General features: G+C 41.1%; 3 protein-coding genes and 1 long non-coding RNA gene across 4 annotated transcripts; 1 reads left to right on the forward strand and 3 right to left on the reverse strand.

Annotated features, from left to right (window-relative positions):
* Nucleotides 1-11,517: 11,517 nt before the first annotated feature.
* Nucleotides 11,518-22,378, reverse strand: LOC139341679 (high-affinity choline transporter 1-like). Its single transcript, XM_070978307.1, has 8 exons — nucleotides 22,140-22,378; nucleotides 15,657-15,773; nucleotides 14,293-14,448; nucleotides 14,015-14,163; nucleotides 13,739-13,882; nucleotides 12,868-13,021; nucleotides 12,218-12,435; nucleotides 11,518-12,078 (listed from the first exon to the last, which is right to left on the reverse strand). The coding sequence occupies exons 1-8, from the start codon at nucleotides 22,321-22,323 to the stop codon at nucleotides 11,518-11,520; spliced, it is 1,683 nt and encodes a 560-aa protein (XP_070834408.1). The 5' UTR covers nucleotides 22,324-22,378.
* A 7,514-nt stretch (nucleotides 22,379-29,892) lies between these two features.
* Nucleotides 29,893-38,291, reverse strand: LOC139341389 (high-affinity choline transporter 1-like). Its single transcript, XM_070977901.1, has 8 exons — nucleotides 38,091-38,291; nucleotides 34,082-34,198; nucleotides 32,583-32,738; nucleotides 32,161-32,309; nucleotides 31,877-32,020; nucleotides 31,382-31,535; nucleotides 30,744-30,961; nucleotides 29,893-30,526 (listed from the first exon to the last, which is right to left on the reverse strand). The coding sequence occupies exons 1-8, from the start codon at nucleotides 38,272-38,274 to the stop codon at nucleotides 29,966-29,968; spliced, it is 1,683 nt and encodes a 560-aa protein (XP_070834002.1). The 5' UTR covers nucleotides 38,275-38,291; the 3' UTR covers nucleotides 29,893-29,965.
* Nucleotides 38,292-41,675: 3,384 nt separating this feature from the next.
* Nucleotides 41,676-53,445, reverse strand: LOC139341164 (high-affinity choline transporter 1-like). The gene is made up of 8 exons (XM_070977535.1): nucleotides 53,262-53,445; nucleotides 49,784-49,900; nucleotides 47,970-48,125; nucleotides 47,618-47,766; nucleotides 47,353-47,496; nucleotides 46,964-47,117; nucleotides 42,461-42,678; nucleotides 41,676-42,236 (listed from the first exon to the last, which is right to left on the reverse strand). Exons 1-8 carry the CDS (start codon nucleotides 53,443-53,445, stop codon nucleotides 41,676-41,678), a joined length of 1,683 nt encoding a protein of 560 aa, XP_070833636.1.
* Nucleotides 53,446-60,695: 7,250 nt separating this feature from the next.
* LOC139341668 (uncharacterized) lies at nucleotides 60,696-70,537 on the forward strand. Its single transcript, XR_011603011.1, has 4 exons — nucleotides 60,696-60,885; nucleotides 69,706-69,895; nucleotides 70,269-70,385; nucleotides 70,470-70,537. It is a non-coding gene; the product is annotated as an uncharacterized lncRNA (long non-coding RNA).
* The last annotated feature ends 1,552 nt before the right edge of the window (nucleotides 70,538-72,089 follow it).

A 72,089-nucleotide genomic window follows, 5' to 3' on the forward strand; every position in this document is an offset into this window, starting at 1 on the left:
GTTGTCAAACGACCACGCCTTGGTTTAATACAGCGTTTGGAGCGAGAGCAAGTCTGAAAGTGGGAGCAATATTAAACGAATGCAGCAAGAATATTAATGGAGAAACAGCAGAATTGAAAAAACACTGACAGGGAACATTTGACTGCACAGTATATTTCATCTCTCACTTATGACGCTGAAATATGTTTACTGAAATATAGTTTTGCATGCAGGACTTTTACTTGTAGTGGAGTATTTCCACAGTGTGGTATAAGTAGCCGCACTTTCACTTTGTTTACCAAATGTGCAAAGGAGGTCAGGATGTTTGTCAGGCACTCACACTTTAATTACAGTTGGAAGGAACATACTAACGAGCAAGCCCTCTTTTACAAGTGTGTTGCGTTGCAAGTAGGCACACGGGTATACTCATTTTGGAAAAACGATGTATCGTGGTCATGTGAGGTTGTGTTTTTTTTAGGATTATGAGTTGACTTTTTTACATCAGGGTTACGAGTGGGAGCTCTTGTTCAGTCTTCACCCTAAAAGTTAACGATTTATGTTGCAGGGACTTGTGTTTTGTCCTCATACGGAAGCTCTCCGAATTAGGTTCATGTCCCCAGAACACACACACACACACACACACACACACACACACACACACACACACACACACACACACACACACACACACACACACACACACACGCACGCACACACACACACACACACACACACGAAATACTCCAGTGACTAGAGCAGGCAGAATAAACTCCCTCGTCTAACCTGCTTTTCATTGCATATCACCACAACACTGTCGCCACCTCTGAAGTTGTGCATTTATCTCTCTTGGTCCTCAGATGGCTGCAGTGATTCGATGGTCTGAACAAGAAGCTTTTCATACAATATTATGTAACTGTGGACAACAGATTCACCCATATTCATTGTAGACCAGTACAGACTGATTTACTGACCATCCTGTTTTAGCCACATTAAACCTTTTAATGCAGATTTAAACACATGTACTGACTGGAGAGTGTATAATTAAAATAGTTTAACATTTTTAGCATTATTCCCAGTTTTAGTCTATTTTCGCTGAGCATTTGTTGGCAGAGTAACCAAATTACTGACATTATGCCTCGTTTGAACTCCAACCTTGGCGCCCAGTGTGCTGCCTGGGCAAAGAATTACCTGACTGACGGTCAAATACCAAACTGTTGAAGTGCTTCACGGTGGTCGTATCACTGCCACAACAACAGAGCTCATTGGCTTGTTCGAGGAATAGTACTCACCATATTAGAGGTTTAGTCAGTCACTGCCCTGAAAACTCCACAGAAACAGAAGACATGATGCAGACATCACAGGCTGAGTTGTGCTATTCACTGACTGAGGAGTTTCCCTTCAGCACGTTATTTAAACTAAATGACCCATCATAAACACTTCTGCTTATTTGTGTCTACATGCACATGATAGCAGTAAAGCCACAGTGTATTCAGCAGATTTAACGTTTTTTTGATTTAGTGTTGAGTTTCCGTTGCACAATCCTGAGCTACGCTGGACAATTCTGCAATGCATTTGCATTCATGTCAAGGTATCTTTGACAAATGACTGATTGCCTCAGAGTGGTATGAATATAAACTAATACAGGGAAGTGCAAATGCATGAAAAGTTCAGATCCAAGGGGTGTGGTGAGAAGATGTTGCACAACCTTGCTTAGATTTTTCCACTCTCTCTTGGTCCTCAGTACTTTTCCATTGTATAGTGACTGACTGCATGATCCTTTTTGTAGCCAGAAAAACACAATTAGCTTGACTTTTTATCTGTTCATAACATATTGTGTAGTAATTCAGAATATCTGATTATCTGGTTATTGCAGCTTGTCTTTTTATACTTCTGATACTACTGCTGCTGCCTGCAACAGCCAAATTTCCCTATGGGGATTGATAAAGTGTTCGGGCTCAAAGAGGAAAGAGAGACATCAACCAAAAAGGCTGCCAGTTACTTTAACATTGAATTTGCTGTGAAGTTGAGCAGAAAACCACATATAGCCGCCAGCTGCCACTCTGTGGCATATAGTCCATTAAGGGCATGGGGGCACCGCCCCTCCTGCAATTCTAATCGTGCAATACATATTTTAGGAAAATTATTATTATTATTTTATTACATTTTCACAGAAACATTTGATGACTAATTCTTTGTCTTTATGCCAGAGGGCGTACTTCTCTCTGTCTCAAGGCGGTAAGTGTAAAATATGTAATATCTGTGTGCCACTGATTCACTGTAAATTGTAATAAGTTCACTTTACTTAAAAAAAGTCAGGAAACTGATTGCCTCAAAAAGTCGATAATTCATTTTAAGTTTTTAATGCTGAAAAAAAAACGTGTAACTTTAGACAACTCAGATAATGGCACTAAACTTGAGTAAAACTCAAAATCATTAGTTAGGTTGACTATGAAATGTCAATTTTGACTACTTAAACTTGTGAGTAATGTTAATTAAGCAGTACTTGTAAAAATAAGTTATCCTTACATTCACATACTGGCAAAATATCAGGAAACCGATTGCCTTGATATGTTCAAGTAAGCTCAACTTAAAGTGATAAGCTATTGAAACAAAGAGAGACAACTGCTCAGGGCTTTCTGATTTAAATTCTTAGTGGATGAGTTTAGACCTGCACTAGAGACTGACTTTCAACAGATATTAAGTGAGAGATAACTGGCTAAAGAACCTGATGCTGGTAATCAATATCACCACAATCATGTCAGCATCAACACAAAAGGAAAAACAAAAGCTAAAAGGGAAGTAGGCGTTCATGTTTCTCCTCATGAACATAAAACCATTCAGTAGTCTGAAAGGGCGATGAGCCTCCCTCCCACAAAAGAGGATCAAACAAGAAAAAAATATCACTTTTCCAATAAGGGTAAAGGTATCAATACATTTACTCATTGCATCAGAAGATTTTTGAGTGATTGTATTTTTGGTTTTAGGGATTTATGTCCAAGTGAGAGAAGCACCCTTTGAATGAAGTCAAAGGTGTACTTCAGTTGTTGAGGGTACTCCAAATTCAGGGCATAAGTAAGTCCAAAGAGCAAGCACATGGCATGTAGAAGATTTTCAAGGTCATCCATCGCAATTCTTCCTTCCAAAATGATTGCGGTAGCTGAAGACTGAAGGTGCAGTGAGTCAAGAGAGAGGAATGATGGTCAGGATTCCAGTGGGGATGTGAGACACGCCTGGGTCATCGCAGTCCTAACAAGAGCAGCAATACAGCCACAATTACATATCAGATGTCACCTTGAATTTCTATGGCAGAAAACACAGCCACTAAAAGTAAGCTATATTCTGATATTAGATATTCAAGTAAATACTGCACATGCATAAATAATTAACAGATTGTTTAATTAATTCATGAGGATTGGTCATCAGTGCATCAAGTTGGAAGTAGAGTAGCACTGATTCAGGCTGAGTGGAGGAAAAGTAACTTAAACGAAAGCTATCAAAGTAACATAAGGAGCAGAATTGAATAAGAGTGGACATCCTGTGCTGTGAAATAAAAACTCAGTAATATAGACGACTTACAAAGCATGTCTTGAAGAAGTCTGTGCTGTCATCTCCAAGGATGACAGGAAGGCCACGGAGGACTGCTGTTTGCTTCGCAGTAACATCTGTACTCTGAAAAATCACACCAAACACACATCACTCCTGTGGTAAAGGTCAATCAATTAATAGCTCTGCGTACACAATGGGGTTGCATTTTTTGTTCCCCACATGATAAAAAATTAATTACTTTGTATCTGAGAAACTTACCTCTGGTGTGACTTGTTGCAGATACTTCTGAAGTTTCTGGCCAACACTTCCCCCCTTGGTCCTGAAAATCTCAAAGAAGCGAGGAGTGTATTTGTCATTTTCTTTGAAGAATTCTGTATTCAAGTTTTTCTTTCTTGACAAGCGACAGAACACTGCCAGAATCTAAAGGAAAAGTATGACAAGTTATTATTCAAGATGTAGTCATATTGGACCTACATTAAAGAATAACAAAAAACTAGGAATCTGTATCTAATCTTTGGAGGCCAGTGCAAAACCGCTTCTGCCCATATGATTAATTCAATTCAATTTTATTTGTATAGCGCCAAATCACAACAGAAGTTGTCTCAGGACACTTTCCATATAGAGCTGGTACAGACCAAGCTCTTTTATCTACAAAGAAACCAACAATTCCCCCATGAGCAAGCACTTGGCGACAGTGGCGAGGAAAAACTTCCTTTTAACAGGCAGAAACCTCGAGCAGAACCAGACTCTGGGTGGGCGGCCATCTGCCTCGACCGGTTGGGTGAGAGAGGAAGAGCAAGAGAGAGAGAGTGAGACAGACAGACAGACAGACAGACAGACAGACAGAAAGAAAAGCAGTCAGAGAGAGAGAGAGAGACAGAGACAGAGAGACAGACATGCAGTCACAGTAACAGTGACAGTGGATGTAATAACAGCAGTAGCAGTTGCAGTGGATGTCAGGCAGGGCCAAGGCAGGAGACGCAGCTGAAATCCACAATCCAGATTCAGCCACTGTCCATGGGAACCTGCAAGACGACAAAGCACAGAGACTCCGGGGAAGGAGCTAAGTTAGTAAGACGCCGTGGTAGGACATGAGAGCGTGCAGATGGAGAGGGACAGAAGGACAGAGGAGCTCGGTGTATCTTTGGATGTCCCCCAACAGTCTAATCCTATAGCAGCATAACTAGGGGCTGGTCCAGGACCAGCCTGAGCCAGCCCTAACTATAAGCTTTATCAAAAAGGAAAGTTTTAAGCCTACTCTTAAATGTAGAGACAGTGTCTGCCTCCCGGACAAAGACTGGAAGATGGTTCCACAGGAGAGGAGCTTGATAGCTAAATCCTCTGACTCCTGTTCTGCTTTTTGAGACTTTAGGAACCATAAGTAGACCTGCATTCTGGGAACGCAGTGTTCGAGTAGGGCAATAAGGTACTATGAGCTCTTTAAGATAAGAAGGTGCCTGGCCACTTATGGCTTTGTAAGTAAGGAGGAGAATTTTAAACTCTATTCTAAACTTTACAGGGAGCCAGTGCAAAGTGGCGAGTATTGGAGAAATATGATCTCGCTTCCTGGTTTTTGTCAGAACACGTGCTGCAGCGTTCTGGAGCAACTGGAGAATATTCAGCAGCGAATTTGGGCAGCCTGATAGTAAAGAATTGCAATAATCCAGCCTGGAAGTTACGAATGCATGGACTAGTTTTTCTGCATCATTTTGAGACAAAATATGCCTGATTTTTGCGATATTACGTAGGTGAAAAAAGGCAGTCCTTGAAATTTGTTTTACATGGGAGTGAAAGGACATGTCTTGGTCAAAGATAACTCCCAGATTCTTTACAGTGGTGCTGGAGGCCAGCGCAATGCCATCCATAACTGCTATGTCATCAGAAAGTGACCTTCTAAGATGTTTAGGGCCTACTACTATAACTTCAGTTTTGTCCGAGTTTAGCATCAGAAAATTGCAGGTCATCCAGGTCTTTATGTCATGAAGACATGCTTGTAGTCTAGTTAACTGACTGGTTTCTTCCGGTTTCATTGATAAATATAGCTGGGTATCATCTGCATAGCAATGAAAATTTATTGAGTGCTTCCTGATAATCTTACCTAAAGGAAGCATATATAAGGTGAATAGAATTGGTCCAAGCACAGAACCCTGCGGAACTCCATAGCTGACTTTAGTGAGCACAGAGGAGTCGTCATTAACGTGTACAAACTGAGAGCGATCTGACAAGAAGGATTTAAACCAGCTTAGCGCAGTTCCCTTAATGCCAATGAAATGTTCCAGTGTCTGCAATAGGATGCCATGGTCAATGGTGTCAAATGCAGCACTAAGATCCAGTAAGACTAGTACAGAGACAAATCCTTTATCAGATGCAATTAGAAGGTCATTTGTAACTTTAACCAGTGCTGTCTCTGTGCTATGATGCACTCTAAATCCTGACTGGAAATCCTCGAATAAACTATTATTGTTTAGAAAGTCGCACAGCTGATTGGCAACTGCTTTCTCAAGAGTTTTTGAGAGAAAGGGAAGGTTGGATATCGGTCTATAGTTGGCTAAAACCCCTGGATCAAGAGTAGGCTTTTTCAGTAGCGGTTTTATCACAGCTACTTTAAGTGTGAGTGTAAGTGTCATTAAGTGTTTTATTATTTGATGAGACACTTCGTAACTCAGATTTGCAATGATCCAGTTCAAAAATAATGAAGTCACCCTCCATTCAAAAATGTTTTTCTTGTTCCTGTTGAAGTTGAATGTTTGGGCTTCACTGTGCAGAGCTTGACGATGAAAGGTGGTTTTCACATTCATCTGCAGAAAATATTGGGATTTCAATGAGGTGTAGATATAATTGTAAGGATTTTATCAAGATAATTGTCTATTTTTTGTGTGGTGGAAAAAACAGACAAATTATTATTCAAAGTAGAGATTTTATATACATCTTCAGATCAGCAGAATGGCTTTTTCAACCGTTTACTGAAACTCCAGTTATCTCTAAATGTACACTTTTGTAGGGTTCTCTAAAAATGAGTAAAAACATTCATTTTCTATTTTTACTGTGTTTCTGTAATCTGAGTAATGGTAAAAATATGCAGATTCTGCCTTTATATTGCTTCTAAAACACAGCAATGTAGGACTTCATTTCCCAGAATCCTCTGGTTTTTCAGGTTTCCGATAGTCCTGTTAAAATAAATATTGTTCATATATTAACTCTGTAATTCATATTTTATAATGTTTAAAAATATTCTATGGTGGGTAAAAATTATAAAGGTTAAGTTTTGTTTGTTTTAAATAAAAAGACTAGAGTTTTCCCCGGGAGGAAGTATCCCAGACTCCACCGGGACAGTGAAGGAGCTGGCGGCATTTTCTTCTCCGCAGCGGAGCCAGCGCTAAGTCATTGTTTGGAGACTCGAACTAAAAGTTGGCCCAGATATTGCACTGCCCAGAGAGACTTCAACCGGCCACAGTGCTCTTTTCACGTATGTCAGTCGAGTGTGAGTAGTTTACACGACGGTGAAGTTTTTACGAGCTGCGCTAGCATGGACTCCGCTACTAGCTCGGACTGTGAGTTGGCTCAGTGGCAGAGGACTAGCCTGCTTCACAGAACGGACGCGAGGAAGTCGACACAGACATTCGTGCGCGCGTGAGGACGGAGCGGATGAGGTGACGGCAGAGAACGAGGACGTGTCGCTGGTAGCTGGAGCTGTAGGACTCGGCGGGAGCTGTCTGGACATCGCTCTACGGCCTGGCTGGCTGCATCGCCATGTTGCTTCTACCATGCGAGGTCGCGTGAGTACTTGACATTGGAACAGAACCAACCGAGTGAAGGATACAGACACCGGACTGTGTTAAAGCAGACTGTGTGAACTGTCCCGGGTTTCAAAAGGTTAAGTTCTTTCACTGGACAAACTTCATGTGCACCAACTCTTCAAACGGGCCCCAACGGTTAGGAAGATTAATCAAGCGTTTGGGTTAGACTTTTACTGGTACCATTATCATTATGTGAACTGTGAAAAATACTTTTGGGTATAGGTGTGAGTACTGGTTACTGTGTTTGAATACACAAAAGCACTGTTTTGATATTTCTATGCATTTGGGTCTTGAGTGGGCACTCCATAGGTGAAAACAGTTAAAAGATTTAAAACACACCTAGATAAATTTCATAAGTGATTGGTTTATTAAACATACAACTATAATTTGATTTGGTTTATAAATAAGCTAAAAAGAAACTAATTTCATAAGGGTTGCTTTTCATTAAAAAGAGCTGAGATTGAGCTCAAATTAAAAACTTTCATTTCATTGTTTGGTTGAAGTAAACTAAAAACTGTTTTATTGAACTGAAAGGGTAAAAAGAGTTTAAAATACAGAAAGTGTTTTGTTTATTTTTTTTAAATTTGTTCATTTCATTCCTGAAGCATTCATTCATTTAAAGGTACAAATCCAAAGAACTAAAGAGAAGGTGTAATAAATAAATGTTTGTGTTTTACCTTTATTTATGGTTGTTTAACATTCTTTTGGAGTAAACTGTATTTTTGAGGGTTTACGTATTTTGCTAGTGCTCAAGTAGCATAGTAAGTTTTCAGTGGAGGCACCGCGCTAAATATTTTCCTTTTCTCATCCCATTGATAGAGTCCTTTTTATTTAAAGCAGTAGAGAAAAACCCCAGCGAATTCATCAATTTTAGCTGAGAACCTAGGACCTGTTTAATCTGTTTGAGTGTGACCTCAGTGTAAACTATAGACACTAAGGGAAAAAGGGGTTACACTTTCCTTACAGAGTTCTGCGTCGCGTAACGTTATGTGAAGGGCTGGTTAACTTTAGCTTTCACATGCTAACGTCAATCTTAATTACATTAACATTAGACTGGAGCAAAGGAGGAAAATCATTAATCTTTACATTAACGTTAGCTCACCTCTTCTAATCGGAGGGGTTTGATTTAAATGTGGCACTGTTGGTAGTCTGACTGCAAAGGACCGACTCAAAGGACCGAACAAAACGTCACTAAATCACATAATTCCACTAGAGAGTCCCAGACATGGCTAAATCAAAAACATAAAGTTCACCCACAAACTTGGACTAACGAATAAATTATATGACAAAAATACTGGCTATATGTTTACCATGTATAAAACCAGTTGAACTTACTGTGACACTATGCAGCAACCGTCTCTTATGTCTCTTCCCGCTTGTTGTTAGACGGTTGACCGCCTCATTCAAAGCATGTCGTCAGTGGGCAACTGCGCATGTGTACTCAACGAGAGATACCGAATGATACTGAAAGCTGCCGAGTTTCTCTGGGTTTTGCAGACACTTCTTGCTCACTCATACTTCAAAGTATAGGTAACTTGGAGCGGACAAGTTTATTTACTTGTCTCAGTAGACATTTGTCTTTATTAAGTTTAAGTGCAGAGACTCATTCGAGTAAGCTGAAATGAGTTAAGGTCACTTTTTATTTTAAGTAAGACATGCAATTACATTTTACAGTGCTGGCTGACATGGCATCAGAAAAAATAACCAGATATGCAGCAAAAAATATGCGCTCAAGAATTGTTGCCAGACTGGCCCCACTGTGCAGCTTTAGCATAGGTTATTTGTGGTCACGTGATGCTGATGACGCGTTAAATCCAGATGGAGGGTAAGAAGTAAAAACTGCCATGCTGAATGTTGACATTTACATCACGGTTGTTTGCTCATAACTGAAAGAACAAACAGGAATCACCAGACATGGTAAATGAAATTGGAAGCTCAGCATCTATATATGTGCACATTTAGTAGTGATGGCGAGATGAAGCTTCTTGAAGCCTTCCAGCCAAAAGGTTCATTTCTTGAGGCCTCATGTGCACACAAACCCCCCTACTGCTCAAAGACTGTTAAACAGCCACATATATTATAGGTAATTCTATCAATTTGTAATACACTCAAGGCTTTCCTGCAACAGTGCAGCCATGGGAATGACTGTCAAGTAAAAGAAATCAATTCATCTTAATAAATGCGTTTCATGTATCGTTCATGTATTCATTCATATAAATACATTTTAGATTTTTGTTTAGTGTATTATGGGTGTGTAACATGACAATACAATGGAATCTAATATTACTTGTCAAATGTTTATCAATAAATTATTTTGTTAATGTCAGAATAACTCAGGGGACAGGGGAACAATTACAATCACCACAACAACAAAGTAAGGTACAGTGGACGTGCCAGTGAACATGAAGAGGAGTGTGAATTTGATTGTGTAACTTAAGGACTTAAGGACCAGCCACATACCCCTCACTATTTTCATGCAAAGCACCAAAATGCCTCAGCATGGATGAGGTGTTGTTGTAGTACCCCAATTCTTCAGCACACAACAAACACTTCACCTTGGATTAAAAGAAAAGACAGTGAAAAATATTGCTGCTGTCCGATGAAAAACACGTATGTCCAAGTATTTTTTTCAGAACGAAAAACAGGGTTTCTCAGAAAGTAACTTAAAAAATATACATAAAACACTGTAAATACACACATTTAGTGCCATAAACGAAAAATCTGTCTTTACAGAGTCATCACTGATCCGTTTACTTCTTTAAATGTCAGGCCCTAGTCTGTGTTCTGTCTTGTCACTTCCTGTTTTATTTTGTAGGGTTTTTTCAGTTCCTGTTTTGTGTTTTCTTGTTAGGTATCTTGGCTCCCCATGTGTGTGATTGTTCATTGTCTTCACCTGTGTCTCATTGTGTCCGCCCCTCTTGTGGATATATTAGTGCTGTCAATTAGATCACGTTATTACGTTAGCAGTAAAAAAAACGCTAGCAGTAAAAAAGTAGGCTACCGGTTTGTGTGGATGACAAGCGTGGAACGCCGAAATGGATGTAAACAAGATTCTGAATGGAAAATTTAGTTTCAAGAAGTTGCCAGATGGGTCGACTGACAAGACCAAAGTTATCTGTGTGTATTGTCGGTGTGAACTGAGTTATCACAGTAGCACATCCAGTCTGAAAGACCACTTGATGGCCAAACACACGGTGAATGCAAATTCTCCGCTGCCTCCTTGTCAAAACCAGGCGACAATGGATGGCTTTCCACAGAGGCATTATAGTCTGACTGCTTGTAAGTTAAACCATGGATGAAACTTAAGAAAGTTTCATCCATGGTTTAACTGCACTATAGCCTGAGTCCTAGTTTACAGTGATGTGCACTTTGTAACTTTATCTTGTATCACCCTGTTTTGATCCCTTAGAAAGGGTTGTTGAAGGGGCTTTTTGCTGGTCCTTTGTCTTATGCTCAGCGAGAAGACATGTTTTTGCTTTACTCATCTGGCATTGATAGGAAACCAAGAGTTTGTTGACAATCCACCAATGGTAGTTAGAAACTGTGTCCATGGCAGGGGTTTCAAACAGGTGAGGCTCTCCCTTGTCCATACAACAAAAAAAACATGCAGTCCCAGCTGCCATTTTGGATGGACTGGGGCTCTACAATGACTTGGGATCACATTCTTGATAGTTAATAGTCATTACACCTCGCTGTGAATTTGTCCCAGTGGCCAATTGCAAAACTGAAAAAATAAAATAAAATAAAAAAAAGTAATAATAATAAATAAATAATAAAGAATAAGCAACTCTTTTTGGCAGTACCTCCAGACTCACATAGTTTTGGTTAAATTCTGACAGTTATAAAATAAGATTATGCTTTGCAAACTAAACCTCAGGGATGGCGTCCTGTTCATATGCTGCTCATTACGAGGTTTAGCCAAAGTTTCTGTTATGGTCATAATAGCTCAATGCAAACAAAAGTCATTTATTACGCGTTGTATTCTGATTTTCTTTATTAAAAAAAAATAATTCTAAACCTTGGTCAAAACCTAGAAAAGCAAGTGTATAATGAGGAACAATAAGCAGAAAAAAAACACAGAGAAACATGCTCCACTTTTCATAATACGATACAACAATTTGAATTTGAGCTATTCACTAGTATTTACTCGTCTATGTTATGCTCCAAGACCGATACTACTGTACACACAGGAATACTAACATTTTGTGCTCATCATTGGCTCTGATGCCTCGATCTCAGAGTCATTTCTGTTCAAGGTCTCATTCTCATTCTGTCCTGTGGCAGCATCTGTTGGTGTCAGTGGTTGTGGTGATTGGTGGGCTTTCACTTTGAACACATCCCACTTCTCAGGAAGCATGCCTTTGTTGAAGAGCACAGAAGCCAGGTAGGAGAACGACAAGATGGCAGCAATGGCAGACAGCATGGAGATGGTCCTAACTGGAGAGTACTGGACATAAACCCCGTCCTCAAGAGTGCATCCTGGGAAGTGTATGACTGGTGCTAACCCTAGAGATGGGTCTCCACTGAGCAGTCTTAACGCAACTCCCACCAGGCAGCCCAGAATAGCCCCGTAACCATTGGAGATGTTGAAGAAGAGGACACAGACCAGTTGAGGGAAGAGGATGATGTAGGCCATTTCAGCACCAAGGAACCAGAACAGTATGATGCTGTTTTTCATGCTGGTTAGTGATGTACCAACCAAGCCCGCGACCACCACAGAAGCACGGATCACCCACTGACTCTCTCTGTCTGATGCCTGAAGAAGAGATAAGAGAGGAAGAAGAAGAGGTTAACAGACTGAGACTATCCTTTCCTGCACTCCATTGCCTTTCTTTCAAAATAAACATCAACCTTCACAATAGCAAACAGTTTGACTAACAAGTACATTGTCTCACCTGAGGTCTCAGGATGCTCTTGTAGATGTTAGCAGTGAACACAGAAGCTCCAGCAAGCAAACAAGAGTCAGCTGATGACATCACGGCAGCGGCCACACATCCAATACCAATAATGGAGATGAAGGGTGGAGTGAGGTGCTGCAGGGCGATGGGCAGAACGAAAGCTGCTTCCCCACGTTCATATGGAGATGGAGAACCATAGGTAGTCTGGTTCCAGTCTGAGGCATGGACACAAAAGAAGGAAAGACTGAAAAATGCTCCTGTTATCTGTCTGACTGGTTTTAAGATGGGCTTACTTTAAGGTGTGAACTAAGCACTGTGATTGTGGGACATGTAAGATTTCCAATTGCACATCACATATAATGTCTTTGGTACAGCTGATCATGATGTACTTTTTAAGCCACACAACAGGAGTGGATCTGGGGATGGTCCTGTCAGTCCATCAGTCAGTCACTTACAGCATTATCAGCATTATGTCCTTATTATTTTTGGAGGGGATAATGGCTGTCATAAATGCTGAACACAGATTTTCTAGATGGACCATCTTCCTTGACTTTTAATGCAAATGTTAATTCATTCATGCGTTTATATGATCAAAATATCGACTTCAGGTTTCACAGTTTACCCCAGTATGTAGTTGTCATTAATACCTGTGGATGCAGATGCTGCCCCGAGCAGTATAAGAGGTATCCCAAAAACAAGGAAGATGAAAGCTGCAACAAAGCATGTGAGCTTGGCTGCTTTTGTGGAAGAAGCTGACAGGGTCCTCTGATGGAGACTCTGGTATCCCAGAGATCCCAGAGTCTGAAGCGCAAACAGACAGTTGATTAATCACGAATGTGGCGTCCACATCAAGTAAATGTGGTAAAATGTCTGCCTGCTATTATCACTGAAGTACTCATTCAAATGTAAGAAGAAGAGAAGAAGAGAAGAGACGTACTTTATTACATCACATCGCACACTACATGCTTCTTATGAAAGTATTTCTCTGCGTTTGACCCATCCTGGTAAGTCCTTTCTTCGTGGCAGACCAGGAGTGGTGGGCTGTGCCCAGGGACCCGGTTCTTTTTGTCATCATTTGTCAGGTGGTAATCTTCAAGCATGTTTTTAGCAGGTTTTTTGAATGGAGGATACCCCAGATGAACACGGGGAGAACAAGCAAACTGCACACAGAGAGGCCCCTTTCCTCGAGATGAGGGACAGCAGGCACTGAATGCATGGTGGGAATCGAACCTGGTACCGTCTAGCTGTGAGACGACAGTGTTGCCACTGTCCACCGTGCCACCGGGATAAGGGATTGTCTCTTAAACTTTACAGTGCAGTCATCTGATAGTTAACGTTGATATGTTAACAGACATGCTGTTTCAGATAATAGTCTTGTCTACAGCCACTCTCATTCTTTAGTTACAATGAAAAACAGTCCACTATTTAAATCTTTATGTTTTTTATCATCATTCTGAAGATATCCAACAAAACTAGACTGAACTGTGTTTGATGTAGGCTGTATTGTTGCTTCCTTACAAAGAATAAGAAGTTATCAATCATGATCCAGGTCTTTTTCAGCTCTGGTTGACCAATCCAGGGAGCGTATAAGGTGTTATTCATCAGTGTCTGGCTAATGTCCATGGTGGACGGACTCATCATAACAAAGGGAACACAGAGCCACTGCAGAGACAAAGAAAATGTAAATGATAAACACACACACACACACACACAACTTTGAAAAGCATCCTTTGGAGATTTTGGTGACTTGTTTGAGTTCCTTCAAACAAAAACAAAAAATGACAGCTAACTCACCAAGCCCATGAATATAAGGACAAGCTGTATAACATCTGTGTAGGCCACAGAGTAGAGGCCTCCCAGCAGCGTGTAGATAATGGCGACTGCAGCAGAGATCCAGATGCACACAGTGTTGGACAAATCCAGGACTGCACTCATGGTTCCTCCTGTCAAACACATTCGATCAGGGACATTTTATGACCATGTCTTTCTGTCAGAATTACTATTCCAGAGTAGAGGAGGTAGGGATTTACATCCATACATATGTATATGAAGTGCATTCATATGTACTGTACCTAAACCAACTAGTGTTGCGGGCACCCAGATCACATCAGTAATAACTGAAGCCAGGCTCAGTCCAGCCATTAGAACTTTTCCGTACTTGATATGGAAAGGGTCCATCATCGTCACATAGTTTCTTTCTCTCATTGGCTTGGCAAATACCAATCCAACTTGATTTAAAAAAAGGACAGATCACATAACAATTAAAATAAATAAATAAATAAATAAATAAATCAAGTGAAGGTGAAAGAACATCACATCTAGCAACAAGTTTAATTTTTCGATCCTTTCCTTTTTTGATGTCTACAAGCTTCAGTACATTAATTCGTCTTAAACAAGACTTGGAACATGATTGTGTTGAAACCTCATATTTGGCTGTTCCAGTAGAAAATGGATGAAAGAAAGGGCCTGGAGGGAGAGACGCCTGCATGGATGACACCCTAGTTCATGGAGAAACTGAGATCCATGATAGGTTTCTGGAGCAGGTACGAATCTGATCGAAGCAGCTGGCTTCAAACTGCAAGAGCTAAATGGTAAATTCAAACAGCTGCAGATTCACTTCAAAGGCCAGACCATTGATGAGAATGGTTTGAGACCTGACCCAGAGAAATAATAGGAGCTTAAGCGGTTGTTTGAAATGGTCAACTACATGGCCAAATTGATCTCAGAGCTCTGTACAGCAGGGCACCACTCTCTGAACTGCTGAAGGTGAAGGTGGAATGGCTGTGGGGACCTGCAGAGCAGACTGCCTTCCAGACACTGAAGTCTGCCTGAACATCTGCACGAGTGCTCTCCATCTGTGCTGCTACCAGGTTATGGGCTTGGAAGGGTCCTGCTGCAGTAGCATGGTACTAACTGGAAAACTGTGGCCTTCTGCTCCAGGAGACTCAGGACACAGAGACCAGGTGTGGTCAAACAGAGAAATATGAAATATGGTAATATATGAAATATGGTTTCAGAGTAGCTGTGTCTGCACCGGGAAATCCATGAGTGCAAAGTTTTGGGGATGAGATATCCAGTCACGATGTTTGTCCCTTTGAAAATGCAAAGTAGATTGTTGGTGGTTAAAATCTGGAACAAAGGTGTGAAGAATTATTTTCTTTTAAGTACAGTGGCCAAATTGGAGGTCTTCAGCATTTGGCTTATTGCATTCTGTAAATGTGTAGCTTGGTTGTCTAAACGGAGGTGAATACAGTTGACTCACGGCTGACACTGGCATAATTTTTTTTGTTATTAATGTCAGTGTGTGAGGCTGCCAAGGTCATCAGTAACCCTGTCTGATATACAATATTTCTTGCCTTTTGATATTGCTCAGCAATATTTGTTTAATGAAACATGAAGATATAGTACCCTGTCAGATGTAATTTGAAACTCTTACTGATAATAAAAGACGAGCTGTATGCCAACAACATCACGAGTGTCCAGGTTAGTCCGATGGAGGGCGTGTACACCATCTCAACTGTGCCAACAATGAAGGCTCCTCCAACCCACGTAGCTACAGGACAGATGAACACACAGCAAGTCATTTAGTGGACAGACAACAGATATTTGGAAGGAAGACCAAAGCTTGAGTGATCATTCATCATCATCAGTAAAATTTCAGTAAGCTCATTTCATGAGGTCATGAGCATACCGTAATATCGGTTTAGAAAATTCTAAGTAAAAGCAAACAGAATTGTTAATTACAGGTTTTGTTTCACACATCTAGATCTATATGATGTAACACTGGAAGAGTTCATTATATTAATTGAAATATTTTTTGTTTTGAATACAGCACTCAATAAATTTTGAGCACTCAATAAATTTCAGAATCAGAATCAGAAAAAGCTTTATTGCCAAGTACAATTTTACACATAAGAGGAACTTGCTTTGGTGAAGTTGGTGCATGACAAATCTATTAAAAAAAAGTAAAAATATAACAATATAAATATATGTGCACAAGTCTTTTTTTTTTTTTTTCTGGAAGCACAGCCTGTTTTTTCAGGAGTCCAGGCAGGGCGTTAATGTAACACATAGGGTTATGGCAATGTCAATGTGACAAGATGGGGCAGAGGTGGAGTGTGAAGAGTGTCGGTGGGGGTTCCGGGCCCTGTTAATAAGGCTGACAGCAGACGGGAAAAAACTGTTCTTGTGGGGTGAGGTTTTGGTCCTGATAGACCGCAGCCTCCTGCCAGAGGAGAGTGTCTCAAAGAGTTTATGTCTGGGGTGGGAGGGATCAGCCACAATCTTTCCTGCACGCCTCAGGGTCCTGGAGGTGTACAGGTCCTTAAGAGATGGGAGATTGCAGTCGATCACCTTCTCTGCAGACCGAATGACACGCTGCAGTCTGCCCTTGTCCCTGGCGGTGGCAGCAGTGTGTCAGATGGTGATCGAGGAGCTGAGGGTGGACTCAATGATGGCTGTGTATAAGTGCACCATCATTGTCTTTGGCAGAGTGAATTTCTTCAGCTGCTGTAGGAAGTACATCCTCTGCTGGGAGGATGATGGGGGCAGGTGAGGCTGAGTTCTTCCTGTAGTCCACAACCATCCCCCCCCCCCCCCCCCCCCCACACCAGGGGGTCCTTTAAGGTGGGCATTGGTGGAGGTGACTGGAGCTGGAGCTGTTCAGAGGTGTCGTGGGGGATGGCCAATGGTACAATGGTCTTAGAGAACTGCGAATATACTCATAGAATCTCGAGTTACATAACTATCCTTACCACATGTTGAAGGATCATTTGTGACCTAAAATAGACTTAATGGAAAAGAGGCTTGAAACATTAATTTCTTTGATATAGGGCAAAATAGCAAAGTTTCTACTTCAAACACTATCTGTATATGAGTTTCAGTGCAGTTTTTCAGTTTTCAGCCACAATGCCCCGAGGACTTTTCACTGTCCTGGGTGTTGCATTTCAACGACCAGGACACAAGAGAGTGAGAGATGTTCAAGCATCAGAGGCAAGAGCCACCAGGAAGAGGAAGAGGTGCAGACTGTGTGCACCAAGAGATGCCAGAACCAGCCTTGTATGCCACAAATGTAGAGCATCTATTTGCAAGGCACATGCCAAAATCACAACACACTGTCCAACATGTGCGTGAAAACACGTGACATGATAGATTATGAAATTTTTTTACTAATTATCTTTTTTTTGCTTTTCATTTTTTCAAAAGGACCCAGCGAAACAGAGAATAAGATTTGTTTTTTGCTTGGGCTTGAGTTTGTTCATATGCTTTGTTCTCTACTATATAAATCACATGAGTCAATTTTGATTGGGAGCATGGTATTTTGTGTCACTATCTAAAAATTTCAAAACAAAAGTCCTTGTTAGACATTGAAACTAGGTAATCTGTGAAAAAGTAGCACAATATGTCTAATCTAATCTAATATACATATACAATATAATGCTCATTGACCACAAATTGGCATGGGTGGGTGGGCATGGTGGGTAAATGTCAGGCCATAAATAGCAAATGGAAGTTCAAAACTGGTATTGTTCACAAGAATCTGAGTTGGTAAAAAGATGAAACACAACATTAGGTGATAATATATAAATATTCATGGCTTTATAATCAGCTAGAAGGGAACGGTCAATTTTGACCGGGAAGACAAAGGTAGTTAACAGAAAACGAATACAATAGAAGGGTTAAAAAGAGGAGGTTTCAGTAAGATTTTTCTTTCTCATGAACAGGTGCATTTGGTGAGAACTAGAATGTATCTGCCCATCAATGCCCCAGTGTATCAGAATTAGTGGCAATGCCATTAGCACCTTGTCCACATGAACAACTGTAAATATCTGGATTTTATTTTAATGGCGCAAGAGAACTTTGTTGACAAAATGCTTTTTCCATTCTTCTTAACTCTGTTTTAGAACACAAAACAAGCAAACTGCTAATTAAGTACAATAACTTGTCAAACTAATGTTTTATAGCCTATATTTCATTAGGCTTTTGTGGACTGTTTGAGTAGGAACGAAAGTGTTTTGATCCTTACTGCTGACTCCAGAATCTGTTCACAGATATCTGCAATTTACATGCATCTTTGTGTTCACTAACATTTATTCAAAACATCTTGCTGCTCAGACTTCACTGTGATTTTGCAGCCAATAGATATAACACGTATCCACTAAAGAATTTTTACGATATTTATATTCTTATTAGTGCTGTCAAAAATATTGCATTATTAACGTGTTAACACAAATAAATTTTAATGGTGTCATTTTTTTAATCGTGAGATTAACGCTCTTTGTGACCTAGTGAACTTGCAGTTTTTTATAAACTGTGGCCACTTCTAGTAACGTAAGAAAAACTACAGGATCCAATTGTAAACCGGAAACAAAACAATAAGCACGCCCCATGCACTTGTTTGGTCTTGCCTGCTTGTAAGAGAGTAGGCTACTGGTTTGTGTGGATGTCAATTGTGAAACACCGAAATGGATGCGAACAAGATTCTGAATGGAAAGTTTAGTTTCAAAAAGTTGCCAGATGGGTCGACTGACAAGACCAGTTATCTGTGTGTATTGTCGGTGTGAACGGAGTTATCACAGTAGAACATTCAGTCTGAAATACCACTTGATGGCCAAACACACGGCGAATGCGAATTCTCCGCCGCCTCCTTGTCAAAACCAGGCGACAATGGATGGCTTTCCACAGAGGCATATGGATGCTGTTATGTTCAAAGGAAACTTAAGAAAGGAAAGTTTAAGCCATGATTCAACTGCACTATAGGCTGAGTCCTAGTTTACAATGATGTGCTCTTGTAACTTTATCTTGTATCACCCTGTTTTGATCCCTTAGGGTTGTTGAAGGGGCTTTATTTTGTAACCAAGTATTTATTTTTTGTCATCTGTTTATTGACAGTGTTAAATTGTGTGAGATTTGATTCATTCAGATGTGAATGACTGCTCAAAGTGAAAATGTTATTGTGAAATAAAACATTACACGTTGTTGTTTTCAATAAAAAACATTTGCACAAAGCAAGCCTATCCACAGGCGATGCAGCCTTCGACATGGTGGACCATCAGATCCTCTTGTCTCGCCTGGAGAACTGGGTGGGCATTCAGGGTGGTGCACTACAGTGGTTCAGGTCCTAGCTCTCAGGGAGAAGTTTCTGTGTCCGTTTTGGTGCCACTGACTCTGGTGCGGCACCTCTCACATGTGGAGTGCCTCAAGGCTCTATACTTGGTCCTCTTCTCTTCTTCCTGTACCTGCTTGCACTTGGAACAGTTTTTCGAAAGCATGGTGTTTCTTTTCATTCTTATGCTGATGACTGTCAAATTTACCTGCCACTGAGACAGGAAAGTGGGTTCTCTGCAAACCAACTCTTTGATTGCATTGCAGAATTGAAGGCATGGATGTCAAAAAATTTTCTACTTTTAAATAATAATAATAATAATACATTTTATTTGAAAGCGCCTTTCAGGACACCCAAGGTCACTGTACAGAAAATATACAAACAATAATATAAAATACAAGATAAAAAACAAGATACAATAAATAGGGAGGGGGGACCGTGTGAAGCAGTTTATAGAGAGTAAGCAAGTCTGAATAGATGAGTTTTGAGTTTGGATTTGAAGATGGACAGGGTGGCAGAGTTAAGGAGGTCAGGTGGCAGAGAGTTCCAGAGTTGGGGAGCAGAGCGGCTGAAAGCTCTGCTCCCCGTGGAGCTAAGACGGGCAGCGGGTACAGTGAGATGGAGGGAGGAGGAAGATCTGAGGGCACGGGATGGAGTGACAATGTGCAGAAGGTCGGAGAGGTAAGGAGGGGCGAGGTTATGGATAGCCTTGTAGGTGTACAGAAGGATTTTGTAAGTGATTCTTTGATTTACCGGGAGCCAGTGAAGTTGCTGAAGGACAGGGGTGATGTGGTGTGATGAGGGGGTTTTGGTGATGATCCGGGCAGCAGAGTTCTGAACCAGCTGAAGTTTATGAAGGGACTTTTGAGGTAGGCCGAAGAGGAGAGAATTACAATAGTCAAGGCGGGAAGTGACAAGGATGGCGGTGGGGTGAGGGAGGGGCGGAGACGATTGATGGAGCGAAGGTGAAAGTAAGCAGACCGGGTGGTGTTATTAATGTGAGATTGGAAGGAGAGTGTACTGTCGAGGATGACACCCAGACTCTTAACTTGGGGGGAGGGGAAGACTAAGGAGCTGTCGATGGAGAGAGAGAGAGAGAAGGTGTCAACTTTAGATAGGGTGGATTTGGTGCCAATGAGTAGGAATTCAGTTTTATTGCTATTTAATTTTTAGAAAGTTAGAGGTGAACCATGATTTTATTTCAGAAAGGCAGGAGGTGAGGGAGGGGGGTGGGAGTGTGGAGTTTGGTTTGCAGGAGAGGTAGAGCTGGGTGTCATCTGCGAAGCAGTGGAAAGAAATGTTAAATTTATGGAAGATATGGCCAAGGGGGAGGAGGTAGATTATGAAGAGGAGGGGCCCCAGGACAGAGCCCTGGGGCACACCTGTGGTGACTGGGTAGGGGTCGGAGGAGAAAGACTTGAGTTGTATGAACTGAGTGCGGTCTGTGAGGTAGGAATGGAACCATTGAAGGTGGGTGTGGGTGATGCCAATTGAGGAGAGTCTACTGAGGAGGATGGGGTGTGAGATGGTGTCAAAGGCTGCACTCAGGTCAAGAAGGATGAGGATGGAGAGTGAACCGGTGTCAGCTGCAGTGAGGAGATCGTTGGTAATTTTGATAAGTGCAGTTTCTCTGCTGTGACGTGGACGGATTGATAAAAAGACTGAGGTCATGATGTTTGGCCCTAGTGATGCCTCCAAAGCCTGTGTAGATTTTGATTTGTTAACACAATATCTAAAACACACAGCTACAAACCTCAGAGTAAAACTGGACAGTGACCTGAAATTTGACGCTCAGATTAAATCTGTGGTCAAGTCCAGTTTTTATCAGTTGAGACAGCTATCCAAGGTCAAGCCATTTCTCTCCAGACATCATCTTGAGATTTTAGTCCATGCCTTTATCACAACTTGTTTAGACTACTGCAATGCACTTTATGTTGGGCTGAGTCAGACACTGCTGTCCCGTCTGCAGCTGGTGCAAAATGCTGCTGCTCGGCTTTTAACTGGAACCAAACAACAAGAGCACATCACTCCTATTTTAATTTCCATTCACTGGCTCCCTGTCTGTTTTCGGATTGATTTTAAAATTCTTTTATTTGTTTTTAAATGTATTCATGGTCTTGCCCCGCAATATCTGTCTGACCTGCTTCAGCCCTACACTCCCTCACGTGCTCTCAGGTCGGCAGATCAGTCATTACTGGTTGTCCCAAAGACAAAGAGGAAAATGAGAGGTGACCGAGCTTTTTCAGTTGCTGCGCCAAAGCTCTGGAATGAGCTGCCTTTGAAGATTAAGCAGGCAGACTCACTTTCAGTTTTTAAATCCTCTCTTAAAACACATTTCTTCTCTTTGGCTTTTAACTCAGTTGATGAGATGTTGGTTATTTGTTTTCTATAGTTTTTTTCTTTTTTGATTGATTTTATTTTTTTTAAATTGATTTTATCTTCTATCTCTTTTACTGCCCTTTAATTTGCTTTTATGTGTGTACAGCACTTTGGCCAGTGATGTTGTTTTTAAAGTGCTTTATAAATAAAGCTTGAATTGAATTGAATTGAATTGAATTGAATTGAATCCACTTTTCCATGTTGATAACAGTATTAAAATGATAATTAATGGGACATTTAGAAAAGATAAAAATGTGCGATTAATTTGTGATTAATCGCGAGTTAACTATGACATTAATGTGATTAATTGTGATTAAATATTTTAATCGATTGACAGCACTAATTCTTATAAATAAATTCCGTAATAATCAGGACCTTTTGGAAAATAGAGTAATAGAGTCTCCATCCAGGTTTTGTCACTTGTGCTCTCCTCACCTGTCATTGTGAAGACTCCCACCACCCAGCTAATGCTGCGGTTTCCCAGCAGGGCCATATCCATTCCAGTGGCTGCACTTTTCTTCTGTTCCCTTTTGGACTTGAAAGCAGCCCAGATGCCGGTCCCGAGGACCAGCAGGTAGAAAAACACCATGACAATCACTCCAGGGATGTTGACGGCCATGATGGACTGGTTGAGTGGCTTCCACACTAGCTGATGTCCAACGAGCTGAGTAACTGGTTGAGTGAGTCGTTATTTGGAAATGAGGGATAACATATGAGACAAAAAACAGGAAGAACAAATGTGCTCCTCCTTAAAAATAAATTGACGCCCTCTGGTTTCAAGTTTCATTACTTGGCCAGCAAACAAAAATTTAATTATGCACTTCATCACGTATGCTTGAGCATCTTGGCAGTATCATTTTGGCTCTAGTTTTTCATATGTGGTATTACCAATAAACTTGAACATAAACATAAAATTTCAAGACATTCACTGAGTTCCCTCAGTGACATTTACTACATTAGAACAATAGATAAGCTTTGATCCAACCCTTGTGTAGTTTGTCAGTCAATTTGAATTTTAAGGCAACACTCCCGAAGGAAGGAGTTCACCAGGTGACTTCAGACGTCTTAAGCATGTTAAGTATGTGTTGCAGGCTTGATGCATCAAGGAGAAGTTGATGAGTAATACATCAAGCCACCAGTACACCCATTACACCAAGTCCTCAAGATGTCCTTTCCCATGGGGCGTATTAATGCTCCCAATGTTATGTTTCTCCCTTCTGCTCCTTGAATAAGTCCCTCTTATGGATATTCTTTACCGATCTTCCACATTTGTGGCACTCTGTTGGATAGTCAAAACTAAACATTAGCTCCTACTGCACCTACGTCTGCCCTGACTTCCACCTCTCTAACTGAGGACACTTTGACCTACTTCCTTATTAAAACTGTGAATACTTGAGCAATCTTCTTTCAGTGGGCCTCTCTATGTTTGTACAGTTTATCTATAAGACCTACGGTCACTACGGCTGAAAATTCCTCCACAGAAAGGAAAACGACCTAAAGTCAAAGATGGCAGCACAATGAAAAAAGTTTTTTGTTTTTTGTGGAGTAAAAATCGTGTTTTCCTGTTGAAGTGGGTGATCAAATAGAATACAAAACCAGAACCAAAGCACACGTCTAATTTTCAGTCTTTACAGAAGGCCTGCAGCCTGCACAATAATCAAATAGGCCTTACAAATATCCTGAGGTATTGGTTACAGTTGGCCAAGCATTGTACTAATAGTGAGATGATGGCGACTTCAAGGTTGAAATAGTTACACATCAAACTTTATCAGATTTTTTGAGGGGGAGGAACATCTTGCTTATATGTATGTTGCTTTTGTTATGACTTGGCTTCGTGGAGCAAGGAAAAAATAGGGTGTGAACCCAAAGATGCAGACTTAAACAAAACCAAAGGCAGAACGTCCAGGTAATTTATTTAACAAAAAGGTCAGGCAAACCAAAATCCACTTAGGACAAGAATATTAAACAACACAAAAAGTAAGGCCCAAAAAAACAAAAATCCATGAACTGTTAGGCTGAATAGCTGCAAAGTACTAGGACCCAGAGATGCAGACCCGGAGACAAGATTTATGTAAATCAAAGGCAGTTTATTAAACAAACGGGAAACAAAAAACGCACTCAATGAGTGGATGAATAATAAACAAAAGACGCACTCAGAAGGAATAGATGAACGAAAGGAGCTCCGACGAAGCGGGTTTGACAAACGAGGCACGCGTGGAAGCGGCAGGGAGGCACTGAAACAAAAGAACACAGCACACGGTAAGTGGCTGGAATAAAACAATGGATCATTATCAATTTCTCTGAGAAAAGGGGAGAACAAGAGACGTAGTACTTACAAACCAGAAGACCAGACACTGTCATGGGAGGATGAAGGAATAATCTGGCAAGGAAGAGAAGACTGCTCACTCCTTAAATACACAGCCTCATCTGGGAGAGTGAACACAGGTGGACGCAATCACGAATCACAAAGGAGGGAAACATATAGGAAGTGACAGTGCACATTTGATGACTGCGCTGCTTGTGCATTAGTGTGACAGTGTGAAGGAAAACAGAAGAGCAGCTGTTCCTCAGGTGGCTAAGAATTTCCATGCAGGATGTGATCAGCAACAACAGTCCGCAGAGAGAGATGTTACAGAAAGATGGCAAAGGTGAACACACATTTGAGAGTTCACTGGTGCAAAAACTACAAGCACTGCTCTACAGCAGTGTGGGAAAAGTGATATGGTCAGATAAGTCATCTTTCATATTCTCAACAAGTGGGAGAGTGCATGTGTGGTGTACACCAAGAGAACAGGCTAGTGAGGGGATCTCGGTTACGCTGTTGCTGGCATGGTTTGGATCCACCTGTCCCCTTAGAGCACATATGTACATATTCCACAAAGGGCCGAGTGGCTGAAAGTTTTCCTTCCAACCAAGCAGCAGCAGCACACCAGACCTGACTCATTTCATCAGCTGATCTCAGTCTTCAGACAGCTGATTGGTCAGACTGCGTGCCCTCGATTGGTTGGAGGAAAAACCTGCAGCCACATTGCCCATTGTGGAATAGGTTTGACATGCCTGCCTTAGAGGGAAGGGTCACTGAAAATCGACAAAGTTGTGCTGAATGATCAACTTTATCTTGAGATGACATTTCTATCCCGATTGGGTGGTCTACTCCAGGATGACCGTGGCTCAACCAAGACCACGTGATACAGATAGCTTGCAGACACGCAAAACAGCAAAGTAAATTTAAGTATTTCAAACCACTCCCGCTGCATGTAATTACCATTGGCATGCGCTTAGTAATGTATATAAACTGAAAATCTGAATCTGAAATCACAAACTTTTGAACACTTTCTTACCTGTAAGGGGGCAAAGTGTTAGTACAGAGACTACGACACGTTGTTGTTCTCAGGTGGTTCTTTACTGAATGAGACCATCAAGGTGTTGCCCCCCACAGGAAGCTCCTTAGTACCTTCAAAATAAAGCTACATAAACTGAAAAACTGAATATTAGTAACCAAATACAAATTCAGTGTTACCATACCAACAAATATAAAATAAAAAAATGTTTTCACGTGACTATTTTTCTATTTACTACACACTCCCCTACAAAATTTCACATCATCCTGATCTCACAAGCAAAATGCTTACACAAGACAATTATTAAAGCTAAGACAATGTCATACTTTTAAAATAACAGCCTTTACGCTTACAACTTTCGGTGCACGCCATATAGTTGTGTTGGTATACTCAGAAGTCATCACTTAAGGCACAGTCCATGAATGTATGCAAGTGTATGTTCAGCTTAATAAAGCAGTCCACAAATGTGTCCCTGCCAGCTGCAGTCAGAGCAGGAGATGTTCGACCCTCTGCGTCCAGACTGCAAATGAATCACGCAACTTCTTCTTATATGAACTGGTCCAAAGAGTCTTTCCAGTTTGATTTGTCTTTTTCTGTTTTCAGAAAGAAGTGGTCTGCACACTGTATATGCTCCGTTGCATAAAACCACAAGTCATCAAACATACAAAAACTAAAAGTATCACAATTGACAAAAAATCTGAAAAAGTTTTGAAATCACAATACATATTGTTACATATTGATACATTGCTCACATGTGAACCTTTGGACATATCAAACGAGCAATCAAAGAAGAGATTGAAGATTAAACTCCATATTGAGGACCTTAGGAGACAGGGTATTTAGCATATGTGACCAGCCACGAGAAAACCAGCAACAAGTTTCTTGGGTGGCATTGTGAGTTATTTACATTTTGAAAGTGTAGTTTCTAAGCTTTCCAACGATGTCTAACACATGGAAATCTGAAAATATTTGAGGAAGATGTGGCCATTTGAATGTAGGCACTCCTCAAACTAGTTTTTTGAGAAATCCAGCCTGAAAGATTCTCACCTGCCAGGGGAGCCAGGTAAGACAGTGCTGCTCATTGCATCTCATTTACATAAGTCCAACCCCCAAACTATTGTAGTAGTTTGAACAACGATTATCAAATGGAAATGGAAATTCTTTTGTTACAAAAAGCCCCTGAATAAAAACAAAAACAAGATAGGTAATATACTTAAGAGTTAGAAGCAGCAAATGTAGATCCTTATTTCTAATATTCAATAAATTAAAATAAATTCTGCGAATTCTGTGGTGCAGCTGAATGAACCAGTCTGTTGCTGAATGAGCTGAATGAGTTAAGTCAAGTCAGCTTTATTGTCAATGCTGCTATATGTACAGGACATTAACAGAGGCCAATTATTATTATAATTATTATTATTTATTTATTTATTTTTAAAATGAACAATGTCTACAAATCACCACCGCGTCAAGGTCGAGTAACTCAGCTTAACTTAACGTGTTCCGGGTTTAATTTGCAGATTGCTGTGTTGCCGATGTCAAAAAAAGTCCCATGGCTGTACGTGTGCATTGGGACAAACAACTGCGTCGAAAACATAAAATCACTCAAACACACCGACGAAGACAAACATGTAGACACCACATTATCAAGACAGAGAGGAGCCGCTGCGTCTGCATGCGCCGCCATCACTACTACTACTACTCTTCACTGTATTCTTCATCGTCCTCATCTTCAGCTAAGGTCGATTGTAGATTAGGGATGTTCTCCAGTGTAATGCAGTCGCTCTCGTCAATTTCTTCCGTATCATCTTCTAGTTCGGGTTCAGAATCAGAAGTGAGATCCACGACAGCATAACCAGAAGCTGCATAAGTAGCCATGTGGTTCCCTTTTAATGTGCAGCTGATTGGCCGAAAAAAGAACAGAAGTACATGAATAGCCAAAGAAAGCCAGTATGCTAATTTACTGTTGAATCGCCACACCCCCAACTAGGATGGAGAATTTCCTCTAACCCAAATTCAAATACAAAGCTGATGGTTTTGAAGCCCCCAATACTGTTATTTGATAAAAAAAATCAGTTTTTCTTTGTTTACACAACTTGCACCGGGTTGACTTGTTGCTGGTTTTCTCGTGGCGGGTCACATATATAGAATGCCTTCCTTCTAAGAAGGTTATCTACTGTATGTCTCCTCCATTTCTGGGGTGGTGACATGTTCAGTTCCGACATACCTTAAGGTAGACAAGTTATGTTTCAATTAAAATGGACAGCTACTGGGTTTTTTGGGTCATTTAATCTTCTCTCTGCTCCTGTTTTCTGCGATGTGTGTTTTTATGTAGCGTATGGTCTTACCAATATAGGCAAGGCCACAGGGGCACTTTATCATGTAAATCACATTCTTAGTGTTACATATGACCCCTTTTATTTTGAATGTCTTCTCTGTGTGCGGATGGCAATATGTATTACACTTATTAGTGAAATTACACTTCTTCCTAATATCTGATATATGTGACCCGCCACGAGAAAATCAGCAACATGTCGGTCCGGCGCAAGTTGAGTAAACAATGAAAAATCTTTTTTTTTTTTTTTTAAATTGTGATTTTTGTTTTTTTGCACAAGGTGTAAGTTGAAATCATGAAGAAGCCACTCCATGTTTCAAATAACAGTAGTGGGGGCCTTAAAACCGAAAACTTTGAATTTGAATTTTGGTTGTTTTATAGGAAATTCACGGTCCTATTTGGGGGTGTGGCGAACAGTAAATTAGCGTACTGGCTTTCTTTGGCTATTCACATGCTTCTGTTCTTTTTTCGGCCAGTCAGCTGCACGTTAAAAGGGAACCACATGGCTACTTATGCAGCTTCTGGTTATGCTGACAGAGGTAATGTGGTCTCTACATGTTTGTCTTTGTTGGTGTGTTCAAGTGATTTTATGTTTTCGACGCGCTTGTTTGTCCCAATGCGCACACACAGCCGTGGGAATCTTTCTTTGACATCAGCAACACAGCAATCTGCAAATTAAACCCAGCACATGCCGGCGGCCCGTTTCGACACCGACCCCCACTACTGTAGCGCACCCGCAGAGGAAGCGCTGCAGGCGGAAGCGGGGAAAGTGGGGGGTATCCGGGCTAGGTGAATCCACACACGCTGGCTATACCATCTATCGTACTTGCCAATGTATGCTCCTTGGACAACAAACTGGACTATATACACCTTCTGAGATCAACCCAGCAGACCGTGAGAGAGTGCTGTGTTTTCGTTTTTACAGAAACATGGCTCAATAACAGCATACCGGACTCCACCATCCAGCTGGGCCAGCTTACATGCGACCGAGCAGACAGAGCCCTCAATGAGGGAGGCGCTGTGGTGATTTGTAGATACTGTTCACCCCTCGTGGAGTTTATGATCATCAAGTGCCGGCCTCTGTTAATGTCCTGTACATATAGCAGCATCAACAATAAAGTTGACTTGACTTGACTTGAGAATCCCTCGGCCTCGCTGTGGAGGAGCTGGAGCATAAGATATCAATGTGCTGATCAGCCACAGGAGTTCATTCAGCAGCAGACTGATCCATCCCACTGCACCACAGAGTGACAGAAATTATTTTATTTAATATTAGAAATAAGTATCTATATTTGTTCCTTCTAACTCTTAAATATATTACTTTTCATGTTTTTCGTTTTTATTCAGGGGCTTTTTATAGCAAAAGATTTCCATTTCCATTTGATAACCGTTGTTCAAACTACTACAATAGTTTGGGGGTTGGACTTATGTAAATGAGATGCAATGAGCAGCACTGTCTTACCTGGCTCCCCTGGCAGGTGAGAATCTTTCAGACTGGATTTCTCACTAAACTAGTTTGAGAAATGCCTACCTTCAAATGGCCACATCTTCCTCAAATATTTTCAGATTTCCACGTGTTAGACATCGTTGGAAAGCTTAGAAACTACACTTTCGGAATGTAAATAACTCACAATGCCACCCAAGAAACTTGTTGCTGGTTTTCTCGTGGCTGGTCACATATTATAATAAGTAATATTAATAGTGTTATGGGTATTGACTGATTAATTAAAATGTAACATCCTGTTGATGGGGCTCTCAGTTACACAAAAACAGTTTTACTGAAGTGGTTGAGCAGCCATGTAGAATGAGTGGGAAATATAAGAACCACTGAGAACACTGATTGTATATTATTGGATTTTTAATAACACCAATACCACCAACTTCCTCTGTGATCAGTTTGATTTTCGAGAGCAGGAGCATTGTTTCCATCTCTTTTGCATTCATAGGGTTAGGTTTGGGTCAGGATTGCAACATAAGCTGGTCCTTTGTCTTATGCTCAGCGAGAAGACATGTTTCTGCTTTACTCGTCTGGCATTGATAGTTAATAGTCATTACACCTCGCTGTGAATTTGTCCCAGTGGCCAACTGCAAAACTGAAAAAAAATAAATAAATAAATAATGATAATAAACAAATAAATAATAAAGAATAAGCAATTACTCCTTTTGGCAATACCTGCAGACTCACATAGTTTTGGTAAAATTCTGGCAGTAGTTATGAAATAAGATTATGCTTTGCAAACTAAACCTCGGGGATGGTGTCCTGTTCATATGCTGCTCATTACGGGGTTCAGCCAAAGTTTCTGTTATGGTCATAATAGCTCAATGCAAACAAAAGTCATTTATTACTCATTGTATTCTGATTTTCTTTATTAAAAAAAAAATAATTCTAAATCTTGGTCAAAACCTAGAAAAGTGAGTATATAATGAGGAACAGTAAGCAGAAAAGAAACACAGAGAAACATGCTCCACTTTTCATAATACATTCATATTTCGGATACAATTTGAGATTGAGTGAGTTTGAGCTATTCACTAGTATTTACTTGTCTATGTTATGCTCCAAGACAGATACTACTGTACACACAGGAACACTAACATTTTGTGCTCATCATTGGCTCTGATGCCTCGATCTCAGAGTCGTTTCTGTTCAAGGTCTCATTCTCATTCTGTTCTGTGGCAGCATCTGTTGGTGTCAGTGGTTGTGGTGATTGGTGGGCTTTCACTTTGAACACATCCCACTTCTCAGGAAGCATGCCTTTGTTGAAGAGCACATAAGCCAGGTAGGAGAACGACAAGATGGCAGCAATGGCAGACAGCATGGAGATGGTCCTAACTGGAGAGTACTGGACATAAACCCCATCCTCAAGAGTGCATCCTGGGAAGTGTATGACTGCTGCTAACCCGAGAGATGGGTCTCCACTGAGCAGTCTTAACGCAACTCCCACCAGGCAGCCCATAATAGCCCCGTAACCATTGGAGATGTTGAAGAAGAGGACACAGACCAGTTGAGGGAAGATGATGATGTAGGCCATTTCAGCACTAAGGAACCAGAACAGTATGATGCTGTTTTTCATGCTGGTTAGTGATGTAGCTACCAAGCCCAAGACCACCACAGAAGCACGGATCACCCACTGACTCTCTCTGTCTGATGCCTGAAGAAGAGATAAGAGAGGAAGAAGAGGTTAACTGACTGAGACTATCCTGCTTTCAGATACCTCTCTCTAGTCTTCTTCACTCTTGTACTTTGTTTCTCCATCATGCCACTTTATACCATTGATACTTTCCTGCACTCCATTGCCTTTCTTTCAAAATAAACATCAACCTTCACAATAGCAAACAGCAGTTTGACTAACAAGTACATTGTCTCACCTTAGGTCTCAGGATGCTCTTGTAGATGTTAGCAGTGAAGACAGAAGCTGCAGAAAGCAAAGCAGAGTCAGTTGATGACATCACAGCAGCGGCCACACATCCAATACCAATAATGGAGATGAAGGGTGGAGTGAGGTGCTGCAGGGCGATGGGCAGAACGAGAGCTGCTTCCCCACGTTCATATGGAGATGGAGAACCATAGGTAGTCTGGTTCCAGTCTGAGGCATGGACACAAAAGAAGGAAAGACTGAAAAATGCTCCCATTATCTGTCTGACTGATTTAAGATGGTCCTACTGTATATGTGAACTAAGCACTGTGATTGTGGGACATGTAAGATTTCTGATTGCACATCACATATAATGTCTTTGGTACAGCTGATCATGATGTACTTTTTAAGCCACACAACAGGAGTGGATCTGGGGATGGTCCTGTCTGTTAGTCAGTCTATCAATTACAGCATTATGTCCTTATTATTTTTGGAGGGAATGGTGGCTGCCATAAACGTTTTTCTAGATTTTCTAGATGGACTATCTTCCTTTACTTTTAATGCAAATGTTAATTCATTCATCCGTCTATATGATCAAAATATTGACTTCAGGTTTCGCACTTTACCCCAGTATGTAGAAGCTGTTAATACCTGTGGATGCAGATGCTGCCCCCAGCAGTATAAGAGGTATCATAAATACAAGAAAGATGAAAGCTGCAACAAAGCATGTGAGCTTGGCTGCTTTTGTGGAAGAGGCTGACAAGGTCCTCTGATGGAAACACTGGAATCCCAGAGATCCCAGAGCCTGAAGTGGAAACAGACAGTTTATTAATCACGAATGTGGCGTCCACATCAAGTAAATGTGGCAACATTCCCGCCTGCTATTATCAGTGAAGCACTCATTCCAATGAAAGGGATTGTCTCGTCAACTTTACAATTTCAGTCATAGGATTGTTAATTTAACTTTCACGTGTACAGACATGCTGTTTCAGATAATAGTCTTAAATTACATCCACTCTGATTCTTTAGTTACAATGAAAAACAGTCTATTATCTAAATCTTTATGCTATTTATTATCATTCTGAAGATATCCATCAAAACTAGACTGAACTGTGTTTGATGTAGGCTGTATTGTTGCTTCCGTACAAAAAATAAGAAGTTATCAATCATGATCCAGGTCTTTTTCGGCTCTGGTTGACCAATCCAGGGAGCGTGTAAGGTGTTGTTCATCAGTGTCTGGCTAATGTCCATGGTGGACGGACTCATCATAACAAAGGGAACACAGAGCCACTGCAGAGACAAATAAAATGTAAATGATAAACACACACACAACTTTAAAAAGCATCCTTTGGAGATTTTGGTGACTTGTGTAAGTTCCTTCAAACAAAAAGCCAGACATTCAATAAAAACTAAAAGTTTAACAAACTCACCAAGCTGACAAATATGAGGACAAGCTGTATAACATCTGTGTAGGCCACAGAGTAGAGGCCTCCCAGCAGCGTGTAGATAATGGCGACCGCAGCAGAGATCCAGATGCACACAGTGTTGGACAAATCCAGGACTACACTCATGGTTCCTCCTGTTAAACACGTTCGATCAGGTACATTTTATGACCATGTCTTTCTGTCAGAATTACCATTTCATAGTAGAGGAGGTAGGAATTTACATCCATGTATGGTGTCATTTATGGTGCTGAACTGATTCAAGAAGAGTGAACACACAGAAACAAAAACAAAAATAAATAAATGAATAAATTCTATCTATCTATCTATCTATCTATCTATCTATCTATCTATCTATCTATCTATCTATCTATCTATCTATCTATCTATCTCATTTGTATGTACTGTACCTAAAGCAAGTAGTGTTGTGGGCACCCAGATCACATCAGTAATAAGCGAAGCCAGGCTCAGTCCAGTTGCTAGAACTTTTCCGTACTTGATATGGAAAGGGTCCATCATCGTCATATATTTTCTTTCTCTCATTGGCTTGACAAGCACCAGTCCAACTTGATTTACAAAAGGACAGATCACATAACAATTAAAAAAAAAAAAAAAAAAAAAAAATCAAGTGAAGGTGAAAGAAAATCCCATCTAGCCACAAGTTTAATTTTTGGATCCTTTTCTTTTTTAATGCCTACAAGCTTCAGTACATTAATTGGTCTTAAACAAGACTGGGAACATGATTGTGTTGAAACCTCATACGTGGCTGAACCATCAATGGGCAATGTGCTGTATTATATATATATTGTGTTTAGGCACCAAAATTATTTGGTGAGGTTCAGGAAACAAAACAGGGAAAGAGTATTAACTTTTCGTTTCGCCTTAAATCTTCCAGTGGAAAATGGAAAAAAGAAAGGGGCTAGAGAAACCTACATGGATGACACCATAGTTCATGGAGAGACCTGAGATCCATAATCAGTGTCTGGAAACTGAAAACTGATTGAAGCAGCTGGCTTCAAACTGCAACAGCTAAATGGTAAATTCAGACAGCTGTACATTCACTTCAAGGGCCAGACCATTGATGAGAATGGTTTGAGACCTGACCCAGAGAAATTTCTCACACCATCAAAATGCATAGGAGCTCAAAGCAGTTGTTTGAAATGGTCAACTACATGGCCAAATTGATCTCAGAGCTCTGTACAGCAGGGCACCACTCTCTGAACTGCTGAAGGTGAAGGTGGAATGGCTGTGGGGACCTGCAGAGCAGACTGCCTTCCAGACACTGAAGTCTGCCTGAACATCTGCACGAGTGCTCTCCATCTGTGCTGCTACCAGGTTATGGGCTTGGAAGGGTTGTGCTGCAGTAGCATGGTACTAACTCACACAAACTGTGGCCTTCTGCTCCAGGAGACTCTGGACACAGAGACCTGGTGTGGTCAAACAGAGAAATATGAAATATGGTAATATATGAAATATGGTTTCAGAGTAGCTGTGTCTGCACCAGGAAATCCATGAGTGCAAAGTTTTGGGGATGAGATATCCAGTCACGACGTTTGTCCCTTTGAAAATGCAAAGTAGATTGTTGGTGGTTAAAATCTGGAACAAAGGTGTGAAGAATTATTTTCTTTTAAGTACAGTGGCAAAATTGGAGGTGTTCAGGATTTGATTGAGGCTTATTGCATTCTGTAATTATGTAGCTTGGTTGTCTAAACAGAGGCGAATACAGTTGACTCACGGCTGACACTGGCATGATTTTTTTTGTTATTAATGTCAGTTTGTGAGGTTGCCAAGGTCATCAGTAACCCTGTCTAATGTACAATATTTCTTGCCTTTTGATATTGCTCAGCAATATTTGTTTAATGAAACATGAAGATATAGTACCCTGTCAGATGTAATTTGAAACTCTTACTGATAATAAAAGACGAGCTGTATGCCAACAACATCACGAGTGTCCAGGTTAGTCCCATGGAGGGCGTGTACACCATCTCAACTGTGCCAACAATGAGGCCTCCTCCAACCCACGTAGCTACAGGACGGATGAACACACAGCAAGTCATTTAGTGGAGAGACAGCAGATATTTGGAAGGAAGACAAAAGCTTGAGTGATCATTCATCATCATCAATAAAACTTCAGTGAGTTCATCTCATGAGGTCATGAGCATACTGTGGTATCGGTTTAGAAAATTCTAAGTAAAAGCAAACAAAATTGGTAATTACAGGTTTTAATTCACACATTCAAAAAGATCTATATGATGTAACACTGGAAGAGTTCATTATATTAATTGAAATAATTTTTGTTTTGAATACAGTATAACTTCCATATAGATTGATCTCTGCAGCCATGCAATATTTTCTACCTCCATGAAGGTTATAATGTTCCATTGTCAAAATTGTTTTAGAGATGCTCTAATTCGACGTGATTATTTTGATCATAGTTTATGGTGCTGCTGAATTGTTTTTTATGCCATACGGAGAGATTTACGCAGAACTAATGTTGTGAACCCAACACACAGAAGCTGAGGCAGGGAGTAGGTCCAAGGGGGAATTTATCAACACTCAACTAACAAGCAGAACCTCTTGGCCAGGAGAGAACAGAGACTGAGCCGTGAGCCACTGAGGGAGCCAGGCAACGCAGACAAATTGCTGAAGGAAGACTGAGCAAGGGGAGATCAGAGTGCCAGGAGGGGAGTTCTGATCCAAAGAAAGTTCCAGAGAGCTCAGGAGTTGGTCAGAGGCTGACCAGGGAGGCTGCAGACACAGAGAAACAAGCACGAGCAAGAGCTCAATCAAACTAAGATAGTCGGAAGGCTGGAAGGACATATTAAGGCTCACGCTAGTGGTTTTATGCCTCACACACCTGTAAATCTCAAGGTGAGGAAACACATTTTTGTGACGTGTGTGTCGTGTGACGTGTATGTGTGTGTGTGTGTGTGGGGGGTTAACTCACCACCAGGTCATTGTCTTGCTTCCTATGACCCTTGGACCAGCCAGTCTTTCTCCCACCTTCTTTCTGGAACTGCTCTATTGATCCAGTCAGCCAGTCCACTCTTCAACGTGGTTGTTCAGTTTAAAAAGGTATATATATGCACACTTCATGGTGATGGGTGAAACAAAATGTCTTTCCTTCAGTGTCCTTCTTGTGGCATGTCCAAAATCTGTCTGCCAAAGGTGAAACTCAGAAATACAACTTTCCAAAGTGACATCAGTCGTGACCCTGTTTCTTTATGTTTGACTAAACCACGCCAACATCTACAAGACATGAACACCAAAATAAAGAACCTGGTAAAACTTTTTCAGAACAGCCAGACAATCGGTTCTCATTTTTCTTCAGCGACCACTGCAAGCACTTTAAGATAGAGAGGACGAAACACTTTCAAAGTGAAGAATGTCTTCATCTGAGAGCAGTGTCTGCATTTGTCAGATGTGCCAAACCTGCAACATTATTATGCAGTGCCAACCTCTCTAAAAGAAATGGACAAGAAATGTTAAAGTAAAAGGCAGCCCACTGTGCCTCGGTTAGGTTGTGGAGATGAGCTCCCAGTGATTAAAACGGTGAATCTCAAGCGTTATTACAGCTTGAAACACGCTAAGGTGGATAAACTGCGAGGACAAAAAGTTAATGCTCTTCAGCCCAAGAGGCAGCTTTTACAGACCACATTCGGACAGAGACAGTGTTCTGCAGGCAGGTTTTGTGGTGAGAGCTAATAGCTATGAAGCTAAATCCTCATTCAGAAGGAGAATTTGTGTGTAGAGTGCCTTGTTGCTGCTACAGAGCTGCTAGCACCAGACAAAGTCCAACTGTTATAAAGAGTGAAATCAAAGCAGTGAGAAGTGCAGCTAATAGAAAAAACACTGTGCATGTCCTTACTCTGCAAGAACAAAGATGTTGAAACAACCAGCTGATGTGCCTGACAAACAACAACATGAAATCTGAGAGCAGCACTCTACACACAAACTCTCCTTTTTCTTTTTTCAAAACTGACTGTTACAAAGACTAAGTTCTGCTCAACAATGACTAATCCAAAACCTGGAAAACCTGGAAAGCTGCAAGTTGCATCATCATCATCATTACTACCATCTGACATCAGGTGCCTCACCGAAGAGAAGCAGTTCCACTCAATGCAGAGGTTAGTGTGATACATGTGTTTAATTATTTAGGATGGCAAGGGGCACCACTATCGGGGTGGCAGGGGAGCCAAGGCCACCCTGATCGTATTGCTGGCTCTGCAAGTGAAGTAGTAGTGCTCAATGGAGTAGGTGTCTGTTTGTGCTTGTGGTACCGAATGGACCCAGTGGGGCACTGAACTTTCCTTTCACCCTTGTGGCAATAGCCTTAGAGGGGAGGGCCTATACAAAACAGAACGTTAGTTGAGTACTGTAACTCCAGATTCTGAGTAATAGCACAGCCTTCGAAGTTCTGGGCCTCACTGACTCTGTGAATAGCTGTAGAAAAAGCTGTTTTTTGGAGCCAATTGTCCAGTATATATAGTCAAGGTAAGACTGTATGTGGGGCACAGACAGCAGGTGGCCGTGGATTAAAGATTTTCAGTGCTGTGCAGGTGCATGAGCTGCAAATATACTTAGAACCTCAAGTTACATAACTAACCTTCTTACCACATGTTGAAGGCTCATTTGTGACCTCAATTTAATTGAAAAGAGGCTTGAAACATTTATTTCTTTGATATAGGGCAAAATAGCAAAGTTTCTACTTCAAACACTACCTGTTCAGTTTTCAGTAACTTATTTTTAAAAAACCGGTTTCAGGAAGATTTTTCTTTCTCATGAACAGGTGCATTTAGTGAGAACTAGAATGTATCTGTCCATCAATGCCCCAGTGTATCAGAATTAGTGGTAATGCCATTAACACCTTGTCCACATGAACAACTGTAAACATCAGGGTTTAATTGTAATTGTGCAAGAGAAGTCCGTTTTGGAACACACAACAAGCAAACCACTAATTAACTACAACCACTTGTCAAACTAATGTTTTATAGCCTATATTTCATGAGGCTTTTGTGGACTGTTTGAGTAGGAATGCAAGTGTTTTGATCCTTACTGCTGACTCCAGAATCTGTTCACAGATATCTGCAATTTACATGTATCTGTGTGTTCACTGACATTTATTCAAAACATCTTGCTGCTCAAACTACACTGTGATTTTGCAGCCAACAGATATAACACGTATCCCTTAAAGAATTTCTACGATATTTCAATTCTTATTCGTGCTGTCAAAAATATTGTGTTATTAACTTAACCACTTGATGGCCAAACACACAGCGAATGCGAATTCTCCGCCGCCTCCTTGTCAAAACCCGACGACAATGGATGGCTTTCAACGGGCATGTGGATGCTGTTGTGTTCAAAGGAAACTTAAGAAAGGAAAGTTTAAGCCATGATTCAACTGCACTATAGGCTGAATCCTAGTTTACAATGATGTGCACTTGTAACTTTATCTTGTATCACCCTGTTTTGATCCCTTAGAAAGGGTTGTTGAAGGGGCTTTTTTTGTAATCAATTATTTATTTTTTGTCATCTGTTTATTGACAGTGTTAAATTGTGTGAGATTTGATTCATTCAGATGTGAATGACTGCTCAGTGAGAATGTCAGTGTGGAATAAAATACTACATGTCATTGTTTTCAATAAAAAACATTTGCACAAAGCATGTCGATCCACTTTTCCATGTTGATAACAGTATTAAAATGATAATTAATGGGACATTTAGAAAAGATGAAAATGTGTGATTAATTTGCGATTAATTGCAAGTTAACTATGACATTTATGCGACTAATCACGATTAAATATTTTAATCGACTGACAGCACTAATTCTTATAAATAAATTACGTAATAATCAGGACCTTTTGGAAAATAGAGTAATAGAGTCTCCATCCAGGTTTTGTCACTTGTGCTCTCCTCACCTGTCATTGTGAAGACTCCCACCACCCAGCTAATGCTGCGGTTTCCCAGCAGGGCCATATCCATTCCAGTGGCTGCACTTTTCTTCTGTTCCCTTTTGGACTTGAAAGCAGCCCAGATGCCGGTCCCGAGGACCAGCAGGTAGAAAAACACCATGACAATCACTCCTGGGATGTTGACGGCCATGATGGACTGGTTGAGTGGATTCCACACTACCTGATGTCCAACGAGCTGAGTAACTGGTTGAGTGAGTCGTTATTTGGAAATGAGGGATAACATATGAGACAAAAAACAGGAAGAACAAATGTGCTCCTCCTTAAAAATAAACTGACACCCTCTTGTTTCAGGTTTCATTACTTGGCCAGCAAACAAAAATTTAATCGTGCACTTCATCACGCATGCTTGAGCATCTTGGCAGTATCATTTTGGCTTTAGTTTTTCAAAATATGTGGTATGACCAATAAACTTGAACATAAACATAAAATTTTGAGACATTCACTGAGTTCCCTCAGTGACATTTACTACATTAGAACAATAGATAATCTTTGATCCAACCCTTGTGTAGTTTGTCAGTCAATTTGAATTTTAAGGCAACACTCCTGAAGGAAGGAGTTCACCAGGTGACTTCAGACGTCTTAAGCATGTTAAGTATGTGTTGCAGGCTTGATGCATCAAGGAGAAGTTGATGAGTAATACATCAAGCCACCAGTACACCCATCACACCGCGTCCTCAAGATGTCCTTTCCCATGGGGCGTATTAATGCTCCCAATGTTATGTTTCTCCCTTCTGCTCCTTGAATAAGTCCCTCTTATGGATATTCTTTACCGATCTTCCACATTCGTGGCACTCTGTTGGATAGTCAAAACTAAACATTAGCTCCTACTGCACCTACGTCTGCCCTGACTTCCACCTCTCTAACTGAGGACACTTTGACCTACTTCCTTATTAAAACTGTGAATACTTGAGCAATCTTCTTTCAGTGGTCCTCTCTATGTTTGTACAGTTTATCTGTACGACCTACGGTCACTACGGCTGATACAAGGAGAGACTTCCTATCTGCCAGAATGGTCTCTAAATATGAATGTTGATGTGTGACTGTCTGAGGTTTCTGTGTTGTCCAGCCTTGAGACCTTTGGGCTCCTAACTGTACAGAAGGCCTGTGATAGAAAAATCCTTCACAGAAAGGAAAACCACCCAAAGTCAAAGATGGCAGCACAATGAAATAAAGTTTTTTGTTTTTTGTGGAGTAAAAATCGTGTTTTCCTGTTGAAGTGGGTGATCAAATAGAATACAAAACCAGAACCAAAGCACAAGCAATTTTCAGCCTGCACAATAATCAAATAGGCCTTACAAATATCCTGAGGTACTGGTTACATTTGGCCAAGCATTGTACTAATAGTGAGATGATGGCGGCTTCAAGGTTGAAATAGTTACACATCAAATTTTATCAGATTTTTTGAGGGGGAGGAAAGTAGCGACATTTAGTTTTGTGTGGAAATGATGAAGCATTCAGCTTTGACCATTTCCTTCGCGGTGGTATGGCGTTGTTCGTGAGCCTGACACCCCAGAGTTCTTTTTATTTGTACAAAGAGCTGGTTTTTGAATTGACTCTCCTCCTTGGTCATGGTATATATACGCTGGGGAAATCTAAACCTCAGTGTATGATTGTTGAATATCTTATCAGCCACCATTTTACCCCACTTGGAGGTTGTGGCATAGGCCTGGACAAATCTTGAGAAGTGATCAATAACAACAAAGATGTATTCATACCTGCCTGAACATTTGTCAACATGCAGAAAATCAGTGACACTAATTCAAATGGCTGATGATGTTAGTCGGGGCTCTAGTTTCTGCGCTGGGCTTCTTCTGTTTCAAACAGGAGCCATTTCAAGCCACATGGTATTCAATGTCTTTCAGCATGTAGGGTCAAAAGAAGCATTCCCTTACCAGCAAGGTTGTTTTGCACTGGATAAGACATAAGTAAATGGATTATTGTCTGTATACACAGTACGTGATGAGCCGATCAAATAGTGCAGGACAATGAACTCGAATTTTCCATAATGGAAATGGTAGTTCTTCTGGTTCTAACCGGCTATTTCAACCCATATTAATGTTCATACATTACCCGTTAATAAACGATACCGTTTAGTGACGCTTGCCATATAAACTATGGACTGACATATATGTCATTTAATCGTGAGTCTTGATACTTCTGTATGATGTAATTTTAATGCTATGTTTTCAAGATCTGAAAAGTGCTTGAATTGAATAGTTAAATGTGTACGAACCCTGTAAATAACACTGACTTCATTCAATAGCCTATTAAAATGTGTTATTAAACATCGGAACCATATTGAGAAGCCAAAGTGTAATAGATGGAGAAATGAAGCATTATTGGTCTAAGCTTTAACATTCACTAGAGTTGTCGTATCAACTAAAATTCAGTTGCTCTTGTTTAATCCTCCTGTTCTTACCCTCCTTTCTCCATCCAGGCAAGGGCGATGTACTGCTGCATAAACATCAGTGTTCCTGTACTGCTATTATTTTTCAACAATCATGACACCAGACAAGATTTTAGGCTGAGCTAAGAATGCCCACTTGTAAATAGAAATATTCATATTGTATCTTAGTAAATATCTGTAAATATCACAGAAAAAATAAACTAATTGTGTTGTCACTGAAAAGTAGTTCAGAAGTCTACTTATATTGTAAATAAGAAATGGAATAGATAATGTAATGAGGTTATAAGATTTTAAGTTAGAACACAATATTTTTAATTAACAATCTAAATCTATACAACGAACGTAATCAAACAGGAAAAAAACATAATAAAAAAACCATCAGCACCTGTCAATCATTTTTTTGTCAATCCCATTTTTTGCAGGATTGTTCTAAACATGAGTGAACACACAAGATCACATTATCACAGATATGTACAGATTCACAAAAAGTGACATCAGGAGAGACATAAAATTCCCACCCCCACCCAAAAACAACATTCATTTGATGTGATCCAAAATTTACATAAAATGTAACATCCTGTTGATGGGGATCTTAGTTATACAAAAACAGTTAAACTGAAGCGATTGAGCAGCTATGTAGAATGAGTGGGAAAGGTTAGAACCAGTTAGATCATTGATTGTATGTTACTGGATTTTTAATACCACCAATACCACCAACTTTCTCTGTGATCAGTTTGATTTTCAAGAACAGGAGCAATGTTTCCATCTCTTTTGCATTCATAGGGTTAGGGTTCGGTCAGGGTTGCAGGTGGCATGGTGGTACAGTGGCAACACTATCGCCTCACAGCTAGAAGGTCCCGGGTTCAATTCCTGTCTTGGGCGCTGGGGGCGTGTCTTCCACCATGCCTTTGGTGCCTGCTGCCCTGTATCTCGAGGAAAAAAGGGCCTTTCTATCTATTCCGTGTTCACCTGGGGTATCCTCCATAAAAAAAACCCACTAAAAAACATGGATGTAAAAACATGGATATAACAATCTGAATTTGAGTGAGTTTGAGCTATTCACCAGTATTTACTCGTCTATGTTATGCTCCCAGAGAACAGATTGTACTGTACACACAGGAACACTAACATTTTGTGCTCATCATTGGCTCTGATACCTCGATCTCAGAGTCGTTTCTGTTCAATGTCTCATTCTCATTCTGTCCTGTGGCAGCATCTGTTGGTGTCAGTGGTTGTGCTGATTGGTGGGCTTTCACTTTGAACACATCCCACTTCTCAGGAAGCATGCCTTTGTTGAAGAGCACAGAAGCCAGGTAGGAGAACGACAAGATGGCAGCAATGGCAGACAGCATGGAGATGGTCCTAACTGGAGAGTACTGGACATAAACTCCGTCCTCAAGACTGCATCCTGGGAAGTGTATGACTGGTGCTAACCCTAGAGATGGGTCTCCACTGAGCAGTCTTAATACAACTCCCACCAGACAGCCCATAATAGCCCCGTAACCATTGGAGATGTTGAAGAAGAGGACACAGACCAGTTGAGGGAAGATGATGATGTAGGCCATTTCAGCACTAAGGAACCAGAACAGTATGATGCTGTTTTTCATGCTGGTTAGTGATGTAGCAACCAAGCCCAAGACCACCACAGAAGCACGGATCACCCACTGACTCTCTCTGTCTGATGCCTGAAGAAGAGATAAGAGAGGAAGAAGAAGAGGTTAACAGACTGAGACAATCCTACTTTCAGATACCTCTCTCCAATCTTCTTCACTCTTCCTCCTACTTTGTTTCTCCATCATGCCACTTTATACCATTGATACTTTCCTGCACTACATAGCTTTTCTTTCAGATTAAACATCAACCTTCACAATAGCAAACAGTAGTTTGACTAACAAGTACATTGTCTCACCTTAGGTCTCAGGATGCTCTTGTAGATGTTAGCAGTGAAGACAGAAGCTCCAGAAAGCAAAGCAGAGTCAGTTGATGACATCACAGCAGCAGCCACACATCCAATACCAATAATGGAGATGAAGGGTGGAGTGAGGTGCTGCAGGGCGATGGGCAGAACGAGAGCTGCTTCCCCACGTTCATATGGAGATGGAGAACCATAGGTAGTCTGGTTCCAGTCTGAGGCATGGACACAAAAGAAGGAAAGACTGGAAAATGCTCCCATTATCTGTCTGACTGATTTTAAGATGGGCTAACTTTATATGTGAACTAAGCACTGTGATTGTGGGACATAAGATTTCCAATTGCACATCACATATAATGTCTTTGGTACAGCTGATCATGATGTACTTTTTTAGCCACACAACAGGAGTGGATCTGGGGATGGTCCTGTCAGTCCGTCAGTTAGTCTATCACTTACAGCATCATGTCTTTATTATTTTTGGAGGGAATGGTGGCTGCCATAAACGTTGAACACAGATTTTCTAGATGGACCATCTTCCTTGACTTTTAATGCAAATGTCAATTCAATTCAATTCAATTCAATTCAATTCAATTCAATTCAATTCAATTCAATTCAATATTCCTTTATTCGTCCCGCGTGGGGAAATTCCAATTCACAGCAGCACCAAAAAAAGTGGACAGAATCGTATAACAAGTGCATGCAAGTTAAACACAACAAGTATATACAAAAGGTTGGGATAAAAAGAAAAGGTCATCCAAAAAAAAAAAAAAAATACACATAACACATACACATAATATACAGGCTGTTATGTACCGGTAGTATTGCACAGATTATTGCGCAGATTATTGCACTGATTACTTGGAGCAGATTTTCTTTTACAGTCTGACAGCTGCAGGAAGGAATGACCTGCGATACCTCTCTTTCACACACTTTGGATGTAGCATCCTATCACTGATGGAGCTCCTCAGTGCAGTGAGTGTGTGTTGGAGGGAGTGAGTTTGAGTTTGTCCAGCCTCTTCCTGTCAGCTGTTGTGATGCTGCTCCTCCAGCAGACTACACCATAGAACAAGGCAGAGGCCACAACAGAGGGTGCTTTTCATTCGGTAAATCGGTCTCCTCGTCTCCTCCACTCACTTCCTCTCCTCGCGTCTTAGCTCCACCCAGTGAGGACATGAAAGAGGGATGCGAGGAAAAGATGTGAGGATGGAGGAGACGAAACTCCGAAATGAAAAATTCTTGCTCCACAGCGTCAGTCCGAAGCGACGTCAATTACTGATGACATTTGCACAGTTGTATTAGCTGTCAAAGGGGCTGCAGTTGAATGCACTCAGAAGCCTTTATTTAAGAACAGTTTCTAAAAACACACAGTAGTCTTTAATTTTGTAATTTGTTTTAAATATGCGAATCATTTAAACTCTCTTTTAAATCATCCAATATATGTATATGAGGACGGGTGTGCAGTAGATTAAACCAACAGCCTTGTAGCCTTGCTTTAATATACCGTAATATACCAAGAATTTTCATTAATTTCTTGGTGACAGATACAATTGTTAAAAGGACACAGTTGAAACAAGAATCAAGATCACGGACTACTTACGTTTGTGAAGACCTGCTCCTGCCATGATTCAAACGTATGCCACTTACGACACGCGCCTTAAGTAATAAAAGACTTCCGCGTAGGCTACACCGGTGTATCCTCACTCTGATCTCCTCCAGAAGCCTCCTCTCTCCGTGTTTCCTTCAGGTGCATTTAAGCATATTGGAAGATCCTTCATCATGGCGGAGGGGAAACGACTTCTGGGTCGATGAAGGAGAGAGCAGACGAGGAGGCACAAGTCAACGTAATGAAAAGCACCCAGAGTCATAGAAGGTCTTCAGGAGTGCCCCACACACCCCGAAAGACCTCAGCCTCCTGAGCAGATAGAGTCTGCTCTGTCCTTTTTTGTAAAGTGCAGTGGTGGTGGTGGTCACCATGTCAATGTCCCTTCCCTGGATGTGCACTGGTGATGCGGGAGAGTACGGGCGCCGACGGAAGTCCACAACCAGCTCCTTGGTTTTTCCAGCATTAATCAGGAGGTGGTTCTGCTGGCACCAGTCCACAAAGTCCTGGATGAGTCCTCTGTATTGCTTGTCATCTCCATCTGTGATGAGGCTGACAATGGCAGAGTCATCAGAGAACTTCTGCAGGTGGCAGGTGGGTGACAGGTGGGTGACAGGTGGGAAAAGTCAGCCTTATAGGGGGTGAAGAGGAACGGTGCCAGCACTGTTCCGTGGGGGGGCCCCCCACACTGCAGAGGACAGTGCCTGACACACAGTCCCGTGTCCTCACATACTGTGGGTGGTTGGAGAGGTAGTCCACTATCCAGCATGTGAGGTGTTGGTCCACCCCTGAAAGCTCCAGCTTATTTCTTAGGATGGCTGGCCTGATGGTGTTGAAAGCACTGCTGAGGTCCAGGAAAATTATCTGAACAGAGCTCCCAGGAGACTCCAGGTGAGACAGGGCTCGATGGAAGAGGAAGATGAGGGCATCGTCCACTCCGATGCCAGGCTGGTACGTGAACTGCAGCGGGTCCATGGACGAGCTCACCACGGGGCGCAGGTGGGCAAGGACCAGCCACTCCAGGGCCTTCATGAGGTGTGATGTTAGTGCCACTGGCCTGTAGCAGCTAGGGTCCTTGGGATGTGGGGTCTTTGGCACAGGTACCACGCAGGACGTCTTCCAGAGGCGTGGCACCCTTCCCAGTTTCAGGCTCAGGTTGAAGAGATGTCCAATGATCCTGCTCAGCTGATCAGAGCAGGATCTGAGGAGCCTGAGACTGAGGCCGTCCGGTCCTGCAGCCTCCCTGGTCTTTAACCTCCTGAGCTGATTCCTCACCTGGAGAGGTGTGAGAGACAAGTTGGAGGGGGTCTGAATACCTTGTGAAGTGGATGGGGGGGCAGGGAGGAGCAGTGGGGGGTGGCATTGGTGGCCTTGAGCTGAATACTGTGGGGGGGAGGTCAGTGGGGCACTTGGGCAGATTGCTGGCAGATCAAAAGAGGGCTGCTGCAGTGCTGATACAGCTGGGGGAGGGGCAGATGCTTCCTTAAACCTGCAGAAGTACCCACCTGCTCACTTTGGATCCCCAGCTGCCTTAGAGTTTGACTCCTGGTGGCCTGAAATGGTTTTCAGGCCTCTCCAGACTCCCCTGGTGTTGTTCTCCTGCAGCTGTTCCTCCATTCTCCTCCTGTATCTGTCCTTCTCCTCCCTGATTTTCCTTCTGAGCTCCCTCTGAACAGTGTTCAGCTCCTCTTTGTTTCCTGACTTGAAGGCCCTCTTCTTCTCCTTTAAAAGAGCCTTAATGTCAGGATTAATCCAGGGTTTATTGTTTGAGTGGCACTGTACAGTCCTGGAGGATACAGGACTGACAGTGTTCTCCACACAGAAGTTTATGTAGTCCGTGATGCTGTCTGTCAAACTGTCGATGTCCTCCTCATGAGAATCACTGAATATATCCCACACGGTTGTATTGAAGCAGTTCTTCAGAGCCTCGTCAGGCCACCTCTTCACTCTGCGGGACACAGCTGGTTGCCTGTTGACAAGGGGCTTGTACACAGGCAGGAGATGAACCAGGTTGTGATCAACTCTTCCCAGAGGAGGAAGGGGTGATGATTCGCATGCCTTCTTGGTGTTGGCATAGAATAAGTCCAGTGTTTTATTGTCTCTGGTGGCACATGTGACATACTGGATGAATTCTGGCAGAGTGGAGGACAGAGAGACATGATTAAAATCCCCAGAGATCAGTAAGAGGGCCTGTGGTTTCTGAGATGGCATGTGAGAACTCCCGCGGCAGACAATATGGCCTCAAACAGTCAACAGTTCAATGTCCAACAGGACTCTTCCTCCGAGCCAGCCGGTGCCCAATCCCCTGCGAGCTGTTATTTCCTGCCAGCTACAAGAGTCCTCTCAGCCTGGCAGTTGGTGGCTGGCATCTTGCGTGACTAGCCCTTCGCACACATCGAAAAGCATTCTGTGGTCTGTGGTAGTTTTTGTCCGAGCTTGTGCTCTTAATATTTGTGTTGTCACCAGACTTGAATTGAGTTTAGATGTTGACTGATTTTTGCACACACTAGAGAAACTAATTGTTAGCCTCATTGGGCTAGGGGTGCTGTTTCATTTTGTGTTTCGATTCTCGTTTTCACCTTTTACCATAGGCCTCAATTAGGAGGGTTTTATTTCTATTTCTTGTTGTGTGATAGGCAAACTCTCATTTTTGGAGAGTTTTCTTTTGGTTTTGATTATTTCATTTGTTTGAAAAGCACCCACCTGCTCTTTTTCGTTGTCTTGGCCTTTTGCCTGTTGTGTAGTAAAACAATTTAAAACACTTGGATTTACATAAATAAATAATAACTAATTTCAACCATTTCCATCTGGTTGTTTTTTTGTTACTTCCTTTCCCCTAGCAAGCTGGGTTGTAACATCAGGTTTCACAGTTTACCCCAGTATGCAGAAGCTGTTAATACCTGTGGATACAGTGGCTGCCCCCAGCAGTATAAGAGGTAGCATGAATACAAGGAAGATGAAAGCTGCAACAAAGCATGTGAGCTTGGCTGCTTTTGTGGAAGAAGCTGACAAGGTCCTCTGATGGAGACACTGGTATCCCAGAGACCCCAGAGCCTGAAGCGGAAACAGACAGTTGATTAATCACGGATGTGGTGTCCACATCAGTTAAATGTGGCAAAATGTTTGCATGCTATTATCAGTGAAGCATTCATTCAAATGAAAGGGATTGTCTCTTAAACGTTAAATTCCAGTCATAGGATAGTGATGTTTTTTTTATCATCATTCTGAAGATATTTATCAAAACTAGACTGAACTGTGTTTGATGTAGGCTGTATTGTTGCTTCCTTACAAAAAATAAGAAGTTATCAATCATGATCCAGGTCTTTTTCAGCTCTGGTTGACCAATCCAGGGAGCGTGTAAGGTGTTGTTCATCAGTGTCTGGCTAATGTCCATGGTGGAAGGACTCATCATAACAAAGGGAACACAGAGCCACTGCAGAGACAAAGAAAATGTAAATGATAAACAAACACACAACTTTAAAAAGCATCCTTTGGAGATTTTGGTGACTTGTGTAAGTTCCTTCAAACAGAACAAAAAATGACAGCTAACTCACCAAGCTGACGAATATGAGGACAAGCTGTATAACATCTGTGTAGGCCACAGAGTAGAGGCCTCCCAGCAGCGTGTAGATAATGGCGACTGCAGCAGAGATCCAGATGCACACAGTGTTGGACAAATCCAGGACTACACTCATGGTTCCTCCTGTCAAACACATTCGATCAGGTACATTTTATGACCATGTCTTTCTGTCAGAATTACCATTTCATAGTAGAGGAGGTAGGAATTTACATCCATGTATGGTGTCATTTATGGTGCTGAACTGATTCAAGAAGAGTGAACACACAACAAATATATGTATGTATGTATGTATGTATGTATGTAAAGTGCATTTATATATATTATACCTAAAGCAAGTAGTGTTGCGGGCACCCAGACCACATCAGTAATAAGTGAAGCCAGGCTCAGTCCAGCTGTTAGAACTTTTCCGTACTTGATATGGAAAGGGTCCATCATCGTCATATAGTTTCTTTCTCTCATTGGCTTGACAAGCACCAAGCCAGCTTCATTTGAAAAAAAGGACAGATCACATAACAATTAAAAAAAATAAATAAATCAAATGAAGGTGAAAGAAGATCACATCTAGCAACAAGTTCAATTTTTGGAACCTTTTCTTTTTTAATGTCTACAAGCTTCAGTACATTAATTGGTCTGGGAAAATGATTGTGTTGAAACCTATGTGGCTGAACCATCAATGGGCAATGTGTGTATTATATATATATTGTGTTTAGGCACCAAAAGTATTTGGTTAGGTTCAGGAAACAAAACTACTTGTTCAGTTTTAGGGAAAGACTATTTACTTTTGGCGTCTCATGGGACGCCAGCCCCCTGGTTGTCTGTTCACTCGACCCGTCTCTCCAACCTACATTCTTCCATTTACAAACCTTCCTGCTCTTTTTCTACAGCACTTTGCTCTGAGCATCTAATGTTGCTGGGATGGGTTTACAGTAGAGTTAGTTGAAAACCTGGTGCATCTCAGATGCCTGCTTCCACAGCTCTCAAATGATTAGGTAATAGCAGATTCCCCTTCATGAAGACTGAGTAAATAAACCACTCTCATCACTCCCTTTGGAAGGTATGGCTTCTGCTGGTGCCTCTTTGGAATAACAATTGAGCCTTAAATCTTCCAGTGGAAAATGGAAGAAAGAAAAGAGCTTGAAGGAAGAGAAACCTATATGGATGACACCCTAGTTCATGGATTAACTGAAATCCATGACAGGTGTCTGGAGCAGGTACGAAACTGATTGAAGCAGCTGGCTTCAAACTGCAACAGCTAAATGGTAAATTCAGACAGCTGTACATTCACTTCAAGGGCCAGACCATTGATGAGAATGGTTTGAGACCTGACCCAGAGAAATTTCTCACACCATCAAAATGCATAGGAGCTCAAAGCAGTTGTTTGAAATGGTCAACTACATGGCCAAATTGATCTCAGAGTTCTGTACAGCAGGGCACCACTCTCTGAACTGCTGAAGGTGAAGGTGGAATGGCTGTGGGGACCTGCAGAGCAGACTGCCTTCCAGACACTGAAGTCTGCCTGAACATCTGCACGAGTGCTCTCCATCTGTGCTGCTACCAAGTTATGGGCTTGGAAGGGTCCTGCTGCAGTAGCATGGTACTAACTGGAAAACTGTGGCCTTCTGCTCCAGGAGACTCAGGACACAGAGACCAGGTGTGGTCAAACAGAGAAATATGAAATATGGTAATATATGAAATATGGTTTCAGAGTAGCTATGTCTGCACCAGGAAATTCCTTAGCGCAAAGTTTTGGGGATGAGATATCCAGTCACGATGTTTGTCCCTTTGAAAATGCAAAGTAGATTGTTGGTGGTTAAAATCTGGAACAAAGGTGTGAAGAATTATTTTCTTTTAAGTACAGTGGCCAAATTGGAGGTGTTCAGCATTTGATTAACAGAGGCTTATTGTATTCTGTAATTATGTAGCTTGGTTGTCTAAACGGAGGCGAATACAGTTGACTCACTGCTGACACTGGCATGATTTTTTTTTTTGTTATTAATGTCAGTTTGTGAGGTTGCCAAGGTCATCAGTAACCCTGTCTGATATACAATATTTCCTGCCTTTTGATATTGCTCAGCAATATTTGTTTAATGAAACATTAAGATATAGTACCCTGTCACATGTAATTTGAAACTGATCTTACTGATAATAAAAGATGAGCTGTATGCCAACAACATCACGAGTGTCCAGGTTAGTCCCATGGAGGGCGTGTACACCATCTCAACTGTGCCAACAATGAAGCCTCCTCCAACCCACGTAGCTACAGGACGGATGAACACACAGCAAGTCATTTAGTGGAGAGACAGCAGATATTTGGAAGGAAGACAAAAGCTTGAGTGATCATTCATCATCATCAATAAAACTTCAGTGAGTTCATCTCATGAGGTCATGAGCATACTGTGGTATCGGTTTAGAAAATTCTAAGTAAAAGCAAACAAAATTGGTAATTACAGGTTTTAATTCACACATTCAAAAAGATCTATATGATGTAACACTGGAAGAGTTCATTATATTAATTGAAATAATTTTTGTTTTGAATACAGTATGACTTCCATATAGATTGATCTCTGCAGCCATGCAATATTTTCTACCTCCATGAAAGTTATAATGTTCCATTGTTGTCAAAATTGTTTTAGAGATGCTCTAATTCGACGTGATTATTTTGATCATAGTTTATGGTGCTGCTGAATTGTTTTTTATGCCATACGGAGAGATTTACGCAGAACTAATGTTGTGAACCCAACACACAGAAGCTGAGGCAGGGAGTAGGTCCAAGGGGGAATTTATCAACACTCAACTAACAAGCAGAACCTCTTGGCCAGGAGAGAACAGAGACTGAGCCGTGAGCCACTGAGGGAGCCAGGCAACGCAGACAAATTGCTGAAGGAAGACTGAGCAAGGGGAGATCAGAGTGCCAGGAGGGGAGTTCTGATCCAAAGAAAGTTCCAGAGAGCTCAGGAGTTGGTCAGAGGCTGACCAGGGAGGCTGCAGACACAGAGAAACAAGCACGAGCAAGAGCTCAATCAAACTAAGATAGTCGGAAGGCTGGAAGGACATATTAAGGCTCACGCTAGTGGTTTTATGCCTCACACACCTGTAAATCTCAAGGTGAGGAAACACATTTTTGTGACATTTTTGTGACGTATGTTTGTGTGTGTGTGTGTGTGTGTGTGTGTGTGTGTGTGTGTGTGTGTGTGTGTGTGTGTGTGTGTGTGTGGGGTTAACTCACCACCAGGTCATTGTCTTGCTTCCTATGACCCTTGGACCAGCCAGTCTTTCTCCCACCTTCTTTCTGGAACTGCTCTATTGATCCAGTCAGCCAGTCCACTCTTCAACGTGGTTGTTCAGTTTAAAAAGGTATATATATGCACACTTCATGGTGATGGGTGAAACAAAATGTCTTTCCTTCAGTGTCCTTCTTGTGGCATGTCCAAAATCTGTCTGCCAAAGGTGAAACTCAGAAATACAACTTTCCAAAGTGACATCAGTCGTGACCCTGTTTCTTTATGTTTGACTAAACCACGCCAACATCTACAAGACATGAACACCAAAATAAAGAACCTGGTAAAACTTTTTCAGAACAGCCAGACAATCGGTTCTCATTTTTCTTCAGCGACCACTGCAAGCACTTTAAGATAGAGAGGACGAAACACTTTCAAAGTGAAGAATGTCTTCATCTGAGAGCAGTGTCTGCATTTGTCAGATGTGCCAAACCTGCAACATTATTATGCAGTGCCAACCTCTCTAAAAGAAATGGACAAGAAATGTTAAAGTAAAAGGCAGCCCACTGTGCCTCGGTTAGGTTGTGGAGATGAGCTCCCAGTGATTAAAACGGTGAATCTCAAGCGTTATTACAGCTTGAAACACGCTAAGGTGGATAAACTGCGAGGACAAAAAGTTAATGCTCTTCAGCCCAAGAGGCAGCTTTTACAGACCACATTCGGACAGAGACAGTGTTCTGCAAGCAGGTTTTGTGGTGAGAGCTAATAGCTATGAAGCTAAATCCTCATTCAGAAGGAGAATTTGTGTGTAGAGTGCCTTGTTGCTGCTACAGAGCTGCTAGCACCAGACAAAGTCCAACTGTTATAAAGAGTGAAATCAAAGCGGTGAGAAGTGCAGCTAATAGAAAAAACACTGTGCATGTCCTTACTCTGCAAGAACAAAGATGTTGAAACAACCAGCTGATGTGCCTGACAAACAACAACATGAAATCTGAGAGCAGCACTCTACACACAAACTCTCCTTTTTCTTTTTTCAAAACTGACTGTTACAAAGACTAAGTTCTGCTCAACAATGACTAATCCAAAACCTGGAAAACCTGGAAAGCTGCAAGTAGCATCATCATCATCATCATTACTACCATCTGACATCAGGTGCCTCACCGAAGAGAAGCAGTTCCACTCAATGCAGAGGTTAGTGTGATACATGTGTTTAATTATTTAGGATGGCAAGGGGCACCACTATCGGGGTGGCAGGGGAGCCAAGGCCACCCTGATCGTATTGCTGGCTCTGCAAGTGAAGTAGTAGTGCTCAATGGAGTAGGTGTCCGTTTGTGCTTGTGGTACCGAATGGACCCAGTGAGGCACTGAACTTTCCTTTCACCCTTGTGGCAATAGCCTTAGAGGGGAGGGCCTATACAAAACAGAACGTTAGTTGAGTACTGTAACTCCAGATTCTGAGTAATAGCACAGCCTTCAAAGTTCTGGGCCTCGCTGACTCTGTGAATAGCTGTAGAAAAAGCTGTTTTTTGGAGCCCATTGTCCTGTATATATAGTCAAGGTAAGACTGTATGTGGGGCACACATCGTAGATGGCCGTGGATTAAAGATTTTCAGTGCTGTGCAGGCAGGTGCATAAGGGGAAAGCCCATTGCCAATAATCTTAGAGAGCTTCAAATATACTCATGGAATCCCAAGTTACATAACTAACCTTCTCACCACATGTTGAAGGCACATTTGTGACCAATTTAATTGAAAAGAAGCTTGAAGCATTTATTTCTTTGATAAATGGTAAAATAGCAAAGTTTCTACTTCAAACACTACCAGTTTTCAGCAACTTATTTTTAAAAAAACGGTTTCAGGAAGATTTTTCTTTCTCATGAACAGGTGCATTTAGTGAGAACTGGAATGTATCTGTCCATCAATGCCCCAGTGTATCAGAATTAGTGGCAATGCCATTTGCACCTTGTCCACATTAACAACAGTAAATATCGGGAATTTGTTTTAATGGTGCAAGAGAACTTTGTTGACAAAATGCTTTTGCCATTCTTCTTAACTCTGTTTTAGAACACAAAACAAGCAAACTGCCAACAACCTGAAGTGTAACCCTGTTTTTGTGTTCCTTTTAATAAACTACAACCACTTGCCAAACTAACGTTTTGTAGCCTATATTTCATGAGGCTTTAAGTAGGAACGCAAGTGTTTTGATCCTTACTGCTGACTCGCTTTATTCATGCATCTTGCTGACTTCACTGTGATTTTGCAGCCAATAGATATAACGTATCCCATAAAGAATTTCTACGATATTTATATACTTATAAATGAATTCTATAATGATCGGGACCTTTTGGAAAATAGAGTAATAGAGTCTCCATCCAGGTTTTGTCACTTGTGCTCTCCTCACCTGTCAGTGTGAAGACTCCTACCACGCAGCTAATGCTGCGGTTTCCCAGTACAGCCATATCCATTCCAGTGGCTGCACTTTTCTTCTGTTCCCTTTTGGACTTGAAAGAAGCCCAGATGCCGGTCCCGAGGACCAGCAGGTAGAAAAACACCATGACAATCACTCCTGGGATGTTGACAGCCATGACTGGTTGAGTGGCTTCCACACTAGCTGATGTCCAACGAGCTGAGTAACTGGGTGAGTGAATCGTTATTTGGAAATGAGGGATAACGGACAAGAAACAACAAATGAACAAATGTGCTCCACCTTAAAAATAATCTGACGCCCTCTGGTTTCAGGTTTCATTACTTGGCCAGCAAACAAAAATGTAATCATGCACTTCATCACGCATGCTTGAGCATCTTGGCAGTATCATTTTGGCTCTAGTTTTTCATATGTGGTATTACAAATAAACTTGAACTTAAACATAAAATTTCAAGACATTCACTGAGTTCCCTCAGTGACATTTACTACATTAGAACAATAGATAATCTTTGATCCAACCCTTGTGTAGTTTGTGAGTCAATTTGAATTTTAAGGCAACACTTAATAACAGATGTTTGGTTCACACAAATATTCATGTTTTCTTGTTAGCAACTCATATTGAAAGTGTGGTGGAAATTCTTGTGAGCTGAAGGAAGGAGTTCACCAGGTGACTTCAGACGTATGTTGCAGGCTTGATGCATCAAGGAGAAGTTGATGAGTAATACATCAAGCCACCAGTACACCAGTCACACCTAGTCCTCAAGATGTCCTTTCCCATGGGGCGTATTAATGCTCCCAATGTTACGTTTCTCCCTTCTGCTCCTTGAATAAGTCCCTCTTATGGATATTCTTTACTGATCTTCCACATTTGTGGCACTCTGTTGGATAGTCAAAACTAAACATTAGCTCCTACTGCACCTACGTCTGCCCTGACTTTCACCTCTCTAACTGAGGACACTTTGACCTACTTCCTTATTAAAACTGTGAATACTTGAGCAATCTTCTTTCAGTGGTCCTCTCTATGTTTGTGTAGTTTATCTATAAGACCTACGGTCACTACGGCTGAGACAGGGAGAGACTTCCTATCTGCCAGAATGGTCTCTAAATATGAATGTTGATCTGTGACTGTCTGAGGTTTCTGTGTTGTCCAGCCTTGAGACCTTTGGGCTCCTAACTGTACAGAAGGCCTGTGATAGAAAAATCCTTCACAGAAAGGAAAACGTCAAAGATGGCAGCACAATGAAAAAATTTTTTTGTTTTTTGTGGAGTAAAAATCGTGTTTTCCTGTTGAAGTGGGTGATCAAATAGAATACAAAACCAGAACCAAAGCACATGTCTAATTTTCAGTCTTTACAGAAGGCCTGCAGCCTGCACAATAATCAAATAGGCCTTACAAATATCCTGAGGTATTGGTTACAGTTGGCCAAGCATTGTACTAATAGTGAGATGATGGTGGCTTCAAGGTTAAAAATAGTTACACATCAAACTTTATCAGATTTTTTGAGGGGGAGGAACGTCTCGCTTATATGTATGTTTCTTTTGTGTGTGTGATGTCTGTAAAGTAGTGACATTTAGTTTTGTGTGGCTCTGAAATTGTGATAGACAGTGCACATTTGATGACTGCGCTGCTTGTGCATTAGTGTGACAATGTGAAGGAAAACAGAAGAGCAGCTTTTCCTCAGGTGGCTAAGAATTTCCATGCAGGATGTGATCAGCAACAACAGTCCGCAGAGAGAGATGTTACAGAAAGATGGCAAAGGTGAACACACATTTGAGAGTTCACTGGTGCAAAAACTACAAGCACTGCTCTACAGCAGTGTGGGAAAAGTGATATGGTCAGATAAGTCATCTTTCATATTCTCAACAAGTGGGAGAGTGCATGTGTGGTGTACACCAAGAGAACAGGCTAGTGAGGGGATCTCGGTTACGCTGTGCGGAGCACATTGCTGGCATGGTTTGGATCCACCTGTCCCCTTAGAGCACATATGTCAAACCTATTCCACAAAGGGCCGAGTGGCGAGTGGAGTGGAGCAGCAAGATAAATAATATCTTGATAGATAAAGATACCTCAAGAGGCACATGTGGAGATCTGTCTCCTTCCCTTTCCCCCTTTTTTGCTCCTGTGTTTCCCCCTTCTTTTGCCTCCTGTCTGTCTCTCCCCTGTCTGTTGAGTTTGGGTCTGTCGCTGCAGGGTGTGGCCGACAGGTTGGGCCCAGCCTCCTCCTGAGCACAGCTGCGCTCAATCAAGGAATGAAGACTCACCTGCCTACACAGTATATAAGCACCAGGGTGCCTCTGTCAGTGTTTTCGCCTTGTCTGTTACCTGCCCTCTTGACCTGATATTTTGAGTCCTAGAAACTCATTGATTATGAGAAGATAGACCTCAAAAGAGCAGTACATGCAAGACAGTGCTAGAACTAGAAACCTTTTTGTTCAAAACAACAGCTGAAAATCCTCCAAACATGAAGATATCTAGCTGGCTACAATTATTTTTAATTTAATTTAATTTTTTTTTTTTTTGCCTGTCTATCAACTATATTTTCCACACATACCATTAGTAGCATCTGCCCCTCAATGGAAAACCACTTACATACAAGCATACATGTACATCTGAAAACATACATGTATACATACATAAATACATGCTTCCATAGAAGAGGAGAAAGGGAAAGAAGGGAAAAGCAATGATTCTGTCGTATTTTTGTAGTATTGTAATAAAATCATCAATACCCATGACACTAATATTAATATTACTTATCATAATATACTCTATATCTACATACATATCTATCCATCTATTCTTATCAATTCTTTTTATCTTACTTGCTATGTTTTCTTCAAGTTGTCTTTCTTTCAGCTATCTCAGCATTGACAGACAGCTCAGAACACACACACACACACACACACACACACACACACACACACACACACACACACACACACACACACACACACACACTCTGTTATTCCCTGTGAAGTTGAATTGACTGGTCTGAACGTATCCACTGTTCTGTTCTTGACTTCCTTATGTTGTTTGGTCAGTGTTTTTACATCAGTGTAATCTGACTTAAAACATTAATATTCATAGACGGACAGAACTCCTTCCACACATGGGTTTTTTTCTTCAGTGACTGTTGAAGCTGCAGCTTTTCTGGCCTCCTGGTACCTGTCTGCTGCTTTAGGAAACCCGTGAGCCAACCAAGCCTGAAAGTCCTCCTTCTTTATCTTGATGGCTCCCACTCACCACCTCTACAATTAGAGACTTTGACATGGTCCACTTGGATTCCGTGTCCTCAACCTCCCCTGGGATGCATGAGAAATTCCTCCGCATTGGTTTTACAAGGTCTGTCTTTGCCAGCTGATCCAAGTCACCAGTTGGCAGCTCTGCTTCACTTGAGTGTCTAAGACATAGGACAAGTATTGACAGCCTTTAAATTAACGTCAGCATTGAGGGAACTAAACCAATTCATATTCCGTTTTAGTCCTTTCTCCTCTCTTATCTAAACTCTTTCCCACCTAACCTGCTTTCCAAAACAGTCGTTGGCTGTTAGTGACTGCATTTCTTTCTAAAGCTGCTGCAGCTGCCTTCAAATGGCTACAGAGATTTAATGGCATGAAGGAGAATCTTTCACACCACATTATGCAGCTGTGAACAACAGACCCTTTAAGAATTACCCATATTAATTTACAGATCACTACAGACTGATTTACCGACGTTCCTGCTATGATCACATTCAGCGTCTATTTTATATGCAGATTTAAACATATACTGATTGAAAATATATAATTTAAAATAGTTTAACATTTTAAATAATTATTGTGTAGTTTTACTGTATTTGCTTCAAGCATTTACCAGTATTGTACCTCATTAGAATGAAATTCCAGTATGTAAGCCCTAATATGTACAGCAAATTTAGTGTCCAAGTTTGGACATGTAAATTGTTGTGATTTGCAAAGTCCTGAACTACATTTCACTGCAATGCATTTTCTTCCACGAAAATGCATCTTTGACAAGTGACTGATGTCTCTGAAACTTTTAAGTGACCAGAAAATAAAGTAATACAGGGAAGTATAAATAATGGTTAGAATATGTGATCCAGGGCCAAAGGGTGTGGTGACAACATGTTGCATAATCTTGTTGAGCTTGTTCCCCTCTCTCTTACTGCTCAGTACTTTTCCATTATTTGTTTGCTGACGAGTATGGAAAAGTACCAACAGTTATTTTGTCCCAGTGGTGAGTGACAGCCACGCTTGTTGGTTTAGATACTATGTAAGTCATTTTAATAAGCTAACAGAGCACAGCTGTATCTTGAGTGTGCAAGGACACACACTGACACGCACACACACACACATTTACCTCTGATCTGTTATCTGTTATAGTGTAAGTGGATAAGTGTGTATCGATGCATTTGTGATTACTATTGAATTTCAGGTAAGTAAAAATACTTTTTTTTCCCCCTCAACAAATCCAATACCCTTTAACATGTCTGCTCAATAACCCCTTTATTACAATGACACCCTCTGTCTGCTGTCTTATCGTTCGTTTAATGTGTGCATAAATGTTCAATAAAAAAACCCCAAAACAAATTAAATAAATAAATAAATAAATAAATAAGGTAAGTATAAATAGTATTTGCCTTGAAGAGTGTTAATATTTGGTTAAAAAAAAGTAAGAGGATGTTGGTGTCTCAAAAAGAGAGACTAGGTTGGTCTAGTTCAATTAAAATGCCAGTTTTATAAAAAAATATACCATTTTTGTCGACGTTACACTGATGTAGCATTCTCAGGTTCCCAATCCAAACCCTTTTGCAATGTCCCTTTGATCCACTTCATGTGTCTCAAAATTTGTCTGTGTGTTTTATCTGTCCAAGGCTTAGACTTGAACCTGACTTCTACTCCAGCTAGTGGTGACACTTTTCCACCTGAGCAGCAGTGATGTACCGGGGCACTATAGTAATGAGCTGCGTGAAAGCTGGGTGTGGACAATAGACCACAGCTGATCGTAGCTGTGATGACCAGCTGTGATGTTGGGTATGGTTCAAGAGACTTAAACCTTTCAGTGTATAGAGGTCAGTGCAGTTATGTTGTCCTTCATCCAAAATCTGGCGTGAACTTCAAGTACCACATTTTATTTGAACACTGAATCAAATGGTCTCTGATAATGTGAAATATCAATCTGTTACATAAACAAACAAACAAACAAACAAATAAACAGCTCACATTATCCAAGCCAAGTCTGACATATGCTGCAACTATTCTCTCCACTCTAAGACTATGATGTGTTTTTTAACCCCCAAAGTGCCACAAAAGGCTGTTTTTTTCCAGGGCAGCTTCAGGCTGTGCAGGACACAGATAACACCCAAAGAGAGGTTAAACCTGTGGGAAGCTGTTCTGGGGTAGGCTAAAGTTGGCCTATTTCTGTTAATCAAGATCTGTGGTCAGTCTGTGTCTGTCAGGAAACTGGGAGGCTCTGTTATCTTTGTTTGCTGCTGCTTTCCATTTTCATCAGAAGACAAAAACAGAAAAAATAACAATGAATGCTGGATTTAAATTCTAGACTGATCAGAAAAGTAAAGTTGGATCACTCTGAAGCCAACAACGTCTTGAGAACACTTTTTTAATCTCTACATACAGTAGTTGTTTCAATCACTATACAAATTTTGAGGTAATCGGTGGCACCAGTCAAAGAGAAAACAAAGGAGAGGAGGAAAGAAAGTGACCACTGTGATAATGGCAAAAATGGAGTTGGAAAAACGAGGGCCAGTAGAGGTGAAATGAGGTGGGGCAGCTACAGAGGATAATTATCATCATCATATCTTCTTTGTGTTTCTTCTTTCCCAGGAATCAATGGAAGAGATCCAACTGGTGATTCTCGTGTAGGATGTGTTTCAGCTAAGAACAAAACTATCTTTTCATGCATAGTCGATAAATATTGGTAGATATATTTACTATACTTTCACTGTCAACCATAATTTTTTAGATAATCATGTTATTATGCATTTTAATTTTTCAAACAACTGTTTGATGTGAGCGTGCCCTTGAATACAATGGAGACTTAGGAGTGTGGAAGTGTGTTTGAGACCTGCTTCCGTGAAGACATCACTTGCTGGGGCATTGGAAAACATAGATAAGGAAAACAAGACCAGAGTCATGTCAGGCCAAAAGTGAATACTGATGGGACTGACCTTGGACTGAAGCGCCACATTAGGAGGAGTAAGAAGTCTGTATAAATGAGTGTAATTTTTCTGATTCAGATGCGCCCTCTCGGTTTTGTTGTACCTGCTATAAGGCAATAACACGTATTTTATGTTGAACTCTGAAGGCTGTTAGTGATTATTGCATTTCTGACTAGAAACCTTAACTCATCTGGACCTGCTGAAGACTTCTATTCCACACTTGTCTGTGTTAGTGATGCGCTGACCAATCCTGCTTCCATAATAGCATCTCAGTGTTCAGTTTTCTTAGCACACTGCTAACCTGCATTGTACGTACCTTTGCTTAACTGATCTGTGTCCTCCACTGAAAATATTACTGCCCATCCTTCAGTCGCCACAGTGCACCCTTTAAGATGGTGTTTATGTCCAATCCTCTTAAGTAGATACCATCTACATTTTGGCTGGCTTCGCTGTCATCCTCTTGTTCTCGTACCTGTTTTCTGCACTCATCTGCAAAGTCCTGCTTCCTGATAAGTGGGGTGTGTTGAACATGACAACTGAACAATGGCCAAAATAGCAAATACTCACATACAGCGTCAAAGGCAACACTGACAGTTTGAGCTTTAGTGAGAAATATTTCTGATCTGGAAATGTGATGAGCACAGTGTTCACAAAGCAAAAGCATACCTCATGTTAAGTGAGGTAAATATCTCAACAAATACATTGCAGGTGGACATCATGCTAACATGTTGATGATAACATCAAATTACATTACATTGCCAAATTACAGCCTGCAGAGGTGCAGCCTGGAACCTTTCCTCTGTAAAGTCTGTAGTGAGCTGGTCAAGATCAAGAGTGCATTCTGCCAGTGCTTTCTGCACCAGTAACAAACAATGTTGAAGCTGCACACGAGAGTTTGAGAGACTGACATACTGCAAAAAAAAACAAACATTTTTTTCTTTTCCTGAAAAACAAGAACTGCATCATGTTAACAGAGGTCATGTTTCAGTGTGTGCACACAACCAATGAGAACGTTTTGGAATTTGGCTGCTTCTGTATGGAATGCATTCTTACTATGTACAATGAAGAACCAATGAAAGCTCAGAATTTTTTTTGCCTCTCATGTAATCTATCTGCCCGACCAACACGCATCAGAAACCCTGTTAGCTGGAGATATATAAAAAGAGAAAAAATACTGAAAGGACAGAATTGTACTGAGATTTTTCTGAAGATGCAAGAGAAACAATCGAGAGATTGAGACAATACCCTTGTTTTAACAGTGAATAGCAGGTGTATTGTGTTTTACTCTGTATGAAATTTCATACTTTGCTTTTCATAAGATTGGTCAATTAAACCAAATACATCATTTGATGCATTGAAAGAAATCTTTCATATTTTTTGATTTCTTGAATCCTCTGATCCAAGGCTTCTTCAACAACACTTTGGTGAGGGCCCTTGTTTTCTAAAAAATTCTGTAAAATGTTAGAAATGCTCATCTTTGCTCCTCAAGAGAGGGACTAGTATTAATGATGGGTATCCCGGCTCTTTTAAAGTGGTGTAAGAATGCATTACTAATGTATCAAATTACTATTGCATTACTTTATATCAAATGTTTATTATTTATATGGCTATTAAACTCAACATGGAACAAAGTGCTACAAAAAAATATTTTAAAGTACAAAAACAAATACCCATCTCAATTTTACAAAGATGCAATCTCTGATTGTATGTACAAGATTTAACTATTTATAATTTTATTGCATTTCCTGCGGTCACTCATTTTCTCACCTTTCCAGCGTTTTGTCTCTGTAGCGGCTCTCTCTCCCTCCCTCCCTCTCTCTCTCTCTCGCTCTCTCTCTCTCTCTCACATTGCTACACATCATGTAGTGATCACATGCGGCTTGAGCAGAAAAAAAATAGAAAAAAAAAAGTGGATTTGCCCGTTTTGTTCGCGACCCACACATCACTAACTAATATAGGGTTGTTAGGACATGAGGTCTTGGCAGGGGAAAGCCATGAAACAGGGGCATACCTCACTCCACCCGTTGGCTGTCTGTGAGTGATGGGAATTCTGACTCTTTTTTACAAGCAAGATTATATGACTCAGCTCAGCAATGAGAGCCAACTCCTTTTTGGGAATAACAGGAGCAGAAAGAAAACTCACACATGTATATACACACATATACACTAACAGCAGCAGGCCTAGGCAAGAGGAGGACACAGCACCGACAGTTTCCACACTTTTTACCCTCGGGACCCGAACATCACATATATAGCGTAGGGGGCTGTACAGTGTGCAGTGAAACTGTGTTCTTTCATATGTAAATGAGCCAAAGCCAATGAGTCTGAGATTGAAACATTAATTAATAATTATTTTTTCCTTTGTAAACATTGAAAACAGATTCCACAGACCCAAATATCAAAGTAGAGTTAGATGTACGGACTTGCTGTCTTTGAGTTCTGGTCATCACAGGCACACTCCTAGAGAAACACTGGACTTGCTAAAAGCAGAGAACCCAGCTAGCAAACTTTATTTCCCCAAGACATTTGGGGAACATTAATTTTTAGTGGGAATGAAACCTTTTAACATCTACAGAAAGTGGAGGGGAGATGTTCCAGTAACCTTCCTTCAGCATTCAAACAACCCTCCCAGAACATCCTGGGTGTCACTATGTTGTGGCCGAGCAAAAACCAAGGAGGTGAACCCAATGATGCAGACTAAAAAGGCAGAGCAGAAGCCGTTCGATGAATTTATTTTACAAAATAAGGCAAACTAAATCCAACTAAGTACAAAGATCCCAAAACAAACGCAATACCAGGGCACGCGTCCTCCTGCATTGAGTCCACCATGATGCACAGCCATGTTTGTAAAGAGCCCCAGAACAGCCCAAATGGCTCTAAAGAGAACCTTTTGTGGTTTTCATGTTTTTAGCTGACACTGTAGGGAAGGTTGATGTGAAGTTGGTTGCAATCTGCAACATGACTGCTAGATGTCACACACACGCCATGCTTGGTGAAATTCTTCCTCCGCTTTTAATCCATCCTGGTAGTCCTTCCTCCACAGCAGGCCAGGAGCGGTGGGCTGCCAGCCGCCCGGGGACCCAGTTTCTTTTTCGTCACCATTGGTCAGGTGGTGATCTTCATGCATGTTTTTTAGAGGGGGGTTTCATTTTTTATGGATGCTCCCCCAGGGGAACATGGGGAGAACATGCAAACTCCACACAGAAAGGCCCCAAGATAAGGGGCAGCAGGCACCGAAGGCATGGTGGAGGACACGCCACATGGACAAAGATGTTGACCATTTCTGGAATTGGCTGTAGAGAATGTCCATGTGAGCAATGACACAATGGAACATATCCAGGAAGAAGTTGAAAGCATCATCTTCCAGTAGCCTCATAAAAGGTCCCAACTCTTCAACTCCAAAACACAATGGAAATTCTCCAAGGAGGAACCATTAACATCCTGACTGCCATGACTGACCTAAAAAGAGAAACGATGAGAATGCTACTACCCAGGAAAAGGGCCATAACTTCACAGGAGTAGCCCTAAGAGACTAAGTAAGTAGACAAACTGCCTTTGGATTAGAGTCCTCAATGGTCAGAAACCCAGGAGAGGATCCGTACAGGACCTTGTCAGAGGGAACTAGAAAAGATATCACATTCACCAAGTCATGGTTAGACCACTCAGAGGCACAATGGTTTCAAAACAGTGAAACAGGAGATTGGTATAGGGTTTCTTAGCCAATGATCTGACATTAAGAGGAGATCATTCAGTCTGTGACAGGAGAGGAGACTGTCTGTTGCTGAACTCTGACAAATTTAAAATTACTAAGACAGGCATGAGATCTGGTCTGTGATTTCTATGATGTGTTGCCCATGCCACCTGCTGTTTAAAATTACTGGTACGTTTCTGTCTCATTTACACCTGAGTGATGATGTCAATGATTAGTGTTGTTGAATAGTTCAGTTTGACTGAGTTTCAGTGTTGCAGCTTTAACTCCTTGTTTGATGGTTGTGGTGGAGGTGGGGAAGGGCAATGTTAGGTCCCTAGAGGTGCACTGGCTCCCAGACTGTGACAGAGCCATCCTCTAAATGTATTGGGTCATGTGAAGCAGAAGGTAGGGTGACAACTGAGAGACATGCACTAAGTGCATGTATAGAACTCCTGCACTTTTTGGTCTGTGGGAGGAAGCCGGAGTACCCGGAGAGAACCCATGCATGCACGGGAAGAACATGCAAACTTCACACAGAAAGGCCCGACCCGGGAATTGAACCGGCAACCTTCTTGCTGTGAGGTACGCGCCCTACCTGCTGTGCCACCGTGCAGCCCGAGTTAAAAACAATGTAAATCAAAATAAAACACTAAAAACCCATCCCACCCAACCCTCCAGATGTACTAACACCCACCCTCAACTACATGCATACACACACACACACACACACACACACACACACACACACACACACACACACACACACACACACACACACAGACATTCTCACCACAGACAGTAGCAGGGGTAACAAGACATGGCAAGGCACTAAGGATTGAGGAGAATGCCACCTTTGGGGTCATCCACACTGAGTCATCAGGGACTAGGAGCACAGGGGGTGCCCGCACCCGGGCCCACCCGACCCTGAGAGACCGGCAGATGTAGTGTACATTTTTCTAACAGATATGTGATGATGTCCTGTATTCACTGAAGAAATAGAATATAGTGTTATAATCAATGGTAGCAAATGACTGAAGAAGATTGATTTGTTGAGCCTGATATTATAGTAGCTCTGATGAAGTGTAACACTGTGATGCACTGCCCTCAGGATGACACCTGGCCACAGGTGATACACTGAGCGTGAATCTGTGATACACTGAGACAGAAGGCGGAGTGATCATGGATATGATGGAAGGAGAATGCTCATGGTCTGAGATTTTGAGGACAGTGTTCGTAGCCCGAGATCTTGAAACCCCCCTTCGTGGGGTGTGCAGGTGTTCGGGCAGCTGCTCCTCTGTGTGACCTAACATAACCTCGCTGTCCCAAAGTAACCTTAAAGCATATATTCTTTATAATTGTGTGTTTACTATAATCACTGATGGATTGAAAGTTCTCATAATCACTTTATGTGCACTTAATGACCAAAGTATTGTTTTTATGCTTTCTGTTATCCACTCTGTGCCTGCAATAAAGTTGTAAACTTTTTACTTTAAGTATGAAACAAAAACCAAAAGATAATGATGTAATTTGGGAAGAATAGAGAGAAAAATAAATTGACTGCCTCCTTGGGATGCACCTTTGATGTAACAATGCAAATCTGGGAAAGACAGGGGATTTTAAGGTCAGAGCGGCTGCCCTGAGATGACCTTATGGTGTAAGATGAGAAGCAACTCACAAAAAACAAAAGATGCCCACAGGGCGTGGTAATCACCTAGCTGAAGTGTATAAAAATAGAGCACTGACCATTGTACTTCGGAGCTCGTCAGGATTGCACTTTTTGTGTTTCTGAGCGTGTTCCCCTTCACTGTGCACAATAAAGTATTTTTGCTCCTCGGACTTCTGACTCCTGCAGAGTTTTATTCTCATCAGACTCTTATCGGACACCTTTTTATTCTATTCGACTCTTTTTCATTTTTATTGGACATCCTCTACTTTTATTTGACACCCTTTATCTTTATTGGATTTTTACAATTTTTATCTTTATTGGGCATTTCGTTAAAAAAGAAGGATTTCTTTGAAAACAATTGGACGGCTATTTTTGAGTGTTTTGGGCCTGATTGTGGTTTGTGCATTTGGCCTTCACATTCCACGACACAGACCCCCACACAAAGGTAGGGAGTCCCCCCACCAGCTGGGCCGAAGGGGCCCGAGGACCGCACCCCCGGCAACAGATCAGACACATCTCTCAGTGTAGAGGACCCCCCCGAGGAAACACTGGAATTAGAAAATAAATTAAACAGTTAAAAGAAGAGAAGTTCATAAGAAAGATAAGAAACATAAGAAAAATATGGATGAAAAACAAATATTTAGGTTAACAAAATGGTGTGCATTTCTCTACATTCTGCTGGCTCAGTGCTCTCACTGTGATAAAACGTGGGGGCAAAACAAGACTCGGAAGGTTTGGAAAAGGACCGGCACTTGAATGATTGGATGAAGCTGACTGGACGAATCATCGTCACCATCTATGACAGGCTCAGTTCAACCAATCGAATCAATGAATCATATGACATAGTAAATAAATTTCATGCTGAAGCCAGTCAGGAGAGTGAAAACATATTTTCCATGGAGAAAAGCCTGCAGTGCAGTTCTTTACTGTTCTTATAATGAAGAAATACTCTCCAGTTTAAATGTTGTTTTTCTTTTTTTTCCTTTTCTTTTTTTTCTGTTTTGGTTGTTTGTGTGGTTTTTTGCTGTTTATGTATTTATTTAGAGTGCAGAAAGTTTAGCAATATGAGTATTTTAATGCTGCTAACTTTAGTCCACACATACTGAATTTCCCCAGTGTGGGATCAATAAAGTCCTGTCTTATCTTATGTGTAATGAAATTAATTGGTGGAGTGTGTAAGTTTAAATCTGATCAAAATCTTACCCTATCTTTATCCTAGTATAAATTATTATGCAGATAAATCTAGTAACCCAAAAAACAAGAAAAATGAACAAGCCAACCATAAGATCCAGCTTCCTTCAGAGAGTAGTAGTTCCCATAATGACCCTCAAGCATATAGGTGTAGTGTGTAACTACCTTAATTTGATGTTGCATTCGTTGATAAAATGTCGGGGCACCACCTTCCTCAGCTAAGAAGGACTGCAGAAATTAACTGCTATAACGCTGATAAAAACTAACGAATGGACTAACTGTAAATCAATCTGATAACCTGAAGCGTAAATTCTGGATACAGGGATCGTAGATATTCAGTTCAAAAGGACACCGTCTAAGCAGGACTTAAATCAAAATATCATTTATAAGCAGAACACACAAGAAACTTATGGCAACACAATGGTAAATAAATTGCGATAGTGAGAGGTAGTTGAAAGGGAATAATGGGGACGCGAACGCAGAGTTAAGGGAGTGAACGATTAATGGAGAGAATTTGGACGAATTGACCTACTCTTAACCTCACGGACCAACTCTTATTCAAACCCGCTTAGCGTGCCTACTTGATTGCTGGCGTCCCGTTGTGCTCTGCTCCGAACTGACTCGAAGACGTTCCAGATGTTCGTCCGTGGCTCGATCTGCTTGGTGGTCTAGTGGAAGGCCCAGGCACACCAAGGTGACGAGCTGATGCTGAACGGGGCGTCTCTGGAACTGGTTCTGCGGTGTCGGTTACAGATGAGGGACTGCTCCGGGTGGTTGTGAACCAGACCAAGGATCAACGGCTGGCTGCAGGGTTTGGTTCGGTTGAGTCTGTGACGGATGATTTTAGACTGATAGTACAAATTAAGAGTCTCTTCGATGGCCGGTCGAAGAAGGCTACAAAATTAGTATTACTTGCCTAAATTTACTGAGGTTAAAAACAAAACGTTTGGCTAAATAGAAAGTTAACTTTAAAGCTAACGGCAAATTATAAGAATACGTCTTCTGAAGATAATTTACGCTACTCGGAATGGCTTGGAGTAGCTCGAAGACAAAAAACTTAAAGAGCAAAACGACTGTGCAAAACTTAAGACAAAGAAGTAAGGAAAAGAACTCAGCTGAGAGTAACTAGACGTGGAAAAAGAAAAACAAGAGAACTACTAAAAACTAACTAACTAACTAACTCACTAAGTCACTAACTCACTCACTGAATAACGCGCACTACACGCAGTTTTTAAAGGTCGCTCCGGGGCGTGTCGAAAGGGCAGGCCATCGAATCACGTGAGACGGTTTGTGACGCGCGATGTAATCTCGCCTCATGGAGCTGAACTAATCAATGATTCGTACGAGGGGCTCATCTGCTTCTCACTATGGTCAATCACATATAATTTCAATGACAAATTTTCAATGACATTTCAACATTGTTCACAGCATGCATTAGACACTTTCTATGGTTGGTTGACAACATTAAATGATAATCATGGTACAGTTTCATCCCAACATGTATAATGATTCAATGTATAACTAATACAAAAATAAAGATACAGGAATAAGATAGGCAGACTATATTTGCCAAAAATGATTATCACAATTACGGTTACTCATCGATAAATGTGTCAAGTCAAGCATATTCAATCTGACGGTTAGGAACTTCTGGATGGCAGTATGGTTTTGTGGTGACATTTCAGACAAACCTTTATAAAACCGTTAAAATCACAACTTGGTCATACTTCAGGTCAGAGATACTGGAAAAACATCAAGATTATGCGTACAACGAGTCCTGTAAGTTGAAAATATCAAAAGTTAAGTTTAACATAAAATCTGGTTATCTTGGAGTGTTGAGGAAAAGCACACAAGCATACACAAGTTGCTTCAATGGATGTCCGGTTTACGACCCATCAGCATTTGCTGATGTTTGTGGATGTTCCTCAGGAGCCTGGCATTTGTTTCTCCAGACGGTTTTATTGTCTTGATCTCCCATGGGCTATCAGGAGAGAATTAGCGTTGCCATGAGAAACATAGTGAGGAGAAGGTGAGGAGAAGGCCACCTTTGATGTTGAGGTGTCTGTGTCCCTGGCTTCCCTGAAAAGAAAACATGGAGGAGATGTCTCTTGTCCAGACATCTTGTCTCTGAAATTAACACCTTCCCTGTAAACAGTTCAAATGGTCAATAGCTCTTGAAAGTTGGGGTGCTTTACAACTCCATTTCTCCTGAAGGAATGCAGAGAGGGTAAGAGAGGGTCAGTTAGAGGCCAGTTCTGCTACATAGGTGTGGATTTAACTGCGTTGTTGACTTTATTAAGTTGAAAATGACGTGTATGGATTTAATAAAATGACTTGGGCTCATATACATAAAGAATTCTAATGCAAAGAGTTGCTCTGACAATTAAAAATAGATCCTGGTAAAAAATAAAAGTTATTTACAAAGCATCTTAGCCTGGAAGAGAACTCGTAAAGTGAAATCCTGTTAGATGTATTGAGGAAGACTTTCTAGAGGCTTAAGAGTTTCAGAGAAAATGTTGGAAAGAAAAAGAGCTTTTATGGTGTTTTTTGTATTCTCCAAATGTTGAATGACAGTGAGTTAATGAAATGCTACAGAATAGATTATGCAAGGATAATGTTTGTGGTTGTGTGGATTATAAAGCTGTAACACCAGTGATCCCAACACTAAGATATGTGGCAACTGGAAAAATGCAGCAGTGATAACTGCTGCAAACTTTCATCAACAGACTGATCACACACACAACAGCGCGTTCATAGTCTCATACTGTCGTACAGTTAATCTCATTTCCACCTTGCAGGCTCACAAAAGAGCATTCATAGTCATGGCAGTCCTCCCCGATATTGTCGGTGTAATCAATTTCAGTCATGTTAACTTGACAGGTATGAAATGGTCATTTGCCTAACTGTATGAATTTTTTGGGTGCTACTCCAGGTTAAGGTTAGTGGTAATAAGAGCTGTGCCATCCCCAAGATCATGGTGATAAATCCATAACTTTGGATGGTTCTTACCCTCTTTGAAGTGTCATTTCAAACCAAGGCTTCTCTTATCAGACTTTATCTATTTTTCTTCTGTAAAATTTTGTTACATTTTTCTTCCGTATGTGTAGTCATCATTTGAAATTAAGGTACAATAAAGTCATGTTTCATGGAGTTATGTCTTGAGGTTTAATAACTTTACATTAAAATTTAAGACCTTTAAAGGAAGCACAGAGTGTTTACTGATGAGTGTGTTCACTAGGGGTCTTCAGCAGTTAGTCATGATTAATTTTTTTTTTTTTTTGAATAAACTAATCAATTATTAACATAGTTGCCAGTTTTCTATAAAATGGAGTAACTGAATAATTGGAAATTGTTATGGCATATGGCCATTATCAGTTGTGTATCGGCATCTCCAAATGATAGTGTTACATGAAGGAACACTTTGACATTTTTGGAAATGCACTTCCTGTCCATCTAGTAAATAGTGAGATTAGGAGAGCGATACAAGTCCCATATCAATGTGTTAAATATGAAGCTACAGCCAGCAGCAGTTAGCTCAACTTAGTTTAAAGACTTGGAAATGCTGGGAAATAGTTAGCCTGGCTCGGTCCATCAGTAACAAAATTTATTTTGCTTTATCTTAAGCAAATCTTAAGTTACCTGAAGGCATATAATTTTTCCTATCAACCATTTTTTTTACTGTTTACCCTCCTTCAGGTTCCACATGGCTGTCAGTGTCCCTGGAGTTATAGCCATGGTGCTTTTCTACCTGCTAGTCCATGGCACTGGAATCTGGGCTTCTCCTAAGTCTAAAAGGGAGCAAAAAAGAATCCAGCCAACAAAATAGAGATGGTCCTGCTGGCAAACCGAAGCATCAACTGGTTGGTTGGAATCTTCACAATGTCAGGTGAGTTCACAGCTAAATACACATTTACAGTACACATACACAGTGCAACTGTGGACTTCGAGTCAAATCCTGAGTTGTAAATTGCAGCTCTGAGAATGAATGTTGTGTGAAATAATTTGGTTTCATCCAAAATAGTCTTTTAATAATCCACTCACCTCGTATTATGATACATGGCTCTCCTGCACGGATGTGCATTAAGCCTTGCTGCTTTTCATAATGAAAGTGATGTTAGGGATTCTGACCCTTGTACCACTTTGTATCAGACAGAACTCAAATTTTGTGAACCTCTGGATAGTTTTGCAAACACCACTGTCAATTTGCTTATGTTTATCCAGTGATCTAAGTGCTCTGTATGTGTTTATTTTACCTGCAGCCACATGTATTGGAGGAGGATTCATTGTTGGAATAACCAAGATGGTCTACACCCCCTCTATGGGACTAAAATGGGCAATCATTATGTTTCTTGCATATTTCGTATCTTTTATTTTAGGTAAGAGTTACAGGGATTACTGTGATTGAACTTCAACAACAACTCATGCAAATAGAATGAAAATGTTTCTTTTTCATTGTAAAGGTGGTCTTGTATTTGCCAAATGGTTGAGAGATGGAAAATACATGACAATGTTGGACCCTTTCCAGATCAAATATAAACATTTATATAAATGAGGCAAGCTAAGTAATTGTACACTATACACTTCTGTGTATGATGCAGTGCAGTTCAATCGCACAACAACAAATTACATCCTCCAAAAATGTGAATGTTGAATCCACTCTGTAAAACAGTTATAACATAAACTGACCATCAGAACCTTAATGCAAGGACTTATTGCATGACTCTGGTACTAGATGGCGTTAGTTTGGTCATGTGTACCTAATAAATTGGCAAATCTGCCAAGATTTGTAAAATCCAGATGCATAGCAATGTATACCAACCAATAATCTATGTTACAAAATTACTGACATGTCAGTGCACTGATATCATGTGTTTGATAGGTGCAACAGTGAGCGTGATTTTGGATTTGTCCTATACCGTGAGCATCTGGATCTCTGCTGCTGTGGTCATTGTCTACACCTTGCTAGGAGGTCTATACTCTGTGGCCTACACAGATATCATACAACTCATCCTTATATTCTTTAATATAATAACAGTAGTAGCAGTCGCTATTACCCACGTCATTTCATTCCAAATACAAATGTTATCATTGTAATGCTTAACGTTATCTACAAAGATGGAATACATCATTGCTTTGAGGAGGATGAGGAGGAGGAGGAAGAGGCCGAGGATTTACCATCTAAGGACCTCATATTTAGACACGATTGACGTCAGTCTCCTCCTGGGAGAAGTTTGGCGGTGGAATCGAAAATAGAGCCTACGGGGTACAAATAGGAAGCTCCAGAGTTGCTGATCTTCCTCATCTTAAATTCTTCACTTGTTGACACTGAAGAAAATTTCTGAGCAGAGGCTTGGTCCTGATGGCGATTTATACTGCACATGAGGACCTGAGAGAGGCAACTGTACAATGTGCAGTGGCTGGAAAGGAAATCTTCATGACTGCACATACACACAGGGATAAACCCATTCGGGACAGCTTTAAGAGGGCAAAGCCAATAGGAAATACAACCGAATGACTCCCAAATTTATTGGCAGCACAAGTGAAATGTCATGTGTCATCTCATCTCATGATTGGGAACACATCATGTCACCACAGACGTCTATTGTCTTTTTTTTGTATTCATGACTGTGAAATTGTAAGGTAGCCTAGGTCATTATTATTCCCATAAAATATTCACTAATTCCTATTTTGTTTGATGCTTTAAGATTAACAGGCTACATTAGTTTTATTACACATGCAGACATGCAGTCTCCTGTCAGATGTAATTTGAAACGCTTACCAATTATAAAAGACGAGCTGTATGCCAACAACATCACGATTGCCCAGGTTAGTCGCATGGAGGGCGTGTACACCATCTCAACTGTGCCAACAACGACGCCTCCGGCGATCCACATAGCTACAGGACAGATGAACACACAGCAAGTCATTGAGTGGACAGACAGCAGATATTTGGGCAAAAGGTTGAGTGATAATTCATCATCATTAATAAACTTTCAGTGGGATCATTTCATCATGTCATGATCATACCATGTACTCAGAATACTACCTGCACCTGGTCTGTGGTCTTAATTTAACACTAA

Source organism: Chaetodon trifascialis, chromosome 13, assembly GCF_039877785.1.
Source record: "Chaetodon trifascialis isolate fChaTrf1 chromosome 13, fChaTrf1.hap1, whole genome shotgun sequence".
Lineage (NCBI taxonomy): Eukaryota > Metazoa > Chordata > Actinopteri > Chaetodontiformes > Chaetodontidae > Chaetodon > Chaetodon trifascialis.

Coding starts and splice junctions, on each gene's coding strand:
- LOC139341164 (XM_070977535.1), bottom strand. CDS start 53,445: ATGGCTGTCAACATCCCAGGAGTGATTGTCATGGTGTTTTTCTACCTG. Junction 49,901..53,261: donor AGGAGTCTTCACACTGACAG/GTGAGGAGAGCA, acceptor TCCGTCCTGTAG/CTACGTGGGTTGGAGGAGGC. Junction 47,118..47,352: donor TTGATAACTTCTTATTTTTT/GTAAGGAAGCAA, acceptor TTTCCGCTTCAG/GCTCTGGGGTCTCTGGGATA.
- LOC139341679 (XM_070978307.1), bottom strand. CDS start 22,323: ATGGCCGTCAACATCCCTGGAGTGATTGTCATGGTGTTTTTCTACCTG. Junction 15,774..22,139: donor GGGAGTCTTCACAATGACAG/GTGAGGAGAGCA, acceptor TCTGTCCTGTAG/CTACGTGGGTTGGAGGAGCC. Junction 13,022..13,738: donor TTGATAACTTCTTATTCTTT/GTAAGGAAGCAA, acceptor TTTGCGCTTCAG/ACTCTGGGATCTCTGGGATA.
- LOC139341389 (XM_070977901.1), bottom strand. CDS start 38,274: ATGGCCGTCAACATCCCAGGAGTGATTGTCATGGTGTTTTTCTACCTG. Junction 32,310..32,582: donor CACAACACTACTTGCTTTAG/GTACAGTACATA, acceptor CGTGTTTAACAG/GAGGAACCATGAGTGTAGTC. Junction 30,962..31,381: donor GGCAGCATCTGCATCCACAG/GTATTAACAGCT, acceptor TCCATGCCTCAG/ACTGGAACCAGACTACCTAT.